General features: G+C 41.0%; 1 protein-coding gene across 2 annotated transcripts; it reads right to left on the bottom strand.

The window, feature by feature from the left end:
* Positions 1 to 32,065: 32,065 nt before the first annotated feature.
* On the bottom strand, positions 32,066 to 68,314 carry LOC134482333 (mucin-16-like). 2 transcript variants are annotated; one of them, XM_063275822.1, is made up of 6 exons: positions 57,932 to 68,314; positions 55,118 to 55,151; positions 54,622 to 54,664; positions 52,757 to 52,900; positions 33,209 to 41,863; positions 32,066 to 33,106 (listed from the first exon to the last, which is right to left on the bottom strand). In XM_063275822.1, exon 5 carries the CDS (start codon positions 41,573 to 41,575, stop codon positions 33,845 to 33,847), a length of 7,731 nt encoding a protein of 2,576 aa, XP_063131892.1. In that variant the 5' UTR covers positions 41,576 to 41,863; positions 52,757 to 52,900; positions 54,622 to 54,664; positions 55,118 to 55,151; positions 57,932 to 68,314; the 3' UTR covers positions 32,066 to 33,106; positions 33,209 to 33,844. The 2 variants fall into 2 exon arrangements, with proteins under 2 accessions (XP_063131892.1, XP_063131893.1); XM_063275823.1 differs by lacking the exons at positions 54,622 to 54,664; positions 55,118 to 55,151; positions 57,932 to 68,314 and having other exon boundaries at positions 52,757 to 54,034.
* Between the last annotated feature and the right edge of the window lie 3,775 nt (positions 68,315 to 72,089).

Here is a 72,089-nt window from a genome sequence, read left to right as displayed (position 1 = left end):
CAATTCTTCACAGAGATAGAACAATTTGCAAATTCATCTGGAATAACAAAAAACCCAGGATAGCTAAAACTATCCTCAACAATAAAAGGACTTCAGGGGGAATCACTATCTCTGAACTCAAGCAGTATTGCAGAGTAATAGTGATAAAAACTGCATGGTATTGGTACAGAGACAGACAGATAGACCAATGGACTAGAATTGAAGACCCAGAAATGAACCCACACACCTATGGGCACTTGATTTTTGACAAAGGAGCCAAAACCATCCAATGGAAAAAATATAGCATTTTCAGCAAATGGTGCTGGTTCAGCTGGAGGTCAACATGTAGAAGAATGCAGATCAATCCATGCTTATCACCCTGTACAAAGCTTAAGTCCAAGTGGATCAAGGACCTCCACATCAAACCAGATACACTCAAACAATTGAAGAAAAAGTGGGGAAGCATCTGGAACACATGGGCACTGGAGAAAATTTCCTGAACAAAACACCAAAGGCTTATGCTCTAAGATCAAGAATGGACAAACAGGATCTCATAAAACTGGAAAGCTTCTGTAAGGCAAAGGACACTGTGGTTAGGACAAAACGGCAACCAACAAATTGGGAAAAGATCTTTACCAATCCTACAACAGATAGAGGGCTTATATCCAAAATAGACAAAGAACTCAAGAAGTTAGACCTCAGGGAGACAAATAACCCTACTAAAAAATGGGGTTCAGAGCGAAACAAAGAATTCACAGCTGGGGAATGCTGAATGGCTGGGAAAAACCTAAAGAAATGTTCAACATCTTTAGTCATAAGGGAAATGCAAATCAAAACAACCCTGTGATTTCATCTCACACCAGTGAGAATGGCTAAGATCAGAAACTCAGGTGACAGCAAATGCTGGCGAGGATGTGGTGGGATTGCAGACTGGTACAACCATTCTGGAAATCAGTCTGGAGGCTCCTCAGAAAAATGGACATTGAACTACCCGAGGACCCAGCTATACCTCTCTTGGGCATATACCCAAAAGATGCCCCAACTTATAAAAAAGACACGTGCTCCACTATGTTCATAGCAGCCTGATTTATAATAGCCAGAAAATGGAAAGAACCCAGATGCCCTTCAACAGAGGAATGGATACAGAAAATGTGGTACATCTACACAATGGAATATTACTCAGCTATCAAAAACAATGACTTTATGAAATTCATAGGCAAATGGTTGGAACTGGAAAATATCATCCTGAGTGAGGTAACCCAATCACAGAAAAACACACATGGCATGCACTCATTGATAAGTGGCTATTAGCCCAAATGCTTGAATTACCCTAGATTTCTAGAACAAACGAAACTCAAGATGGATGATCAAAATGTGAATGCTTCACTCCTTCTTTAAAAGGGGAACAAGAATACCCTTGGCAGGGAATAGGGAGGCAAAGTTTAAAACAGAGGCAGAAGGAACACCCATTTAGAGCCTGCCCCACATGTGGCCCATACATATACAGCCATCCAGTTAGACAAGATGGATGAAGCAAAGAAGTGCAGACCGACAGGAGCCGAATGTAGATCTCTCCTGAGAGACACAGCCAGAATACAGCAAATACATAGGCGAATGCCAGCATGAAACCACTGAACTGAGAACGGGACCCCTGTTGAAGGAATCAGAGAAAGGACTGGAAGAGATTGAAGGGGCTTGAGACCCCATATGAACAACAATGCCAAGCAACCAGAGCTTCCAGGGACTAAGCCACTACCCAAAGACTATACATGGACTGACCCTGGGCTCTGACCTCATAGGTAGCAATGAATATCCTAGTAAGAGCACCAGTGGAAGGGGAAGCCCCTAGTCCTACTAAGACTGAACTCCCAGTGAACAAGATTGTTAGGGGGAGGGAGGTAATGGGAGGAGGATCGGGAGGGGAGCAGGGGGGAGGGGCTAGGGGGACATTGGCCTGGAAATCGGGAAAGGGAAATACAATCGAAATGTAAATAAGAAATACTCAAGTTAATAAAGAAAAAAATAAAAATAAAAATAAAAAGTACCTGAGTTCCATGTCTTTGCTAAGTTCTTCCTAGAATAAAAATTACTCAGGTTCATCACCTCTAGTAGTTAATTGGAAACCAAATTGATCTAGGCATAAAGGAAGAGCATTTGAGTTTGGTTTCTATAAATTTACAGTTTCTAATGATTCCATTATGTGTAATAATTATATCTGAACTTCCTCTTTCCTAATGATGAAATTAGAGGTCTAGAGGAAGGTAATTAGCTACGTGTTGACAGTATGCAGTGGAGTAAGGAGTAAGTAGTGTGTGTAAGATCAGCAGACACACCCTTCTGCTTGCTTTGTAACTTCTGAAAGGGGATTTAAACAGGAAAGATGACTGTTACTTTTGAATTTGTTTCTGGACTTTCTGTGACAAAATATCTGATGGGGAAAACCAGTCACTTATTTCAAGGAAGGAACAGGGAGGCCTGACTTTTGGCAGTACATTATTGGTTCTCACAGGCTGGTAGACCGGGAAGCAGATAACACAGTACTGGTACCACAAGTAGTCACAGCCATTAAAATCTACCACTGAAAACCTTCTGCTAGCGAGGCCAGACCCCAAAAGTTAAACAATCTCCCAAACAGTGGCCAAGTGTTCAAACACATGAACTCCCATCTCTTTGTCTGATCCGTCCATGCACTGCTTAGCATTTGTGTTAATGTTAAATAACCCTCCCACACACACACACATGCAGAGTTTATCTACTGTTTGTCTGTTAATGCTAACCAAAGTGTAAATCATGCTACAAATGTGATAAACCTACTTGGCAGCCTGACTGATAACTTGAATTTGATACCTGAGACTGGAAACAGAGGAAGGGAATGATTGATTCATACAAGTTATCTTTTGATACCCACAATTCAACTTACATTCTCCTACTCCCCAAATAAATTAAGAACAGGACGTCCTTGAACTGACAGAGACCACCCTGCCTGCTTTATGAGTTCGTGAATTAACTGTGTACACCAACATACCCAGCCACCTGTTGTGGGCACCCTGCCTATAAGTACTTTGGACTTCAATGGGTAAAACCAGAATGCTGAGGTCCTGTCCAGGAAGTTAAGAAATATCAGAAGACTGACTTCTTATTTCCCCTGATGATAATTTTAATCTTTTTGCCTATCAAACATATTAAATCTGTGTGCTGGAAAAGGGGCTGAGGAGTTTAAAACATTCATTGCTCCTCCAGGACACCTGGCTTTGCTTTGTAAAACACATAATATTGGCTGACAAAGTTCTGGAACAACAAGAACAAAGGATGAAATGACCTCTTCTGATTTTTGTGGGAAGCACACGCACATGGTATACAGACAGAATACACGCAAAACATTCACACACATAAAGTCAGTCAATCCAAAGTAAATGAAGCACAACTATGGTGGTTGCTTTCATGTTGACTGTACCTATTTCCAGGAGCATGTACTATTTGGTTTCTGTATTTTTATGAGTTCTCCTCAGTGAGTTAAAAACATGCTCATTTTCTGTTTTTTCTTCTGTTTCCATAGTCTAATTTACTATTATTACATTTTATGACAGTGATTCTCAACCTGTCTGTCATACCCTATTGGAGGAGGGCATAGAACAGTCTCACACAGGTTGGCAAAGACCTTCTGAAAATACCAATACGACATTACAGTTGATGATATTATCAATCTGACACTGATGCAGTAGCAACAAAACAGTTGTATGGTTGGGAATCACCAAAGCATGAGGAACTGTATTAAAGGTCACAGCGTTAGGAAGGTTGAGAAGCACTGCCTAATGCAGTGACTGGCAAGGAGTGAGGATATGGAGAGTGTGAAGGGAATGCTCAAGGCTGATCTTTCTCTACTTGTTCACTACTTGCTCTAGGAAGGCATAGGCACAAACACCCATCACTCCCCTTCACAAAAGGAAATAGGTTCCTTCTCACATCAGTGGGGATTACCGTTGCAGATGTATTTTCTTCCCACACTTCAAGAATTGGGGCTACCCGAGAAGACACATAAACTCCAGATTTTCTAAAACTGTTCTGGCTCTTCTTAGGTTTTATGTGGATCTTTCTCCCTGATTCTCCCTGCAATGCAGAGGGGACAGTTAACTTTTTATTTGGTCCCGAAATTAACTCTTTTCTTTTAGGATGCATGCTTTTAAATCAACTTTATTACTTAGGAATTACAGGATATTGACACATGAAAATTAAAATTCATTATTAAATATAAAATATCTTCTAATATGCCTACTTACAACTTAGCAGAGGAGGACGGTAATGGGGGGAGGATGGGGAGGGGAACACACATAGAGAAGGCGACAGGAAGGGGCTAGGGGGATGGGGAGGGTTTAGGGAGATGTTGGCCAGAAACCTGAAAACAGAATAAGAATTGAAATCTAAATAAGAAATACCCAAGTTAATAAAGATGAAAAAAATTGCATGCATTTTCCTGAGGGTCAAGTCACTTAGGAGATTCCTGGATTATAGAAATGTCTGGACTTACTAAGAAGTACTTATTATATATAAGTACACTGTAGCTGTCTTCAGACACACCAGGAGAGATCATCAGATCTCATTATAGATGGTTGTGAGCCACCATGTGGTTGCTGGGAATTGGATTCATCAAGACCTCTGGAAGAGCAGTCAGTGCTCTTAACCACTGAGCCATCTCTCCAGCCCAGGAAAACCCGTATGGGAGAGGTGAGGGGGAAGGGATGGGGGCTCATGGACAGGAAACCGGGAAGGGGAAAAACATTGGAAAAGTAAAGAAATATATCTAATAAAGAATTTTTAAAAAAGAAATATTATGGTCTAGTAATAGTCACATTTTAAAATCAGTCAAATGTGTACTCATCTCTGCAAACAACACTTGTCAAACATCAGACATCTTCTATTGTACAAGGACTGTGCTCAATCTTCCACTCACTATGTCTTTTGAGTCCATTCTCTTATTGACCACCACTACCCACAAGGACTTACTGCTCACTTGCAGTTTGTAGAAATCTCCACATCTACAATGTAGACTCCGTTGAGCAATCTTTCCATATAAAACTGATCCCAGTTACACTATTGCTGAATTATAACAAAATTCATAAGAAAATTAATTTCACAAAGAAGCATTTTACCTTCACAGAGGAAGTAGAGCTGACATTATCTACATTCACACACCTAGGAACAACAAAGGAGGGCTTGTCAGGGAGCCTTTAGAATAACAGCATGCAACATTCTTCCAACCTCAGTTTTGTGGCTCAATCCCTTCTTCGTGAATAAGAAACCCAGGCAAACTATCCAGTAAACTTCAGGGGATTCTCTGTCACCACCTCCTGCCTCATCATAAGTGCCCCAGGATTCAGATGCACTTGGGATCATCAGACTTCATGTGGATTCTGAGAATCCAACCTTCATTCTCACAGACTCATGGCAAGCACTTTATCCACTGAATCATCTCCCTACCTAAGGATGTTTGTCCATATCTCATGCTGTGTGGGAGATAGGTCTAGTAGTTTGAACATGGTTTGCTCTACAAATAATTGTTTAGCTTGTGATTATAGAAGAAATAAAGAAGCTGAAATCGTTGTACACAGAGGCAAAGACAGTGTCAAGTTCTGAACATTATACTTTTTACAGATTAATGTATTGTACAATGCACACATTCTTACCACGGTGATCTTCCTGTAAGTTGCATACCAGCTTCTAAATAGGGAAGCAAAATTTGTCACTAAACAACTATAGGAAACATGACAATAAGTGCAAAGGCTAATATTTGTGACCCTATATCTTTTGGCACCATTTATGAAAAGCCTTTAAAGTGAGTAATTATTTGTAAATAATAAATATATGCAAAAACCTTCCTTTCCATTTCCTAGTATATTTTAAAGACAAAGAGAAAATTTCATCAAAAGTTACTACTTATAAAAATTGTTGTGCAAATTACCTATGATCCTGATCACTATCAGACACAGAAATTACCATCTTAGCCTGAACTGTTGTCCCATAGTGAAGGGTTAAAAGGACAGCGTCATGTTGCCACTGCTGCTTTTTGCCTCTGGACTAGGGATGTTTGCAGCACTCTAAGTGTGCATGCTCATCTGGTACAGCAGTGAAAGGGGCTGCTACAAAGGTCGACTTGAACTTCCTTCACTGTGGAGGAACATTCATTGCTACCACCGGGAAGCACAGTCTCTGGTGACTGTCATTGCAGGACAGTCAAATATAGGAGACCCAAAGACCTTTACAAAACATTTCCAGCTGCAAGTGTGACAAAGCTCTTGAGAGATCAGTGTGTTACTGTAGTCGAGATCTTCTGAAGAAGATGTTAAGGGCCCTCAGATCTAGCATTGATCCCTAGCTCATTTCCAGCAAAAAGAAGTTCAACATCAACTTCCATTGCCGGCCATGGCAAGAGCAACTGGAAAGACTTCCTTAGTAGTTATGCAACATGAATTATTACTCCAGAGAGAGAAGCATGAAAGAAACTTGCAGATAGAGCAGCAATCTCACATAAAACATTTTTAAAATATATTTCCACATATAAACCATAGTGTGTCTCAAGTTTCACTCTCTGGATAAAGCCTGCCCTCGAAACATGCTTCAGAGAATGAACAACCCTAGTTCATTTCCTTTACAGTATGTAAAACTCCACTGCACACCCCTTGGCATTGCCCATGACCAGAGCAAGTTTTTGTCCTATCAACAAATGGGCTGAGAAAATGTCTCTATGGTGGACCGTATGCTCAGCATGTGTGGGGCCTCTTACAGTCCTCAACAACACAAACAAAACTCCAGTGCTGAAATACATTTTAAAAAAAGACACCCACATTATGATAATTCTGTATCTCTCAGGGTTATGTGAAGAGGGTCATTTAGGTTCCTCTACACTATTCTCTGGCTGGCTCTCTCCAAAGGCACAGTAGGTATGAGAGATGCTGTGGTGTAGGTTGCTGAAAGGATAAATTCTGTGGTGCTTCTCCCCCTGTTGGAATCTAATCTTATTCAGACTCAATCAAGGGATCATTCAGTGCTGTGTACTGGAGAATGATGTGGTTTTTCAACCTTCCATCTACTGTGTCAATGTTGTTTTTACTGGAAATTTTGTCTTGCAGCATATAAATCAAGTATCACTATATCTTTTGCTAATTAATAGGACTACAGGGAAAAGGTGCTGTCAGAGTAGCCCATATGGAGGCTGCTTTCATTGAATGCTAAGAATATCAGTTTTCATTCCCCAGCACTACCTACAAATCTCACACACCATTCACTTCTCCAAAGGTTCCTGAGTGAGCCAGATATTTATAAAATCAAGATATTCACATTAAATGGAAGACAACTAAAAATAACTATAAGATAATCTATGAATTATCAAATAAGTATGATTGAAATATTATGAAGGGAAAAATTCCAGATTATGCTAAAAACATTTAGTCTCCAAAACATAATGAAAGTAATTGAATACTGTTTTTGGTTTGTTTTTTTGTTTTTTTTTTTTATTAACTTGAGTATTTCTTATATACATTTCAAGTGTTATTCCCTTTCCCGGTTTCCCGGCAAACATCGCCCTCCCCCCTCCCCTTCCTTATGGGTGTTCCCCTCCCAACCCTCCCCCCATTGCCGCCCTTCCCCCATAGTCTAGTTCACTGGGGGTTCAGTCTTAGCAGGACCCAGGGCTTCCCCTTCCACTGGTGCTCTTACTAGCATATTCATTGCTACCTATGGGGTCAGAGTCCAGGGTCAGTCCATGTATAGTATTTAGGTAGTGGCTTAGTCCCTGGAAGCTCTGGTTGCTTGGCATTGTTGTACTTTTGGGGTCTCGAGCCCCTTCAAGCTCTTCCAGTTCTTTCTATGATTCCTTCAACACGGGACCTATTCTCAGTTCAGTGGTTTGCTGCTGGCATTCGCCTCTGTGTTTGCTGTATTCTGGCTGTGTCTCTCAGGAGCGATCTACATCCGGCTCCTGTCAGTCTGCACTTCTTTGCTTCATCCATCTTGTCTAATTGGGTGGCTGTATATGTATGGGCCACATGTGGGGCAGGCTCTGAATGGGTGTTCCTTCAGTCTCTGTTTTAATCTTTGCCTCTCCCTTCCCTGCCAAGGGTATTCTTTTTCCTCATTTAAAGAAGGAGTGAAGCATTCACATTTTGATCATACGTCTTGAGTTTCGTTTGTTCTAGAAATCTAGGGTAATTCAAGCATTTGGGCTAATAGCCACTTATCAATGAGTGCATACCATGTATGTCTTTCTGTGATTGGGTTAGCTCAATCAGGATGATATTTTCCAGTTCCAACCATTTGCCTATGAATTTCATAAACTCGTTGTTTTTGATAGCAGAGTAATATTTCATTGTGTAGATGTACCACATTTTCTGTATCCATTCCTCTGTTGAAGGGCATCTGGGTTCTTTCCATTTTCTGGCTATTATAAATAAGGCTGCGATGAACATAGTGGAGCACGTGTCTCTTTTATATGTTGAGGCATCTTTTGGGTATATGCCCAAGAGAGGTATAGCTGGATCCTCAGGCAGTTCAATGTCCAATTTTCTGAGGAACCTCCAGACTGATTTCCAGAATGGTTGTACCAGTCTGCAATCCCACCAACAATGGAGGAGTGTTCCTCTTTCTCCACATCCTCGCCAGCATCTGCTGTCACCTGAGTTTTTGATCTTAGCCATTCTCACTGGTGTGAGGTGAAATCTCAGGGTTGTTTTGATTTGCATTTCCCTTATGACTAAAGATGTTGAACATTTCTTTAGGTGCTTCTCAGCCATTCGGCATTCCTCAGCTGTGAATTCTTTGTTTAGCTCTGAACCCCATTTTTTAATAGGGTTATTTGTCTCCCTGAGGTCTAACTTCTTGAGTTCTTTGTATATTTTGGATATAAGGCCTCTATCTGTTGTAGGATTGGTAAAGATCTTTTCCCAATCTGTTGGTTGCCGTTTTGTCCTAACCACAGTGTCCTTTGCCTTACAGAAGCTTTGCAGTTTTATGAGATCCCATTTGTCGATTCTTGATCTTAGAGCATAAGCCATTGGTGTTTTGTTCAGGAAATTTTTTCCAGTGCCCATGTGTTCCAGATGCTTCCCTAGTTTTTCTTCTATTAGTTTGAGTGTGTCTGGTTTGATGTGGAGGTCCTTGATCCACTTGGACTTAAGCTTTGTACAGGGTGATAAGCATGGATCGATCTGCATTCTTCTACATGTTGACCTCCAGTTGAACCAGCACCATTTGCTGAAAATGCTATCTTTTTTCCATTGGATGTTTTTGGCTCCTTTGTCAAAAATCAAGTGACCATAGGTGTGCGGGTTCATTTCTGGGTCTTCAATTCTAGTCCATTGCTCTATCTGTCTGTCTCTGTACCAATACCATGCAGTTTTTATCACTATTGCTCTGTAATACTGCTTGAGTTCAGGGATAGTGATTCCCCCTGAAGTCCTTTTATTGTTGAGGATAGCTTTAGCTATCCTGGGTTTTTTGTTATTCCAGATGAATTTGCAAATTGTTCTGTCTAACTCTTTGAAGAAATGGATTGGTATTTTGATGGGGATTGCATTGAATCTGTAGATTGCTTTTGGTAAAATGGCCTTTTTTTCTATATTAATCCTGCCAATCCATGAGCATGGGAGATCTTTCCATCTTCTGAGGTCTTCTTCAATTTCTTTCCTCAGTGTCTTGAAGTTCTTATTGTACAGATCTTTTACTTGCTTGGTTAAAGTCACACCGAGGTACTTTATATTATTTGGGTCTATTATGAAGGGTGTCGTTTCCCTAGTTTCTCTCTCGGCTTGTTTCTCTTTTGTATAGAGGAAGGCAACTGATTTATTTGAGTTAATTTTATACCCAGCCACTTTGCTGAAGTTGTTTATCAGCTTTAGTAGTTCTCTGGTGGAACTTTTGGGATCACTTAAATATACTATCATGTCATCTGCAAATAGTGATATTTTGACCTCTTCTTTTCCGATCTGTATCCCCTTTATCTCCTTTTTTGTCTGATTGCTCTGGCTAGAACTTCAAGAACTATATTGAATAAGTAGGGAGAGAGTGGGCAGCCTTGTCTAGTCCCTGATTTTAGTGGGATTGCTTCAAGTTTCTCTCCATTTAGTTTAATGTTAGCAACTGGTTGGCTGTATATGGCTTTTACTATGTTTAGGTATGAGCCTTGAATTCCTATTCTCTCCAAGACTTTTATCATGAAGGGGTGTTGAATTTTGTCAAATGCTTTCTCAGCATCTAATGAAATAATCATGTGGTTCTGTTCTTTCAGTTTGTTTATATAATGGATCACGTGATGGTTTTCCATATATTAAACCATCCCTGCATGCCTGGGATGAAGCCTACTTGATCATGGTGGATGATTGTTTTGATGTGCTCTTGAATTCGGTTTGCCAGAATTTTATTGAGTATTTTTGCGTCGATATTCATAAGGGAAATTGGTCTCAAGTTCTCTTTCTTTGTTGTGTCTTTGTGTGGTTTAGGTATAAAAGTAATTGTGGCTTCGTAGAAGGAATTCGGTAGTGCTCCATCTGTTTCAATTTGGTGGAATAATTTGGATAATATTGGTACGAGGTCTTCTATGAAGGTCTGATAGAATTCTGCACTAAACCCGTCTGGACCTGGTCTCTTTTTGGTTGGAAGACCTTTAATGACTGCTTCTAGTTCCTTAGGAGTTATGGGGTTGTTTAACTGCTTTATCTGTTCCTGATTTAACTTTGGTACCTGGTATCTGTCTAGGAAATTGTCCGTTTCCTGAAGATTTTCAAGTTTTGTTGAATATATGTTTTTATAGTAAGATCTGATGATTTTTTGAATTTCCTCTGAATCTGTAGTTATGTCTCCCTTTTCATTTCTGATTTTGTTAATTTGGATACACTCTCTGTGTCCTCTCGTTAGTCTGGCTAAGGGTTTATCTATCTTGTTGATTTTCTCAAAGAACCAACTTTTGGTTCTGTTGATTCTTTCTATGGTCCTTTTTGTTTCTACTTGGTTGATTTCAGCTCTGAGTTTGATTATTTCCTGCCTTCTACTCCTCCTGGGTGTATTTGCTTCTTTCTGTTCTAGAGCTTTTAGGTGTGCTGTCAAGCTGCTGACATATGCTCTTTCCTGTTTCTTTCTGCAGGCACTCAGCGCTATGAGTTTTCCTCTTAGCACAGCTTTCATTGTGTCCCATAAGTTTGGGTATGTTGTATCTTCATTTTCATTAAATTCTAAAAAGTTTTTAATTTCTTTCTTTATTTCTTCCTTGACCAGGTTATCATTGAGTAGAGCATTGTTCAATTTCCACGTATATGTGGGCATTCTTCCCTTATTGTTATTGAAGACCAGTTTTAGGCCGTGGTGGTCCGATAGCACGCATGGGATTATTTCTATCTTTCTGTACTTGTTGAGGCCCGTTTTTTGACCAATTATATGGTCAATTTTGGAGAAAGTACCATGAGGAGCTGAGAAGAAGGTATATCCTTTTGCTTTAGGATAGAATGTTCTATAAATATCTGTTAAGTCCATTTGGCTCATGACTTCTCTTAGTCTGTCGACATCACTGTTTAATTTCTGTTTCCATGATCTGTCCATTGATGAGAGTGGGGTGTTGAAATCTCCCACTATTATTGTGTGAGGTGCAATGTGTGTTTTGAGCTTTAGTAAGGTTTCTTTTACGTATGTAGGTGCCCTTGTATTTGGGGCATAGATATTTAGGATTGAGAGTTCATCTTGGTGGATTTTTCCATTGATGAATATGGAGTGTCCTTCCTTATCTTTTCTGATGACTTTTAGTTGAAAATTGATTTTATTTGATATTAGAATGGCTACTCCAGCTTGCTTCTTCTGACCATTTGCTTGGAAAGTTCTTTTCCAGCCTTTCACTCTGAGGTAGTGTCTGTCTTTGTCTCTGAGGTGTGTTTCCTGTAGGCAGCAGAATGCAGGGTCCTCGTTGCGTATCCAGTTTTTTAATCTATGTCTTTTTATTGGGGAGTTGAGGCCATTGATATTGAGAGATATTAAGGAATAGTGATTATTGCTTCCTGTTATATTCATATTTGGATGTGAGGTTATGTTTGTGTGCTTTCATTCTCTTTGTTTTGTTGCCAAGACGATTAGTTTCTTGCTTCTTCTAGGGTATAGCTTGCCTCCTTATGTTGGGCTTTACCATTTATTATCCTTTGTAGTGCTGGATTTGTAGAAAGATATTGTGCAAATTTGGTTTTGTCATGGAATATCTTGGTTTCTCCATCAATGTTAATTGAGAGTTTTGCTGGATACAGTAACCTGGGCTGGCATTTGTGTTCTCTTAGGGTCTGTATGACATCAGTCCAGGATCTTCTGGCCTTCATAGTTTCTGGCGAGAAGTCTGGTGTGATTCTGATAGGTCTCCCTTTATATGTTACTTGACCTTTTTCCCTTACTGCTTTTAATATTCTTTCTTTGTTTTGTGCGTTTGGTGTTTTGACAATTATGTGACGGGAGCTGTTTCTTTTCTGGTCCAATCTATTTGGAGTTCTGTAGGCTTCTTGTATGTCTATGGGTATCTCTTTTTTTAGGTTAGGGAAGTTTTCTTCTATGATTTTGTTGAAGATATTTACTGGTCCTTTGAGCTGGTAGTCTTCACTCTCTTCTATACCTATTATCCTTAGGTTTGATCTTCTGATTGAGTCCTGGATTTCCTGTATGTTTTGGACCAGTAGCTTTTTTCGCTTTACATTATCTTTGACAGTTGAGTCAATGATTTCTATGGAATCTTCTGCTCCTGAGATTCTCTCTTCCATCTCTTGTATTCTGTTGGTGAAGCTTGTATCTACAGCTCCTTGTCTCTTCTTTTGGTTTTCTATATCCAGGGTTGTTTCCATGTGTTCTTTCTTGATTGCTTCTATTTCCATTTTTAATTCCTTCAACTGTTTGATTGTGTTTTCTTGGAATTCTTTCAGGGATTTTTGTGTCTCCTCTCTATGCGCTTCTACTTGTTTATTTATGTTCTCCTGGAATTCTTTCAGGGATTTTTGTGTCTCCTGTCTATGGGCTTCTACTTGTTTATTTATGTTTTCCTGGAATTCTTTCAGGGATTTTTGCGATTCTTTCAGGCATTTTTGCGATTCCTCTCTGTAGGCTTCTACTTGTTCTCTAAGGGAGTCCTTCACGTCTTTCTTGAAGTCCTCCAGCATCATGATCAAAAATGATTTTGAAACTAGATCTTGCTTTTCTGGTGTGTTTGGATATTCCATGTTTGTTTTGATGGGAGAATTGGGCTCCGATGGTGCCATGTAGCCTTGGTTTCTGTTGCTTGGGTTCCTGCGCTTGCCTCTCGCCATCAGATTATCTCTAGTGTTACTTTGTTCTGCTATTTCTGACAGTGGCTAGACTGTCCTATAAGCCTGTGTGTCAGGAGTGCTGTAGACCTGTTTTCCTCTCTTTCAGCCAGTTATGGGGACAGAGTGTTCTGCTTTCCGGCGTGTAGTTTTTCCTCTCTACAGGTCTTCAGCTGTTCCTGTGGGCCTGTGTCTTGAGTTCACCAGGCAGCTTTCTTGCAGCAGAAAAGTTGGTCTTACCTGTGGTCCCGAGGCTCAAGTTCGCTCGTGGGGTGCTGCCCACGGGCTCTCTGCAGTGGCAGCAACCAGGAAGACCTGTGCCGCCGTTTCCGGGAGCTTCAGTGCACCAGGGTTCCAGATGGTCTTTGGCTTTTTCCTCTGGCGTCCAAGATGTGTGTGCAGAGAGCAGCCTCTTCTGGTTTCCCAGGCTTGTCTGCCTCTCTGAAGGTTCAGCTCTCCCTCCCACGGGATTTGGGTGCAGAGAACTGTTTATCCGGTCTGTTTCCTTCAGGGTCCGGTGGTGTCTCAGGCAGGGGTCCTGCCGCTCCTGGGCCCTCCCCCACGGGAGCCCAGAGGCCTTATACAGTTTCCTCTTGGGCCAGGGATGTGGGCAGGGGTGAGCAGTGTTGGTGTTCTTTTCCGCTCTGCAGCCTCAGGAGTGCCCACCTGACCAGGCGGTTGGGTCTCTCTCTCACAGGGTCTCTTTGGTTTGTTTTTTAACCTTATCATATTTTACAGACACTAACACCTATAATACGTAGCATTAATCATATATATATTATATATAAAAAACTGAAATAAAAATGTATTTTATTACAAAGTCAACGTACTGCTATGTGTCTAGAGAAAACACAAATCATGGAATAGTGTATTTTTTGTATCAAAAGACACTACACGCATCAGTAGTTCAATTTGAAGAAGCTAACACATCAGACGGTATAATTTGAATTTGACATTTCTTAGAAACAATACCTTAATAAATCTATAGTCTAAAAATGGTTGCCAGCAAGTGAACAAAGAATATAAATATATTCGTATTTGATTTCCTTATTCTTTTTATAGTAAGGGTAGAATCAGTAGAGGACTTACACTTAATCTTACCTGAATTATGCTGGATAGATGTTTTCAGAATGGATTTTAGCTGTCTTGGTGATCTTACTCGACTGTGGGGTATTTTAAGAATGTTATGTTAATATTCATATTAAACATTAATCCAATGCATTGAATTACTTCTTGTTTGATTTCCTAACTTATATTACATTACAAGTCTGGGAATACTTTCCTTTCAACTTTTCCCCATGTGGAAAAAAGGGAAGGAATTTAGCAACACAAAATTAGCCTAATGAAACCATTACACAGTTACACACACACACACACACACACACACACACACACACACCTTTCCAGCTTTTGCTCTCATAGCTATACCAAGTGATATTTTTAATCTGTAGATGCAATGGAATTAGTCCCCTGACTACATTAATCATAACAGTCTCTGCCCCTGATGCAACAAAGCACCTTTTCCCATGATACTTTGTGAATATTTCACTATCTATGATGGTATCACCCAAGTGGTTTGCTTGTCGAACATCAAGTAGATTTCTGTTGCTGCTAGAACTCTTCAAAACCCACCACTGCTTTTGTAATGTTCAAGCTGCTCCTTCTTAACTCATGCATGAATGAATCCTGAAGTCACAATATGCCTGTTTCTGTGCCATTTATGCATTTTTATGAACATAATAAGGTAATAACAGAAAAAAAGAACAATAAGACTAAGCGCATTGAGACTGTGAAACTGTTTGCACTTCCAAGTATAAGTTAAAATGCATATTTTGCAAGGAGTCTTTGAACAGTTTTAGTATGGAAAAGTTTGAATCTTGATTTTTGACATTAGCTTGTATGATTTAGGAAATTTTAAACATGGAGGAAATAAGTCATTTGATAGTATTTATAAAATGTTTTCCTGATGTAGAGCCCAAATAAAGAGAACAACATAATTGTCTTCTCTTGTGGAGGTAATTACTCTTAATGAGCACAGAATTAGCTTGAAATACACCTTTTAATTTTCTACCGAACCAGTGTCTAACCTAGCATCCTGGACAGGAATGGATGGGCCTTCACCTGTATGTTCATGTCCAACTGATGTGGAAGGCAAAAAACCCTTTTATACAGAGATAAATAATTGTCACATGGTCATTCAGTTCTATACATTCAGCTAACCTATTGAGATTCAAAGGATCTGTTACTGTGGAAAGCAGATCATATGAATGGATAATTGACGGGTGGAACTTTCAGGAAGACATGGGACTTGTGGAATAATTAAAAGGTGAATGATTCCCTCGAGTTCCCATGCCAGGTGGAATCACATGCTCTAGATGTTTCTCTGTCCTCCATTTTCACACACTGTCTCCATAAAGGGTTGTTCCCAACCTGAAACCCACATCATGTTCCGTGGGCCATGCTAGTGTGGCCAAATGTCAAGCTAGCCCCAAGCATTCTATAGCCTAGCACGGATTCCTGTCACAGACTCTTCTCACACTCCCAACAACCCAGTGAAGTCATGACTCAACAAACTGTAACCCAGCAACCAGAGTCATATGTTAATTACTTAATGAACAATACATTCGCACAATTAACTTATAACTAACTTATAAGGACATAAACCGCCCACCAAGATAAGATATAGTTTGTTCATCTAGACACACAAAATCCTGTACATATCCATCCCTTCAGAATAACCATAACACCCAATAAATGTACAGAGAGAATTCTTAACATCCATCTTCAAATTCTCTCAGCCTGTCATTGGATGGACTGCAACTCATGGGTGTCTTCCAACATCTATGATATATGCTGCACCTTTGCATTCATAGCTGGTGCCAAAGGAGGAAAGAAATTGTTGCCATCCTCTAGTAATGACTGACTGAGAATCATTCCAAATTATGTAACATGTCAGACAAGATGAATGACTGAAATGATAACTATGAGTGTGGGTCTTATTGCACAAGTATTTAGTAAGGCTTTGAAAAGCCAAAGAATCTTAAGTAGACACTAACTTGCACAGTTAATCCTAGCAGGCTCTTTTTAAAAACTGTATAGTTTGTTCTTGGAAATGGTGGGTGAGTATAATTTTCATTTTCTTATGAAATACACCGAACAAGTTTTCAACCTAAAATTATATTCAGAATATTGTGGGACCTGTAAGACACAAGTCTCAAAGTATACCCAAAATAATTTACTTATTATCTTTGCATTTCTCTAGTATTAATGTATTGTTAAACCTTACCGGGACAAAGGCCTTTCATCGTTAAAAACAAATACTTCTGAAAATAAAAAAAAGAATGTATTATTACAAGTATAGAAGAATATTACGAATAATCAGACTCATTATTAGTATCAATGTCTATAAGAGCAATCTAGAGAGTATTCTAGAGTAAATATTCATTTGTAGCCAATTACTTCACTTAGAACCAATCCATTCCCTATATATTTCAAATCAAGGATGACAGCAATTTATCAAACATTAATGTCTAGAAATAAATAGCCGTAAACAATTGCGATGATCCTAACTGAACTCTCTCAGAATGACAGGAAGCCCAATCCTTACCAGTATGAATATAATCAACTGTGATTCTTTTTACTCTGGGCTAATGATTCTGGAAAGAATAACAGATTGGGTCTGGTGGTGCATAACATGAATACCAACACTGAGGAAGCAAAAACACATTGATCACTGTGATTCCTTAGACAAACAGAACTACAATTTAGTGAGACAATGTCTCAACTTCACCCGTAAAAAGAGAAAAACCCAGAGCCCACCTCAGGACACTGCACCTGAAAAACACCCAGGGATAAACAGTTGGCTGAGGGCCAGCATGAGAATACATTCAACAGGAGCCAAATCAACATGACACATCCTGAGCCCAGATATCCTACTACAGCAAGACCTGGATATCCTAACACAATCAAAGCACAATGAAATTACTTTGAAACCAATCTTATTGATATGATAGAGGAATTTAAAGGAGAAATTAATAAATCCCTTAAAATGTACAGGAAAATATAATCAAACAGGTGAAAAATGAATAAAACATGTCAATACCTGCAAATGATAAAAAAAGAAATAAAGGAAACAAACTGATGGAACCTTGGAGATGGAAAATCTACAAAAGAGAACAAGAACAGAAGCACAGCCAACACAATAAAAGAATTGGAAGAGATGATCTCAGGCATAGAATATATACTTTAAGAAATTAATACATCATCCAAAGAAAAGGTTACCTAAAAAAATGACTGACCCAAAATGTTCAGGTAGTCTGAGACACTGTGAAATTTCCTACTAAGAATAATAGCCATGAACAAAAGTGGAGAGTACGAGCTCCAAGGATGAGAACATATGTTCAGCAAAATCATAGAAGATAATTTATACAACGTAAAGAAAGAATGCTTATGAACATAAAAGAACCTCACAGAACACCAAATTGATTAGTGTTCCCAACACATAATAATCTCTTCACAAAACGAGAATGGTAGGAATTAACACTCATTGGCTATTAATATCTCTCAATATAAGTGAACTCATCTTCCCCACTAAAAAGACACAGCCTGACAAGCAGGATGTGAAATTAGGACCAAATCTATGAAAAATAGGAATGGAAGAAGTTTCCCAGATTAAAGGCACAGAAAATATCCTCAACAACATCATAGAAGAAAACATCCCAAACTTCAAGAAAAAGATGCCTATCTACACACAAGAAGCTTAAAGTACAAATAATACTTTATTGTGCCAGAAAAGAAAATCCTCCAGCTACATAATAACCAAAACAGTAAATCCACCAAAAAAGAGAGAAAATTAAAAAGCGGCAAGGAGAAAGAGGCAAGTAACATATTACATATAAAGGCAAACCAATCAGAAATATACCGAACTTCTCAACAGAGAATTAAAAGCCAGAAGAGCCAATGAGATGTCTTCTAGACCCTAAGAGACTACAACTGTCAGCCCAGACTACAACACTTAGCAAAATTTTCAAACAACATACATGGAGTAAAAAGATGTTTTGTGACAAAACCAAATACAAACTATATCTTTCTACTGATCCATACCTACCAGGGATGCTACAAGCAAAACTCCAAGACAAGTAGAGTAACTGAACTCAACAAAACAGAAGAAATTAATAATCACACAGCAAAACCAATAGAAGAGAAAGACATGCAAACCAACATCAAAATAATAAGTAAAAGCAATCGTTAGTCATTAATACCTCTGAACAGGAACAGATTCACTTGCCAAACAAAAAGACAGGGTCTAAGAGAGCAGATGTATAAACAGAATCTATCGTTCTGTTGCATATCGAAACGGAACTCAGCCACAAAGATAAAAACTACCACAAAATAAAGGGCTGAACAAAAGGACTTAAAAGCAAATGGACCCAAGACACAAGCTGAAGCAGTCAATCTAATAACTGGTAAAATAGACCTTCGATCAGAAATAATCAAAAGAGATGGGAAAGGACACTGCATACAAATCAAAGGAAAATACACCAACATGATGTCTCAATTCTGAACAATGCCTGAGATGCAAGGGCATCCTGCTTCATAAAAGAAACATTTACTTATTTGGCTAAAGCTTAAACCACACCTCAAACCTCACAAATTAAGAGTAGGGGGCATCAACTACATATTATCACTATTATGACCAAAGGACATGTCACCAAAAGAGAAACTAAACTGAAAAATTATGCAACTCATAGATGGCATGTACCAAATGGACCTAACAGATATCTACAGAACCTTTCACACAAATAAAAAATATGTACCGTCTCAGCATCTCATGGAATGTTCTCCAAAATTGAACATATATAGATACAGATCTACATCAACAGATGAAAGAAAAGGGAAAAAAAGAACCAATAACAATCCCCCCAAAAAACTCTTGCATCTAATAAGGTCACCATGGACTAAAGCTGGACTACATCAACAAGAAAACAACAGAAAGCATACAATCTGATAGAAACTGAACAATGCTATGCTCGGTGACCACTGGTGCAAGAAGAAATCGAAGACTTTCTAGAATTCAATGAAAATGAAGGCATAAACATCCCAACTTAGGGAACACAATAAAAGCAGTGCAAAAGGAAAGTTCATAGCACTATATCCCTTCATAAAATGGAGCGATTTCATAAAAGCAGCTAAACATCAAATCTGAAATATTGAAAAAAAGAAGCAAACAGGCTCAAGAGAAGATGGTATGAAAATTAAACATAGAAACATGGCAAACAATACAGAGAACAAAACCAAGGGCTGCTTACTCAAACCCACTGACATGTGATTTGACACCCATCACAAAACAAGGTGACAAACTCAAGTGAGAGTAAATGCTGGCAGGATGTGGAGCAAAGGGAAGTCTACTCCATCACTGGTGGGTGTCAACAACAACTGGATATCAACTGGGTGGTTTCTCAGAAAACTGAGAATAGTTCTACCTCCAGGGCCAGCTATAACTCTCCTGGGTGTAGTCAGAAAGATGTCACACGATACCAAAGAACCATATCTTAAACTATGTTCTAGTAGCTTTGCTCATACCAACCAGAAACTGGAAACAACCTTGATGTCCCTCTACTGAACAATGGATAAAGGAAAAGATGTGTACCTACACGATGGCATACTATGCAGCCATTAAGAACAAGGGCAGCATGAATTATACAGTCAAAGCAATGGAACGTGAGAACATCATCCTGAGTCCCAACAGGATATGTGTGGTATGTACTCACTTATAGATGGTTATTGGCCAAAAAGTGCAGGTACCATAGAACTATCCACAGACTCAGAAAAGCTACACAAGAAGGAATGCACAAGTGAGGATGCCTGAATCTCACTTAAATGAGTGTACAAAGCAGTCCTAAGAGGAAGTCGGAGGGAGTGAACTGGATAGAGAAGAGATACAGAGGGGTAGGGAGGGGTTCAGAATCAGGTGTGGGGAAGGAAGAGGAGTGATGGGTGGAAGGTTCTGAAAATGAATGGAAATCTGCAACTGACAAGGGTGAAGAGCAGGGGGCATCTCTGATGAGACAGAGACCTAGAATCATTGAGGCACCCAAGAAAAAACTGGGATGACCTTAGCTGTGACTGAACACGTTGGGGATATGGCACCCATAATTTATTTTGTCTACCAAAAATATTGCAAGTCCAAGGTTAGAGCAGAGACTGAGAGTATGGCCAACCAAGAGCAGCCCAAATTGAGACCAATCTCATGAGCAGGTACCAATCCCTGACATTATTAATGATATTCTTTAATGTTTGCAGGCATGAGCAAGCTGTCATCTGAGAGGCTCCATCCAGCATCTCACTTGGACACATAGATACAGATACCCACAGCCAAACAGTGGAGGGAACATGGGAATCTATGTGGAAGAATACAGGAAAGTACTGAGTACCCAAAATGGGATAGCAATTCCACAGGAAAACCAACAGAGTAAACTAACCAGGACCCTTGAGGCTCTTAGGCTAGGGACCACCAACCAAAGTACATACGTGGGCTGGGCCTAGGCCTCCCCGACCTACATAGCAGACATGCAGCTTGGTCATCATGTGGGTCCAAAGAACTGGAGCGAGGGCTATCCCAAAAGCTATTGCATATCCTTGGGATATGTTGTTCTAACTCGGCTGATTCGTCGGGACTCAATGGGAAAGGAAGCACCTAGCCTTGCAGACACGTCAAGTGCAAGTCTCCTACCCACTCAGGGGAGAAGGAGTGGGAGATGGAGGAAGGATTGTGTAAAAGGAGTGACCAGGAGACAATCGATGAGCTGAATTTAAAGTGAATAAGTAAAGAAAAATTATATTAAGTTAAGAATAATAATTTATAGACCTGAGATATGGGTCAGCATTTAAGCACACATGGTGCTCTTCCAGAGGACTACAGTTCAGTTCTCAGTCCCGTCTCTAACTCTTACTCCAACTCTATGAGAGTGACTACTTCTGGCTTCATAGGTCACATGTACACATACTTTTTTTTTATTAACTTGAGTATTTCTTACTTACATTTCGAATGTTATTCCCTTTCCCGGTATCCGGACCGACATCCCCCTAACACTTCCTCCTCCCCTTCTTTATGGGTGTTCCCCTCACCATCCTCCACCCATTGCTGCCCTCCCCCCAACAATCACGTTTACTGGGGGTTCAGTCTTAGCAGAACCCAGGGCTTCCCCTTACACTGGTGATCTTACTAGGATATTCAATGCTACCCATGAGGTCAGAGTCCAGGGTCAGTCCATGTATAGTCTTTAGGTTGGCTTAGTCCCTGGAAGCTCTGGTTGCTTGGCATTGTTGTTCATATGGGGTCTCAAGCACCTTCAAGCTCTTCCAGTTCTTTCTCTGATTCCTTCAATGGGGGTCCTATTCTCAGTTCAGTGCTTTGCTGCTGGCATTCGCCTCTGTATTTGCTGTATTCTGGCTGTGTCTCTCAGGAGAGATCTACATCCAGCGCCTGTCGGCCTGCACTTCTTTGCTTCATCCCTCTTGTTTAATTGGGTGGCTGTATATGTATGGGCCACATGTGGGGCAGGCTCTGAATGGGTGTCCCTTCTGTCTCTCTTTTAATCTTTGCCTCTCTATTCCCTGCCAAGGGTATTCTTGTTCCCCTTTTAAAGAAGGAGTGAAGCATTCACATTTTGATCATCCGTCTTGAGTTTCATGTGTTCTAGGCATCTAGGGTAATTCAAGCATTTGGGTTAATAGCCACTTATCAATGAGTGCATACCATGTGTGTTTTTCTGTGATTGGGTTACCTCACTCAGGATGATATTTTCCAGTTCCAACCATTTGCCTATGAATTTCATAAAGGCATTGTTTTTGATAGGTAAGTAATATTCCATTGTGTAGATGTACCACATTTTCTGTATCCATTCCTCTGTTGAAGGGCATCTGGGTTCTTTCCAGCTTCTGGCTCTTATAAATAAGGCTGCTATGGGCTGGAGAGTTGGCTCAGCAGTTAAGAGCACTGTCTGCTCTTCCAGAGGTCCTGAGTTCGATTCCCAGCAACCACATTGTGGCTCATAACCATCTGAAATGGGATCCGATGCCCTCTTCTGTGTGTCTGAAGACAGCTACAGTGTACTCATATAAATAAAATAAATCTTAAAAAAATAAATTTTTAAAATGAAAAAAGACAATGTGGGATACCATTCACCTACTAAGGACAAAGATAATGAATTTTGCTGGTGAATGAATAGAACTTGAGAGTATCTTCCTGAGTGACATAACCCAGACCCAAAAGACATGGATGGTGTATACTCACTTATAAGTGGATATTAGCAATAAAGTACAGGATATCAATACTATACTCAGGACCAAAAGAAGATGAGCAAGAAAGAACCAAGAGAGGATTTTGAATCTAACTTAGAACATACTGTAAAATAGTCAGAGGAGGCAGAGGAAGGAAGAACCTAGGTGGGAGTGGGTAAATTTGGGACAATTGAGTGTTTCAGGATCGGGTCTGGGGAGATACAGAGGAGATGGCTTGACAGCCATGAAAATGAATGGATAGCTGCAGCTGGTAGGGGTGGGGTTATGGAAAAATTTTACTTGATCATCACATTAGATGCTGATAAAGCCATATAAAAACAAACACCCCTTCATGTTAAAAGTCTTAGAGACCTCAGTGATCAAATTTGCATACCTGAACCAGCCAATAGACAATAACAACTTAAATGCAGAGAAACTTAAAACCAGAGAGTAAGCAAAGCTGCCCACATACAAAGGAGACCTCGCAAAATCTACCAAAGTACACCTACGCCAAAGGTGATAAACCCTTACAGAAAAGTGTCTGGATACAAGATTAACTCCGAAAACCAGCAGCCCTCCCTCATACAATAGTTAAAAGGGATAAGAAAAAATTTAGCCAAGCAAAACCCTTCACAGTAACCACAGGGAATATTAAATAGCCCAATACAACTCTAATCAAGCTACTTAAAGTCCTGTCTGTCAAAAACATTATGTCTCTGAAAAAGGAATTAACAGGACATCTGAAGATGGAAAGGTCTCCTATGCTACAGATGGATAGGATTAACAAGGTGAAAATGGCCATCTTATAAAAAGCATCATCACATTCACTGCACTTCCCATCAAAATTGCAAGACAGTTATTTACAGACCTTGAAAGAGCAATTCTTTCAAAAAAAAAAAAAACCCAAGATCGCTAAGACATAGATAGATAGATAGATAGATAGATAGATAGATAGATAGATAGATAGAGTTAGATATCGATATAGATATAGATCTTGAATAATAAAATAATTCTTGGAGGTATCACCATCCCTGATCTCAAGACATATCACAAAGCAATCATAACAAAAGTTGTATAGTATTAGTACAGAAACAAAAAGTTGATCGGCGGAATCAAATCAAAGAAAAGACACACATATCTACCAACACATGATTATGACAAAGAAGGCAAAACCATACAATGGGGGAAAAAAATGAAAGTATCTTCAACAAATGATGCAGGTGTAACTGGATGTCTGCATGAAGAAGAATGCAAATAGATGAGTATTTATCACCCTGCACAAAACTCAAGTTCACATGGATGAAAGACCTCAGCATTGAAGCAGAAACATTAATATCCTTGGAACATTAGTACAGTAGACAATTTCCTAAACAGAACACCAATGTCCCAGCCTCTAAGACCAACAACTGATGAATGGGGACTCATGAAACTGAAAACCTTCTGTAAAGCAAAGGAAACCATTAAAGGACAAAACAGAAGCCTACGCATTGGGAAAAGATCTTCACCAGTCCTGCACTTGAAAGAGAAATAATGGTCAAATTATATATAAAAACCCAAGGAGTTAGACACCAATAAACCAATTGGAAAATGAGGTAAAGTGGTAGATGGAGAATTCTCAACAGAGGAATCTCAGGAGACAGAGAAATAGTAAATGTTCAGTCTTCAGTCATCACTGAATGCAAATAAAAAGAACTCTTAGATTCCATCCTACCCCAGTCAGAATGGCTAAAATAGAAAACACAAGTGACAGCACATGCTGGCAAGGATATTGAGCAAAGGAAACACTCCTCCATTGTTGGTGGGAGGACACATTTACAACCCCCTTTGAAAAGGAACTTGACAGTTTTTTTTCTAAAAATTAAGAATGGATGGGATTGGCAAACATCATAATGGATGAGGTAACTGAAACCGAGAAGGACAGGCATGGTATGTACTCACTTAAAGGTGAGGACCTTAGCAGCCATAAATTACAGAATAACCAGGCCACAGTGCACAGACCTAAAGAAGCTAAGTAATGAGGGCCCAAGTGAAGATGCGTGAATCTCATTCAGGAGAGAAAATGAAATAGATATCAGGATTCAATTGAGGGAGGGAAATTTGTGGGAGATGGGGAGGGGAACTAAGGTGCAGAGCAGGTGTGGTGTGGGAGCTGGGACAGAAGATACCAGTGGAGAGGCATCTCTGTCATGAAACAAAGCCCAGGAACCATGGGGGCTCTTAGCAGTCTATCTATGGAGCTGAGACTCGCTGAGCCTACTAGCAGCAGGTGATATGCAGCTTTCAGTGGTCATCTTCTGTACACAGGGGAGACTTCCAGGAGAAGGAGGAGAACACCAAAGCACTCAGAAAAACATCAACCCAAAATTTATCCTACCAGCAAGATAGGCAGGTTAAAATGGAACGGACATTAAGGAGATACCAAACCAATAACTGGACCAACTTGAGACCCACCCTGTGGAAGAGAGCCAATCTTTGACTCCATTAATGATATTTTGCTATGCTTGCAGACAGAAACCTTGGCTAATTGTTCTGAGAGTCTTCATCAAGCCCTGGATAGAAACAGATGTGCACACCCACAGCCAAATAAATATCAGGTGGAGATTGGGGCGTCTTGTGAAAGAGTTGGGGGAAGGATATTGAATTCAAAGGAGGACAGTGCCATTGAAGGTTCAGAAACACAACAAGAAAACCTACAGATTAACCAACGGGGGCCCATCAGGGCTTACAGGGACTGAACCACCGATCAAAGAGCACGTCAGGGCTGCACATAGACCCCATATTCACAGGTAGCAGACGTGCAGCTTCACGTGCTCTTCATGTGGACTCCTGGTTTACTGAAGTGAGGGCAGGTTCACATTCTGTTGCCTGCATTTGGTTTCCTTTCTGCTAGCTGGGCTGCCTTGTGTGGTAACAGTAGGAGAGGAGCTAAAATGTCCGCACTATTTTATCTAGGGTGAATAAGACCAGCTACAATATAGTAAATTTATATATGATATAAAAAATCTTACCTTCCAAAAATCTTACATGCTTCACTTCTTTTTTATGTGCTGGTCTTCTTGCACTGTGGCATAGATTTTAAAGTTATGGTTATCGTACTATTCATAAGAAAAACATTTAGCGAGCATTTGAAGCCCTTTATATTTGAGTCCCCTGTGTCTTAGTTTAGATGTTTACAAACATTCTTTTTTGAAACCGGATCTCACTATGTAGCCATGCTGGTCTGAAACCCACCCCATAGACCATGTTGGACTTAACTCACAAAGGTCTGTGTGTCTCCTACCTCCCACAGTCTGGGATGTAATTCATGGAACTACAGGTCTAGGCAAATAATCTTTAATTCATTTTTCAGCAAATGATTATGATTATTGAGTGGTATCCTCCCGAATTTCACAAGAGAAAACATGAGGCATGGTTAAGTTTTAAATAGAGCACAAACTAAAAGGCTCGAGAAAGCATACACACAATCTTTCCCTCTTTCCCTCCCTTCCTCCCTCCCTTCCTCCCACTTAAAAACTCTAATGACAAGATTTGCCTTGCTCAGGGATGTATGGCAGTAGACTCTTAGGGAACACTAGGAGGAAAGATTCCAGGTCTGCAAGGAGATAAGAACTCCAGAGGACAAACAACAGAGTGAAATAACCTGGACACCTGGGGCTCTCAGAGACTGAACCACCAACCACAGAAAATACACGGGCTGGACTCACACCTTCCCACTCATATGTAGCAGAAGAGCAGCTGGATTTTCATATAGGTCCCAGTCAACTGGGATGGGGCCTATCAAAAAGCTGTTCCTTATACATGGGATACCTCCTTCTAGCTGAGCTGCCTTGTCTGACCTTGGAGAGAGAGGAAGTGTCTACCCTTGCAGAGACTTGAAGTGCCTGGCTGTGGGGATATATAGGGGATCCATGACTGCTCAGAGGTGAAGGGGAAAGGGAACCGGAAAGGACTGTAGAATAGGGAGACTGAGACAGGGTCAGTGAGTTTGATGTAAAGTGAATAAGAAAAAATAAAATTAAATATTTCAAAGAGCATTAAAGTTTTGAAATGAGAGTGAGCTCTCTCTAGAAAGGCTCACCTTAAAGCACAGATCTGTTGTCTGGAAATAATGGCTCAACATAAACAATAGGTAAACATGTGTACTAAACAGGGAATTTCAGCATAAACAATTTTATTTCATATGGAAAGGAATATAGCTTTGTAAGATCATTTTGTAGAGCTAAACATTAACAAAGTCTAGGACAAGATTTATAATTCTACAATACCAGAATATGTGGAAGGAAATGAACTATTTATATATCCACATTGAAAGCTCCATCTGAAATATGACACAAAAATGTCTTGGACTGCAGTATCAAGAACATTGCTAGTTCATTACAGGATGAAAGTTGACAGAAAACCTCCTAGCAAAAGGTAGTTTTCTGCTGCATTGGACATTTCAAAACTCAAACAGATCATTAGGAAACACTATTTATTACCTGTGATTATGTATGTATAATTCTAAACATGTGGCTTATGCTGTCATTTTTAGAGTTAGAAATTATAAAATTTCAGACTCAGGGACTGGGGGTGTTTATTCATGGTAGAACATTTGCCAATGACACACATGACCTTTAATTCAGTGGCAAACTGTGTCAAAATAAAAAATACTGAAGTGGACCAACAGCTGATCTAGCTTATTCTTTGTCTTGGTTCATGACTCACGAACTGAACTACTGAACTATGTAGTAATCCTGGTACTGCTGTTCTTTTGTTGTGTTGGAACAGTCTCCGTATTTCCTGTGTCATAAGCTTTCTAAATATTTGTCCCTGAGTTTTTCAAATCATTTAATATCATTTTAATATTCATACTTAAGTAATTGTCACCATCAAGAACAACACTAAGATTGTAGGGAAGGGAGAGGTAGCAATGAATATCCTAGTAAGAGCACCAGTGGAAGGGGAAGCCCTGGGTCCTGCTAAGACTGAACCCCCAGTGAACTAGACTGGTGGGGGGAGGGCGGCAATGGGGGGAAGGTTGGGAGGGGAACACCCATAAGGAAGGGGAGGGGGGAGGGGGATGTTTGCCCGGAACCAGGAAAGGGAATAACACTCGAAATGTATATAAGAAATACTCAAGTTAATAAAAAAAAAAAAAAGAACCTATTCTGCATACAGGCAACATCCTTTAGGATAACCCATGCTGTAATTGTTTGGGACTCACACAAAGATCAAGCTGCACATCTCCTACCTATGTGTGTGGAGGCTTAGGACCAGCCTCTGTATGTTCTTTGGTTGGTGGTTCAGTCTCTAAGAGCCCTAAGAGTCCAGGTCAGGTGATTTGGTTAGTCTTCCTGTGGCGTTCTTATCGTCTGAGGGACTGCAATCCTTCCACTTATTTTTCCATGACAGTCTTCAAGATCCATCCAATTTTAGCTGGGAGTGTTCATCTAAGTCAGCTTCTGGGTGAACCCTCTCATGGGACAGCCTATGCTAGACTCTGTCTGCAAGCATAACAGGATATCATTAATAGTGTCAGGGACTGTTGCTTGACAATGTGATGGGTTTCAAGTTGGGTAGGCTAGTGTTTGGCTTTTCCCTCAGTCTCTCCTCCAGTGTCCCGCGTGACCTCGCCAGCAAGAATACATGGGAACACACGAATCCTTACTGCAGCTAAACATTTTTTGAATCTTAAGGAGAGGCCCGGGACGCCGGCAGGGCGCGGCTTATATACACCCTAGCGCGGCACATCCACACCTGATTGGTCGCTTACCCAAGGTCTCATTAGGCACGCCCCGGAGTGGGCAAAGACCTGGCACGAAGGCACTCTTGCACATGCACACACAGTTAACTTCCTGAAAGGAAGTCGGCTGGCGCGGCGGAGGCCCGCGCCATCTTGTGGTGGCGAATGTTATTGCGGCCCTCTACACTCCAGCCCTGTTCCTTCATTGACTGTAGACAGGAAAAAAATTGGATGTAAAGTTTTGTGGTTGGGTCGATGTTCGAATTGCTCCAGTGGGCTTGCTGCGTAGCTAGAAGAGCCAGTCACCCCAGGTTCTGTATCCCCAAGGCTATGATTCACAACCTCCACTGATTCTTGTGTGCCTCCCCTATCCCATTCTCTGTCTCTCTCTCTGAGGTTGTACCCTCACTCAACACCCTTACAAGTTACAGATCTCCATGTAAGGTTTGTATGTAAGCTTGTGGACATGACCTGTGTATGATTAACAGACTATGGCCATTTTTTATGCGTGATTGACAGGCTGTGAAAATTTCTTCTGGATGACAGAGAGTTGAGAGTTGCTTGTAGATGACTGACAGGACAAGGAGGTTTCCAATGGATGATTGACAGGACTTAGGCAATTCTTATTGATGATTGCCAGGCTGTGGGATTTCCCTATGGATAATTGACAGACTATGGAGGGTTTGCGGACAGATTTTTTGATAAGCTGTGGGTCTTGTGGATGAGTGACAGGCTGTGGGTCTTAGGCTGGATGATTGACACAATGTAGACATGACCCACTGATGCAGTTTTCAGACCACGTGTATCTATGTAAATTCTTACCAACAAATGAACAAGGAAACCCCCAGTCACTAGTACTTTGATTTTTTTTTCATTTCCAAATTTCATTTTTTATGCCCAGGAGTAATGTTTCTGTATTTGCTTCCATCAGGATCACAACATGCTTCTTAGGTAATAGATACAGTATCAATGGTAACACAGGGACTAAAAGGTAGCAAAGCAGGACTTCACGCTTTATGGTAAAATGGTCAGTGTGTGCCTGGACTTACACCAAAATTGGTAAATATCACTATGAGGTGAGAAACAATGGCACCCCAGCTCCTGGATTTTAGATTCAAAATGGTTTAAGCAAAATGAAATGAGGGTCCTAAAGACCAGGGTTCATTTCATAATATTTAAATTTATGAAGTGTAAGGATCTTGACTGGCTAAAGAAACAAAAAGGTGTAAGAATGGGACAATCTTGAGAAATAGTAGAATGGGGATTCTACACAGTACATGTGGGAAGTTACATGTGGGGAGTAAATGGACTGACAGAATGAAAAACTACAGTTCATCAAGTCGGAGTATTTAAAGAATATGTTCAATAAACAGAGGAATATTTTGGAATTAGAATGGATAATTTATTATTTATATGAAACTGCAGCTTAAAGACTAATTAATTAAGCCTTTAGAACTACAAGATGATCAAGAAGCATGTGGACAATGGAATGTCTACTACTGTGCTACTGGTTCTCCTTCCTAAGCTAGTACAGCCTAAAAATAGGAAATAAGGGATAGAGACTGGGGTGCTTGGTAAAACTCAATTGGCAAAACACTTGTCCTGAAAACCTCATTGCAGATGTGGGTATAATGGGATCCCCAAAGCTTACTTTCCTGCAAGTATGAAGATAATTTTGCTCCAAGACAGAAAATCAAACACACTAGGGATTTGAGTGAGTGAACAGTCTCCAAAATGGAGGGACCAGGGGTGGAACGAAAATGAGGGTTGATGGTCTGTATTCAGTCCCTAGAACCTACAGTATAGCAGAACAGAACTGTAAAGTGGCATTGTCCTTTGGCCCAAACACAGTAATCCACGTGTGGGGGGTAAAGTGAGAGAAAGACAATATCAGTCTCTATCTTTCATATGTGGATCAATGCACAAACAAGATGTACACATGTGCACAATGTGAGTACTGGGGTTCAGGGTCATAGATCCAATTCAAAATGTCTTTGACCCATCTGCAAACACAGGTCATATTAGAGTAAAATGTTCTTAGTGAATTTTTTTTTACATAAACTAGACAATGTATTGAAATTTCATAAGATTTTATGATAAAATTTACCATGTTGAGATATATATATATATATATATACCTTTAGAGATGGATGGGCTGTTAAGAGTTCTAGTTTTGACTGTAGAGCTCTCAGTTTTAATTGCTAGCACATTGCTGGTCACTCACAACTATCTGTAACTCCAATTCCAGGGGAACCAGTACTGAATTCTATCACACATACTGCATAGAAAATGCACAGCAGCAAAATCTCCTACATATAAATCTAATCAATTTAATGATATAAAAAAATGTAATTTCTTTAACTTAAACATGTTAAAGTGCTGAATAGATGGGTTCTAAAAGAAACATTGGAAAAGTATTTATGACTTAATTCAATGATTATGGTTTCTTATAGAAGGCCTAGGATTGGCTCTCTTTAGTTATACAGGCCTCTTATGCCTAGGAGCCCTAAATAGGAATGCAATCCAGTGGGGCTCAGTGAAAAGGAAGGTAAGCATGACCCCTCCCTCTCAGGAGGCAGCCCATAAAATACAGGATGCCCATGATAGACTCTACAGACCCAAGAAGGTAGAAAAAGAAGGGCACAAGAAAGGATATTTGAGAATATAGAATGGTCATGGAAGGCATATGGATGGATGAAAGGAGCTGATTAAGAAAGGAGATAGAAAGGGATAGGGTCAGGCAGGGTTCAGTGTGGGAAGGAGGAGGGACCCATGATAATGAATGGAGATCTGTAACTTGTAAGGGTGTTGAGTGAGGGTACAACCTCAGAGAGAGAGACAGAGAATGGGATAGGGGAGGCACACAAGAATCAGTGGAGGTTGTGAATCATAGCCTTGGGGATACAGAGCCTGGGGTGACTGGCTCTTCTAGCTACGCAGCAAGCCCACTGGAGCAATTCGAACATCAACCCAACCACAAAACTTTAAATCCAATTTTTTTCCTGTCTACAGTCAATGAAGGAACAGGGCTGGAGGAGAGACTGAGGGAAAAGCCAACCACCAGCCTACCCAACTTGAAACCCATCGCATTGTCAAGCAACAGTCCCTGACACTATTAATGATATCCTGTTATGCTTGCAGACAGAGTCTAGCATAGGCTGTCCCATGAGAGGGTTCACCCAGAAGCTGACTTAGATGAACACTCCCAGCTAAAATTGGATGGATCTTGAAGACTGTCATGGAAAAATAAGTGGAAGGATTGCAGTCCCTCAGACGATAAGAACGCCACAGGAAGACTAACCAAATCACCTGACCTGGACTCTTAGGGCTCTTAGAGACTGAACCACCAACCAAAGAACATACAGAGGCTGGTCCTAAGCCTCCACACACATAGGTAGGAGATGTGCAGCTTGATCTTTGTGTGAGTCCCAAACAATTACAGCATGGGTTATCCTAAAGGATGTTGCCTGTATGCAGAATAGGTTCTTCTAGCTAGATTGTGTCCTCTGACTCAGTGGGAGAGGAAGGGATTAGTCTCACAGAGACTTCATGTTCCAGGGTGGGAAGATAACCAAATGGCCCCTACCCACTGAGAGGAGAAGGAGAGTGGGGCACAAGGGAACAATTATGGGAGAGGCTGACAGGGAGGGGGCAGTGAGCAGGATGTAAAGTAAATAAGTAAATATTAAAATTGAAAATATTAAAATTGAAAATAATTGAAAAAAGTTTCCAGGAAGCATCACATGGCACAACTGAGACTCCAATGAAACAATCAATTTTTACTTCAGTCTACAATCAGACTGAACATTTTATTTTAAAATTTATATATATGATCAATTCTCCCACACAGACTGTGTTTTGATATTCCAATCGATCCTGGAGGAGCATCAAGGGTCTAGGGATCAGGAGCCGCAGCCACTAGAAGAAAAAGAAGAATTATTAACAGTATCATCAGGCACATCTCTGGTGATATTGTCATGCCCAGCATCAACAACATCAGTGTCATATTCATGTAGATATCAATGTAGACATATCAATGTAGAGAGAAACAGTGAGAAGGTGGATGCTTCTCTTGTTATTTTTAATCTCAGAAGTTGCTTCTTTTGGAATGTTGCGGTCAAAGGCTATGCTAACTTCAGAAGTCAGAGTTCAGAATGACAGCGATAAATAGACAATAACATTTAACAGGAAGTTTTCCCGGCTTAGTCATTCAGGAAACACATGTTTTCACTGGAAGTGACAATAATCTCCTCATTCTAGAATAGGAAACATCCAAGTAGGAAAAAATATCACCTGGTCAGTTGTATTTCTCTAAACTGGATTTGTTACATTATGAAAATTATTTTCTATAAATTGAGAAAAAATAAAGTTTTCAGGTTCTAGGTTATGCGTAAATAGCCCTATAGAAGTATGAAATTTATTAACAAAAGAGACCTAGGTTTCTAGTAAAACAATCTTAATCTATTTTAAGCTACTATTTTAGTTTAACTTACCTGGTCCGACTCTCTTCTTAGTGGGAGCTCCTTGGCCATTTTCTTCATGCCATGCTTGTTGAATTTGGATTTTCATCCATGTTATGATGGATAAGAGTGAGGATATAAGCCATATGAAGAGCAAAAAAGGTATGCGTGGTATCTCTGTTGCCCGAAGATATCCACTCTCCCTGAGAAGGATCAAGCTGTGGTTTATTGGTTCAGCTCGTGCGGAAGCATGAAAAATATCCTCAGCACCCTGAGTAGCAGGCAGACCTTCTTCTACGTCAGGAGTAAAAGAAGATTCCTCATCTGAAGTAGCAGAATCAAATATTTCTTCTTCACTAAGGGATATCAAAAGAGTCAGGTTAGTCATTTGAATGGAGTCAAGGGAATAACAAGTGCAGGAACCAGGAGTGGGCTCTGGGTCAGCATGGGGTTTGTACCTTGTACTCTCCTTGTAAAGAGGTAAATCAACTACATAATCCAATCCAATGTGACTAGCTGGTCCTGAGTCATGACTCTCAACTAACACACTACTGTCAGCAGCACATGTAACAGACAGCCGAGGTTCAAGAGCAGCCAGACAGTCAGCAACAATGGCAGGATCTGTAGGCTCAGCATCAATAGCAGCCATACTGTCAGCAGGGTGGGTGGACATACTGGACTCAGGCTGAACAGCAGGCAGACAGTCAGCAGTACTGGAGCAATTAGTATGTTCAGGCTCAACAGCAGTCAGAATGTCAGCATGGTGGGTGGCCATAGTTGGCTCTGGCTCAGCAGAGTCCAGACAGTCAGCAGCTTTGGTGGAATTAGTCAGTTCAGGCTCAATAGCTACCAAACTGTCAGCAGGGTGTGGGGACATAGATGACTCAGGCTGAACAGAATCCAGACAGTCAGCAGGGTGGTTTGACCTAGTTAGCTCAGGCTGAACAGTAGCCAGACAATCAGCAGCTTTGGTGGAAAAAGTAGGCTCAGGCTCAACAGATGCCAAAGTGTCAGCAGGCTGGGTGGACATGGTTGGCTCAGCCTTGAGAGAAGCCACACAGTCAGCAGCTTTATTGGCATGAGACAGCTCATGCTCAAGAGCAGCCAGACAGTCGGAAAGGGGGGGTGGGCATAGCTGGCTCTTGTTCAATAGAGTCCAGACCGTCAGCAGCATTGGTAGAATTATTATGTTCAGGCTCAACAGCTGCCAAACTGTCAGCAGGCTGGGTGGACATGGTTGTCTCAGTCCCAACAGAAGCCAGACAATCAGTAGCATTGGTGGAATTAATCAGCTCAGCCTTGAGAGAAGCCAGACAGCCAGCATCTTTGTTGGCATGAGACAGCTCATGCTCAAGAGCAGCCAGACTGTCGGCACGGTGGGTGGACATAGCTGGCTCTGGCTCAACATAGGCCAGGCAGTCAGCAGCACTGGAGGATTTAGTCGACTCAGGCTCAAGAGCAGCCAGACAGTAAGCAGCATTGGTGGAATGTGTAGGCTCAAGCTCATCAGTAGCCATATTGTCAGCAGGGTGGGTGGACATAGTTGTCTCAGTCCCAACAGAAGCCAAACAATCAGAAGCATTGGTAGAATCAATTGACTCAGCCTTCTGAGAAGCCAGACAGTCAGCAGTGTTGTTGGAATTAGTCAGCTCATGCTCAAGAGCAGCCAGACTGTCGGCACGGTGGGTGGGCTTAGCTGGCTCTTGTTCAACAGAGTCCAGACCGTCAGCAGCATTGGTGGAATTATGTTCAGGCTCAACAGCTGCCAAACTGTCAGTAGGCTGGGTGGACATGGTTGTCTCAGTCCCAACAGAAGCCAGACAATCAGTAGCATTGATGGAATTAATCAGCTCAGCCTTGAGAGAAGCCAGACAGTCAGCATCTTTGTTGACATGAGACAGCTCATGCTCAAGAGCAGCCAGACTGTCGGCACGGTGGGTGGACATACCTGGCTCTGGCTCAACATAGGCCAGACAGTCAGCAGAATTGGAGGATTTAGTCGACTTAGGCTCAAGAGCAGCCAGACAGTAAGCAGCGTTGGTCGAATTTGTAGGCTCAAGCTCATCAGTAGCCATATTATCAGCAGGGTGTGTGGACATAGATGACTCAGGCTGAACAGAGTCCAGACAGTAAGCAGGGTGGTTTGACCTAGTTAGCTCTGGCAGAACAGTAGCCAGAAAATCAGCAGCTCTGGTGGAAATTGTAGGCTCAGGCTCAACAGCTGCCGAACTGTCAGCAGGCTGGGTGGACATGGTTGGCTCAGCCTTGAGAGAAGCCAGACAGTCAGCAGCTTTGTTGGCATGAGACAGCTCATGCTCAAGAGCAGCCAGACTGTCGGCATGGTGGGTGGACATAGCTGGCTCTGGCTCAACGGAGTCCAGACTGTCAGCAGCATTGGTAGAATCATTATAGTCAGGCTCATGAGCAATAGGAATATCAGCAAGGTGGGTAGACATGGTTGTCTCAGACCCAACAGAAGCCAGAATATCAGCAGTATTGGAGGAATTAGTCGACTGGGGCTCAAGAGCGGCCAGAAAGTAAGCAGCATTGGTGGAATGTGTAGGCTCAAGCTCATCCGTAGCCATATTGTCAGCAGGGTGGGTGGACATAGTTGTCTCAGTCCCAACAGAAGCCAAACAATCAGTAGCATTGGTAGAATCAATTGACTCAGCCTTCTGAGAAGCCAGACAGTCAGCAGTGTTGTTGGAATTAGTCAGCTCATGCTCAAGAGCAGCCAGACTGTTGGAACGGTGGGTGGGATTAGCTGGCTCTTGTTCAACAGAGCCCAGACCATCAGCAGCATTGGTGGAACTATTATGTTCAGGCTCAACAGCTGCCACACTGTCAGTAGGCTGGGTGGACATGGTTGTCTCAGTCCCAAAAGAAGCCAGAAAATCAGTAGCATTGATGGAATTAATCAGCTCAGTCTTGAGAGAAGGCAGACAGTCAGCATCTTTGTTGGCATGAGACAGCTCATGCTCAAGAGCAGCCAGACTGTCGGCACGGTGGGTGGACATACCTGGCTCTGGCTCAACATAGGCCAGACAGTCAGCAGCATTGGAGGATTTAGTCGACTCAGGCTCAAGAGCAGCCAGACAGTAAGCAGCGTTGGTCGAATTTGTAGGCTCAAGCTCATCAGTAGCCATATTATCAGCAGGGTGTGTGGACATAGATGACTCAGGCTGAACAGAGTCCAGACAGTCAGCAGGGTGGTTTGACCTAGTTAGCTCTGGCAGAACAGTAGCCAGAAAATCAGCAGCTCTGGTGGAAATTGTAGGCTCAGGCTCAACAGCTGCCGAACTGTCAGCAGGCTGGGTGGACATGGTTGGCTCAGCCTTGAGAGAAGCCAGACAGTCAGCAGCTTTGTTGGCATGAGACAGCTCATGCTCAAGAGCAGCCAGACTGTCGGCATGGTGGGTGGACATAGCTGGCTCTGGCTCAACGGAGTCCAGACTGTCAGCAGCATTGGTAGAATCATTATAGTCAGGCTCATGAGCAATAGGAATATCAGCAAGGTGGGTAGACATGGTTGTCTCAGACCCAACAGAAGCCAGAATATCAGCAGTATTGGAGGAATTAGTCGACTGGGGCTCAAGAGCGGCCAGAAAGTAAGCAGCATTGGTGGAATGTGTAGGCTCAAGCTCATCCGTAGCCATATTGTCAGCAGGGTGGGTGGACATAGTTGTCTCAGTCCCAACAGAAGCCAAACAATCAGTAGCATTGGTAGAATCAATTGACTCAGCCTTCTGAGAAGCCAGACAGTCAGCAGTGTTGTTGGAATTAGTCAGCTCATGCTCAAGAGCAGCCAGACTGTTGGAACGGTGGGTGGGATTAGCTGGCTCTTGTTCAACAGAGCCCAGACCATCAGCAGCATTGGTGGAACTATTATGTTCAGGCTCAACAGCTGCCACACTGTCAGTAGGCTGGGTGGACATGGTTGTCTCAGTCCCAAAAGAAGCCAGAAAATCAGTAGCATTGATGGAATTAATCAGCTCAGTCTTGAGAGAAGGCAGACAGTCAGCATCTTTGTTGGCATGAGACAGCTCATGCTCAAGAGCAGCCAGACTGTCGGCACGGTGGGTGGACATACCTGGCTCTGGCTCAACATAGGCCAGACAGTCAGCAGCATTGGAGGATTTAGTCGACTCAGGCTCAAGAGCAGCCAGACAGTAAGCAGCGTTGGTCGAATTTGTAGGCTCAAGCTCATCAGTAGCCATATTATCAGCAGGGTGTGTGGACATAGATGACTCAGGCTGAACAGAGTCCAGACAGTCAGCAGGGTGGTTTGACCTAGTTAGCTCTGGCAGAACAGTAGCCAGAAAATCAGCAGCTCTGGTGGAAATTGTAGGCTCAGGCTCAACAGCTGCCGAACTGTCAGCAGGCTGGGTGGACATGGTTGGCTCAGCCTTGAGAGAAGCCAGACAGTCAGCAGCTTTGTTGGCATGAGACAGCTCATGCTCAAGAGCAGCCAGACTGTCGGCATGGTGGGTGGACATAGCTGGCTCTGGCTCAACGGAGTCCAGACTGTCAGCAGCATTGGTAGAATCATTATAGTCAGGCTCATGAGCAATAGGAATATCAGCAAGGTGGGTAGACATGGTTGTCTCAGACCCAACAGAAGCCAGAATATCAGCAGTATTGGAGGAATTAGTCGACTGGGGCTCAAGAGCGGCCAGAAAGTAAGCAGCATTGGTGGAATGTGTAGGCTCAAGCTCATCCGTAGCCATATTGTCAGCAGGGTGGGTGGACATAGTTGTCTCAGTCCCAACAGAAGCCAAACAATCAGTAGCATTGGTAGAATCAATTGACTCAGCCTTCTGAGAAGCCAGACAGTCAGCAGTGTTGTTGGAATTAGTCAGCTCATGCTCAAGAGCAGCCAGACTGTTGGAACGGTGGGTGGGATTAGCTGGCTCTTGTTCAACAGAGCCCAGACCATCAGCAGCATTGGTGGAACTATTATGTTCAGGCTCAACAGCTGCCACACTGTCAGTAGGCTGGGTGGACATGGTTGTCTCAGTCCCAAAAGAAGCCAGAAAATCAGTAGCATTGATGGAATTAATCAGCTCAGTCTTGAGAGAAGGCAGACAGTCAGCATCTTTGTTGGCATGAGACAGCTCATGCTCAAGAGCAGCCAGACTGTCGGCACGGTGGGTGGACATACCTGGCTCTGGCTCAACATAGGCCAGACAGTCAGCAGCATTGGAGGATTTAGTCGACTCAGGCTCAAGAGCAGCCAGACAGTAAGCAGCGTTGGTCGAATTTGTAGGCTCAAGCTCATCAGTAGCCATATTATCAGCAGGGTGTGTGGACATAGATGACTCAGGCTGAACAGAGTCCAGACAGTCAGCAGGGTGGTTTGACCTAGTTAGCTCTGGCAGAACAGTAGCCAGAAAATCAGCAGCTCTGGTGGAAATTGTAGGCTCAGGCTCAACAGCTGCCAAACTGTCAGCAGGCTGGGTGGACATGGTTGTCTCAGTCCCAACAGAAGCCAGACAATCAGTAGCATTGGTGGAATTAATCAGCTCAGCCTTGAGAGAAGCCAGACAGCCAGCATCTTTGTTGGCATGAGACAGCTCATGCTCAAGAGCAGCCAGACTGTCGGCACGGTGGGTGGACATAGCTGGCTCTGGCTCAACATAGGCCAGGCAGTCAGCAGCACTGGAGGATTTAGTCGACTCAGGCTCAAGAGCAGCCAGACAGTAAGCAGCATTGGTGGAATGTGTAGGCTCAAGCTCATCAGTAGCCATATTGTCAGCAGGGTGGGTGGACATAGTTGTCTCAGTCCCAACAGAAGCCAAACAATCAGAAGCATTGGTAGAATCAATTGACTCAGCCTTCTGAGAAGCCAGACAGTCAGCAGTGTTGTTGGAATTAGTCAGCTCATGCTCAAGAGCAGCCAGACTGTCGGCACGGTGGGTGGGCTTAGCTGGCTCTTGTTCAACAGAGTCCAGACCGTCAGCAGCATTGGTGGAATTATGTTCAGGCTCAACAGCTGCCAAACTGTCAGTAGGCTGGGTGGACATGGTTGTCTCAGTCCCAACAGAAGCCAGACAATCAGTAGCATTGATGGAATTAATCAGCTCAGCCTTGAGAGAAGCCAGACAGTCAGCATCTTTGTTGACATGAGACAGCTCATGCTCAAGAGCAGCCAGACTGTTGGCACGGTGGGTGGACATAGCTGGCTCTGGCTCAACGGAGTCCAGACTGTCAGCAGCATTGGTAGAATCATTATAGTCAGGCTCATGAGCAATAGGAATATCAGCAAGGTGGGTAGACATGGTTGTCTCAGACCCAACAGAAGCCAGAATATCAGCAGCATTGGAGGAATTAGTCGACTGGGGCTCAAGAGCGGCCAGAAAGTAAGCAGCATTGGTGGAATGTGTAGCCTCAAGCTCATCAGTAGCCATATTGTCAGCCGGGTGGGTGGACATAGTTGTCTCAGTTCCAACAGAAGCCAAACAATCAGTAGCATTGGTAGAATCAATTGACTCAGCCTTCTGAGAAGCCAGACAGTCAGCAGTGTTGTTGGAATTAGTCAGCTCATGCTCAAGAGCAGCCAGACTGTCGGCACGGTAGGTGGGCTTAGATGGCTCTTGTTCAACAGAGTCCTTACCGTCAGCAGTATTGGTGGAATTATGTTCAGGCTCAACAGCTGCCAAATTGTCAGTAGGCTGGGTGGACATGGTTGTCTCAGTCCCAACAGAAGCCAGACAATCAGTAGCATTGGTGGAATTAATCAGCTCAGCCTTGAGAGAAGCCAGACAGTCAGCATCTTTGTTGGCATGAGACAGCTCATGCTCAAGAGCAGCCAGACTGTCGGCACGGTGGGTGGACATAGCTGGCTCTGGCTCAACATAGGCCAGACAGTCAGCAGCATTGGAGGATTTAGTCGACTCAGGCTCAAGAGCAGCCAGTGTGTCAGTAGGGTGCTTGGACATAGTTGGCTCTGGTTCCACATCAGGCAGACTGTCAGCAGGGTGGGTGGACATGTTTGGCTCAGGCTCAAGGTCAGCCAGACAGTCAGCAGCTTTGGTACAAGTATTATGTGCAGGCTCGTCAGCAGTCAGAATGTCAGCAGGGTGGGTGGACATAGTCGGCTCAGGCTCAACAGCTGCCATACTGTCAGCAGGGTTGGTGGACATAGCGGGCTCTGGTGCAACAGCAGCCCGACAGTCAGCGGCATTGGTAGAAATAGTCGGATCAGGCTCAAGGTCAGCCAGACAGTCAGCAGTGTTGTTGGAATTAGTCAGCTCAGGCTCAAGAGCAGCCAGAGTGTCAGCAGGGTGGGTGGACATAGTTGGCTCTGGTTCCACATCAGGCAGACAGTCAGCAGGGTGGGTGGACATAGTTGGCTCTGGTGCAACAGCAGCCTGAAAGTCAGCGGCATTGGTAGAAATAGTCGGATCAGGCTCAAGGTCAGCCAGACAGTCAGCAGTGTTGTTGAAATTGGTCAGCTCAGGCTCAAGAGCAGCCAGAGTGTCAGCAGGGTGGGTGGACATAGTTGGCTCTGGTTCCACATCAGGCAGACTGTCAGCAGGGTGGGTGGACATGTTTGGCTCAGGCTCAAGGTCAGCCAGACAGTCAGCAGCTTTGGTAGAATTATTATGTTCAGGCTCATCAGCAGTCAGAATGTCAGCAGGGTGGGTGGACATAGTCGGCTCAGGCTCAACAGCTGCCATACTGTCAGCAGGGTTGGTGGACATAGCAGGCTCTGGTGCAACAGCAGCCTGAAAGTCAGCGGCATTGGTAGAAATCGTCGGATCAGGCTCAAGGTCAGCCAGACAGTCAGCAGTGTTGTTGGAATTAGTCAGCTCAGGCTCAAGAGCAGCCAGAGTGTCAGCAGGGTGGGTGGACATAGTTGGCTCTGGTTCCACATCTGGCAGACAGTCAGCAGGGTAGGTGGACATAGCAGGCTCTGGTGCAACAGCAGCCTGAAAGTCAGCGGCATTGGTAGAAATCGTCGGATCAGGCTCAAGGTCAGCCAGACAGTGAGCAGTGTTGTTGGAATTAGTCAGCTCAGGCTCAAGAGCAGCCAGAGTGTCAGCAGGGTGGGTGGACATAGTTGGCTCTGGTTCCACATCTGGCAGACAGTCAGCAGGGTAGTTGGACATAGTTGGCTCTGGTGCAACAGCAGCCTGAAAGTCAGCGGCATTGGTAGAAATAGTCGGATCAGGCTCAAGGTCAGCCAGACAGTCAGCAGTGTTGTTGAAATTGGTCAGCTCAGGCTCAAGAGCAGCCAGAGTGTCAGCAGGGTGGGTGGACATAGTTGGCTCTGGTTCCACATCAGGCAGACTGTCAGCAGGGTGGGTGGACATGTTTGGCTCAGGCTCAAGGTCAGCCAGACAGTCAGCAGTGTTGTTGAAAGTAGTCAGCTCAGGCTCAAGAGCAGCCAGAGTGTCAGCAGGGTGGGTGGTCATAGTTGGCTCTGGTTCCACATCAGGCAGACAGTCAGCAGGGTGGGTGGACATAGTTGGCTCTGGTGCAACAGCAGCCTGAAAGTCAGCGGCATTGGTAGAAATCGTCGGATCAGGCTCAAGGTCAGCCAGACAGTCAGCAGTGTTGTTGGAATTAGTCAGTTCAGGCTCAAGAGCAGCCAGAGTGTCAGCAGGGTGGGTGGACATAGTTGGCTCTGGTTCCACATCAGGCAGACTATCAGCAGGGTGGGTGGACATGTTTGGCTCAGGCTCAAGGTCAGCCAGACAGTCAGCAGTGTTGTTGAAAGTAGTCAGCTCAGGCTCAAGAGCAGCCAGAATGTCAGCAGGGTGGGTGGACATAGTTGGCTCTGGTTCCACATCAGGCAGACAGTCAGCAGGGTGGGTGGACATAGTTGGCTCTGGTGCAACAGCAGCCTGAAAGTCAGCGGCATTGGTAGAAATCGTCGGATCAGGCTCAAGGTCAGCCAGACAGTCAGCAGTGTTGTTGGAATTAGTCAGCTCACGCTCAAGAGCAGCCAGACAGTCAGTAGCATTTGTAGAATTTGTTGGGTCAGGCTCGGCAGCATCCAGGCTGTCAGCAGTAGAGGTGGAAGCTTCACGATCAGCAGTAGCCTTAGGAATAGAATTTCTATGCTCAGAAGACACCGCATAGAAATTATCTGTTTCATATTTTTCATCCTAAAACGAAAATTAGCAGTGATACTTTTGATTGAAAATTTACTGATTTTATTCATTCTATCACCCTTCTGATAATGTCAGAACCTGGATTCATAGTCCCCAAACTATTTGTGTATTCTGTCGAAAGTTAGCACGACATTCAGTGACATTCAGTGAAGTCTGCTTCCTGTCTGCTTGAGTAATTGGCCCAGAGTTTTTCAAAGTCTTTACTGTGGATCTCTTTAGGTTTATACTTAGATTTCTTCTGCTCTTTGCTACCTGAAGTCATTTTTCCTTGTAAGATGGAAATATATAAATAGAAAGGACAAAATGTGACTCTTGGCCTCTGATGTTTTGCTCTACTCTTCCTCTAAATAGTGATTTTGTAATATTCTCTTTCCTTCATATTCTATGGTTCATTCTGCACTGTTTCTCTCTAAAACTCTCCAAGTAAAAAGGCCACCTCCCTCCCTCCGCCCCTCCCTTCCTCCTCCCTCCTTCCTCTCTCTCTCTCTCTCTCTCTCTCTCCCCCCGTCTTTTTGTACTTTGTGCTGCACTACCCCTCAAGTAGCCACTTTTCTTATTCCTTCGTGAGAGAGATGGGAATATTCTTTATACCAAATCTTTCTCTGGATAATCACCTTCTCTTTCATGCAATTAAGCATCACGTTTAAACGAGGTGCTTCATTCTATAAACTAAGGTTACATTGATTACTTAGCATTAAGGGTGGGTACTAAGGAAATGTCTACATTCCAGTTTGAGAGATTAAAGGTCTGTGCAAAGGCTGAACCACAGCAATTAGTAGAAATTTGTTTATAAGTAAACAACGCAATCTGGGAGGAGGGCACAGTATCGTCAACTATTCTGTAACATCATGACTATTGCTACACTTACAGGATGTATATTAAGACCTCATCCAGCACCTCTGTGGTGGCTTGAATGTCAACAGCCCCATAGGCTCACATTATGCTTGCTGTGCAGAGCGCTGAATTATTTTCAATAGGAGTAGGTGGTGGGGCTGTTTTGTAGTAAAACTGTTGCCAGGATGAGGTTTAAGATTTCAATAGAGAGACAGAGCTGGAAACAGAGTAGAACAACAGTGCTTTCTTTTGGCATCTGAGACACCGCCAGAACCTGAAGGGACTGACCATATAAACAGTTCTCTACATCCAAATCCTGTGGGAGGGAGAGCTAAATCTTCAGAGAGGCAGACATGCCTGGGAAACCAGAAGAGACTGCACTCTGCACACATTACTGACTCCAGAGGAAAACACCAAACGCCATCTGGAACCCTGATGCACAGAAGCTCCCGGAAAGGGCGGCTCAGAACTTCCTGGTGGCTGCCGCCGCGGAGAGCTCATAAGCAACACCCCATGAGCAACCTTGAGCCTCCGGATCACAGGTAAGACCAACTTTTCTGCTCCAAGTGACCTGCCTGGTGAATTCAGGGCACAGGCCCACAGGAACAGCTGAAGACCTGTAGATAGGAAAAACTACACGCCCCAAAGCAGAACACTCTGTTCCCATAACTGGCTGAAAGAAAACAGGAAAACAGGTCTACAGCACTCCTGAAAAACAGGCATATAGGACAGTCTAGCCACTGTCAGAAATAGCAGAACAAAGTAACACTAGAGATAATCTGATGGCGAGAGGCAAGCACAGGAACCCAAGCAACAGAAACCAAGACTACATGGCATCATCGGAGCCCAATTCTCCCACCAAAGCAAACACAAAATATCCAAACACACAAGAAAAGCAAGATCTAGTTTCAAAATCATATTTGATCATGATGCTGGAGAACTTCCAGAAAGACATGAATAACTCCCTTAGAGAACAAGTAGAAGCCGACAGAGAGGAATCGCAAAAATCCCTGAAAGAATTCCAGGAAAACATAAATAAACAAGTAGAAGCCCATAGAGAGGAGTCACAAAAATCCCTGAAAGAATTCCAGGAAAACACAATCAAACAGTTGAAGGAATTGAAAATGGAAATAGAAGCAATCAAGAAAGAACACATGGAAACAACCCTGGAAATACAAAACCTAAAGAAGAGACAAGGAGCTGTAGATACGAGCTTCACCAACAGAATACAAGATATGGAAGAGAGAATCTCAGGAGCAGAAGATTCCATAGAAATCATCAACTCAACAGTCAAAGATAATGTAAAGCGGAAAAAGCTACTGGTCCAAAACATACAGGAAATCCAGGACTCAATGAGAAGATCAAACCTAAGGATAATAGGTATAGAAGAGAGTGAAGACTCCCAGCTCAAAGGACCAGTAAATATCTTCAACAAAATCATAGAAGAAATCTTCCCTAACCTAAAGAAAGAGATACCCATAAGCATACAAGAAGCCTACAGAACTCCAAATAGATTGGACCAGAAAAGAAACAGCTCCCGTCACATAATAGTCAAAGCACCAAACGCACAAAATAAAGAAAGAATATTAAAAGCAGTAAGGGAAAAAGATCAAGTAACATAAAGGCAGACCTATCAGAATCATACAGAGTTTTCGCCAGAAACTATAAAATCCAGAAGATCCTGGACAGATGTCATACAGAACCTAAGAGAACACAAATGCCAGCCCAGGTTACTGCATCCTGCAAAACTCTCAATTAACATAGATGAAGAAACCAAGATATTCCAGGACAAAACCAAATTTACACAATATCTTTCTACAAATCCAGCACTACAAAGGATAATAAATGGTAAAGCCCAACATAAGGAGGCAAGAGATACCCTAGACGAAGCAAGAAACTAATCGTCTTGGCAACAAAACAAAGAGAAGAAAAGCGCACAAACATAACCTCATATCCAAATATGAATATAACAGGAAGCAATAATCACTATTCCTTAATATCTCTCAACATCAATGGCCTCAACTCCCCAATGAAAAGACATAGATTAACAAACTGGATACGCAACGAGGACCCTGCATTCTGCTGCCTACAGGAAACACACCTCAGAGACAAAGACAGACACTACCTCAGAGTGAAATGCTGGAAAACAACTTTCCAAGCAAATGGTCAGAAGAAGCAAGCTGGAGTAGCCATTCTAATGTCAAATAAAATCAATTTTCAACCAAAAGTCATCAAAAAAGATAAGGAAGGACACTTTATATTCATCAAAGGAAAAATCCACCAAGATGAACTCTCAATCCTAAATATCTATGCCCCAAATACAAGGGCACCTACATACATAAAAGAAACCTTACTAAAGCTCAAAACGCACATTGCACCTCACACAATGATGGTAGGAGATTTCAACACCCCACTCTCATCAATGGACAGATCATGGAAATAGAAATTAAACAGAGACCTAGACAGATTAAGAGAATTCATGAGCCAAATGGACTTAACGGATATTTATAGAACATTCTATCCTAAAGCAAAAGGATATACCTTCTTCTCAGCTCCTCATGGTACTTTCTCCAAAATTGACCATAAATTGGTCAAAAAACGGGCCTCAACAGGTACAGAAAGATAGAAATAATCCCATGCACCTTATCAGACCACCATGGCCTAAAGTTGGTCTTCAATAACAATAATGGAAGAATGTCCACATATACGTGGAAATAAAACAATGCTCTATTCAATGATAACCAGGTCAAGGAAGAAATAAAGAAAGAAATTAAAGATTGCTTAGAATTTAATGAAAACGAAGGTACAACATACCCAAACTTATGGGACACAATGAAAGCTGTGCTATGAGGAAACTCATAACGCTGAGTGCCTGCAGAAAGAAACAGGAAAGAGCATATGTCAGCAGCTTGACAACACCCCTAAACGCTCTAGAACAAAAAGAAGCAAACACACCCAGGAGGAGTAGAATGCAGGAAATAATCAAACTCAGAGCTGAAATCAGCCAAGTAGAAACAAATGGACCATAGAAAGAATCAACAGAACCAAGAGATGGTTCTTTGAGACAATCATTAAGATAGATAAACCCTTAGCCAGACTAACTAGAGGACACAGAGAGTGTGTCCAAATTAACAAAATCAGAAATGAAAAGGGAGACATAACTACAGATTCAGACGAAATTCAAAAAATCATCAGATCTTAGTATAAAAGCCTGTATTCAACAAAACTTGAAAATCTGCAGGAAATGGACAATTTCCTAGACAGATACCAGGTACCAAAGTTAAATCAGGAACATATAAACCAGATAAACAACCCCATAACTCCTAAGGAAATGGAAGCAGTCATTAAAGGTCTCCCAACCAAAAAGGGCCCAGGTCCAGACGGATTCAGTGCAGAATTCTATCAGACCTTCATAGAAGACCTCATACCAATATTTTCCAAACTATTCCACAAAAATGAAACAAACGGAGCACTACCGAATTCCTTCTATGAAGCCACAATTACTCTTATACCTAAACCACACAAAGACCCAACAAAGAAAGAGAACCTCAGAACAATTTCCCTTATGAATATCGACACAAGAATACTCAATAAATATCTGGCAAACCAAATCCAAGAGCACATCAAAACAATCATCCACCATGATCAAGTAGGCTTCATCCCAGGCATGCAGGGATAGTTTAATATACGGAAAACCATCAACGTGATCCATTATATAAACAAACTGAAAGAACAGAACCACATGATCATTTCATTAGATGCTGAGAAAGCATTTGACAAAATTCAACACCACTTCATGATAAAAGTCCTGGAAAGAATAGGAATTCAAGGCCCATACCTAAACATAGTAAAAGCCATATAGAGCAAACCAGTTGCTAACATTAAACAATATGGAGAGAAACTTGAAGCAATCCCACTAAAATCAGGGACTAGACAAGGCTGCCCACTCTCTCCCTACTTATTCAATATAGTTCTTGAAGTTCTAGCCAGAGCAATCAGACAACAAATGGAGGTCAAGGGGATACAGATGGGAAAAGAAGAAGTCAAAATATCACTATTTGCAGATGATATGATAGTACATTTAAGTGATCCCAAAAGTTCCACCAGAGAACTACAAAAGCTGATAAACAACTTCAGCAAAGTGGTTGGGTATAAAATTAACTCAAATAAATCAGTAGCCTTCCTCTACACAAAAGAGAAAAAGCTGAGAAAGAAATTAGGGAAATAACACCCTTCATAATAGATCCAAATAATATAAAGTACCTCGGTGTGACTTTATCCAAGCAAGTAAAAGATCTGTACAATAAGAACTTCAAGACTCTGAAGAAAGAAATTGAAGAAGACCTCAGAAGATGGAAAGATCTTCCATGCTCATGGATTGGCAGGATTAATATAGTAAAAATGGCCATCTTACCGAAAGCAATCTACAGATTCAATGCAATCCCCATCAAAATACCAATCCAGTTCTTCAAAGAGTTAGAAAGAACAATTTGCAAATTCATCAACAAAAAGCCCAAGATAGCTAAAACTATCCTCAACAATAAAAGGACTTCAGGAGGAATCACTATCCCTGAACTCAAGCACTATTACAGAGCAATAATGATAAAAACTGCATGGTATTGGAACAGAGACAGACAGATAGACCAATGAAACAGAATTGAAGACCCAGAAATGAACCCACACACCTATGGGCACTTGATTTTTGACAAAGGAGCCAAAACCATCCAATGGAAAAAAGATAGCATTTTCAGCAAATGGTGCTGGTTCAACTGGAGGTCAACATGTAGAAGAATGCAGATCGATCCATGCTTATCACCCTGTACAAAGCTTAAGTCCAAGTGGATCAAGGACCTCCACATCAAACCAGATACACTCAAACTAATAGAAGAAAAACTAGAGAAGCATCTGGAACACATGGGCACTGGAAAAAATTTCCTGAACAAAACACCAATGGCTTATGCTCTAAGATCAAGAATCGACAAATGGGATCTCATAAAACTGCAAAGCTTCTGTAAGGCAAAGGACACTGTGGGTAGGACAAAACGGCCACCAACAGATTGGGAAAAGATCTTTACCAATCCTACAACAGATAGAGGCCTTATATCCAAAATATACAAAGAACTCAAGAAGTTAGACCGCAGCGAGACAAATAACCCTATTAAAAAATGGGGTTCAGAGCTAAACAAAGAATTCACAGCTGAGGAAGGCGAAATGGCTGAGAAACATCTAAAGTAATGTTCAACATCTTTAGTCATAATGGAAATGCAAATCAAAACAACCCTGAGATTTCACCTCACACCAGTGAGAATGGCTAAGATCAAAAACTCAGGTGACAGCAAATGCTGGCGAGGATGTGGAGAAAGAGGAACACTCCTCCATTGTTGGTGGGAAAGCAGACTGGTGCAACCATTCTGGAAATCAGTCTGGAGGTTCCTCAGAAAATTGGACATTGAACTGCCTGAGGATCCAGCTATACCTCTCTTGGGCACATACCCAAAAGTTGCCCCGACATATAAAAAAGACACGTGCTCCACTATGTTCATAGCAGCCTTATTTATAATAGCCAGAAGCTGGAAAGAACCCAGATGCCCTTCAACAGAGGAATGGATACAGAAAATATGGTACATCTACACAATGGAATATTACTCAGCTATCAAAAACAATGACTTTATGAAATTCGTAGGCAAATGGCTGCAACTGGAAAATATCATCCTGAGTGAGGCAACCCAATCACAGAAAAACACACATGGTATGCACTCATTGATAAGTGGCTATTAGCCCAAATGCTTGAATTACCCTAGATGCATAGAACAAATGAAACTCAAGACGGATGATCAAAATGTGAATGCTGCACTCCTTCTTTAAAAGGGGAACAAGAATACCCTTGGCAGGGAATAGAGAGGCAAAGATTAAAACAGACACAGAAGGAACACCCATTCAGAGCCTGCCCCACATGTGGCCCAATCATATACAGCCACCCAATTAGACAATATGGATAAAGCGATGAAGTGCATGCCGTCAGGATATGGATGTAGATCTCTCCTGAGAGACACAGCCAGAATACAGCAAATACAGAGGCGAATGCCAGCAGCAAACCACTGAACTGAGAACGGGACCCCCGTTGAAGGAATCAGAGAAAGAACTCGAAGAGCTCGAAGGAGCTCGAGACCCCTTATGAACAACAATGCCAAGCAACCAGAGCTTCCAGGGACTAAGCCACTACCTAAAGACTATTCATGGACTGACCCTGGACTCTGACCTCATAGGTAGCAATAAATATTCTAGTAAGATCACCAGTGGAAGGGGAAGCCCTGGGTCCTGCTAAGACTGAACCCCCAGTGAACGTGATTGTTGGGGGGAGGGCAGCAATGGGGGGAGGATGGGGAGGGGAACACCCATAAAGAAGGGGAGGGGGAGGGATTAGCGGGATGTTGGCCTAGAAACCAGGAAAGGGAATAACATTCGAAATGTAAATAAGAAATACTCAAGTTAATAAAAAAAAAAAGATTTCAATAGACTGGTGTCATTTCCACTAAGTTCTCTCTTTCCTGTGTAGGTCAAGATGTGATCTCTCAGCTGCTGCTTCATCGTCATGCTTGTCTGCCTGAATCATGATGGTGATTTCTGTATCCAATCTAACCAAGAGACCCACTTCACACCATCTCTTTCTTCTAAACATTTTCTTTCCCATGATATTTTTTACAACTATAGAAAGTGACTAACATAAGCATCAGCTAGTTACAATAAGAGTGTATTTAACAGAGTCTGAAGGATTCATTCAAAGCTGTGAAGTGGTGTTACCCAGGGGATTTGGTCACAAAATGTGTTATCAAATTCCATAAAGCTAGCTTAGATAGGATGCCCGGAACACTCGTTGATTTAAATAGATAAATTCAGGAAGTTGGGCTTGTGAATGGGTTTGATGCTGCATTGTAAATGGGAAGCCTCATTGACTCATACTGCATAAGAAATAAGATCTTCACATGTTTGTTCTTCCTTACACCTCAGGGAAACCCATAACATGGCAGTCTACTTTTGACTTTCAGTGCCAGGTTTGAGGATGATTTACGTTTCTTACTTGCAAAACTGACACGTCAAACATTCTCTGCATCAACAAGCAATATATCACAGAGAAGATTCAACAGAACAGGTGAAGGAGCACTGTTGATCAAAGAATAATGTTGAAGAAGCATGCATTTCTTCTTAGTGTTCACACTATTAAAATGGATCATGAGAGAATTTAAGTTCCTTGGATTTCCTGAGAAAGACAGACTTGAATATAGCAAACCATGGGGTATGTTACACACATAGTCATGTTTTCATATGCAATGTGTTACCAGACTACTTATCACTACCCCATTGAACCATCTGGCTGGCAAATATGCATATACACATGTGTGTGCACTTATACGCATGTATGTATTTGTAACTACATATGTGTACGTGAGAAGATGTGTATACATGCATATATATGCAAGTATATGTATATATGTATATATATGTATATATATTTACTGCTTTTAAAATAAAAGGAGAAAGATTGGTGTATAGCCGTTTAGAATAAAAATGAAATGTAGTAAGTGTGAATTTCTCATTCATGTGATCTTTTTCTTTCAGCCAAACTAGGCATCACCTTTGAAATGTGCCTGTGTCATTGTAAATCCTGCTGGCTGTACTTGTTTATAATGACTTATACCTGGTATTCCGCTAGCATGGGGTAGAGAACTGGTATTAACTAGCTAAGGTCTTTCATTTTTTTATTTTATACTCATTACACTGCATTTCCCATGTAGTCTTGTGGGAAGTCTTGTGTTCGTTTGGTTTTATTCAAATTTGACATCATAAATGATGTTTAGTTTTACTTCAGTGACATTTATTCCTTGGAAGAATGGAAACTACCTTTGTCTTAGTTGTCTCTGTAAGATCCCACTGCTGTAATGATATTGTGGATTGTATTCTAATCATGGGCATATAAAATTTAGTTACTATATTCATCACCATTATTTGTACATTCCATAGCATCATAAAATTCTAGTTAGGATAAAATGTGTTTGCATTAGAAATTTTAGTTTAGAAAATTCTAATGACTTTTCACTGCAATAGAAGGTGATTGCCGAGTGAATTTCTGTTTATTAAAGTACCTGAGTTCTATGTCTTTGCTAAGTTCTTCCTAGAATAAAAATTACTCAGGTTCATCACCTGTAGTAGTTAATTGGAAACCAAATTGATCTAGGCATAAACGAAGAGCATTTGAGTTTGGTTTCTGTAAATTACAGTTTCTAATGATTCCATTATGTGTAATAATTATATCTGAACTTCCTCTTTCCTAATGATGAAATTAGAGGTCTAGAGGAAGGTAGTTAGCTACGTGTTGACAGTATGCAGTGGAGTAAGGAGTAAGTAGTGTGTGTAAGATCAGCAGACACACCCTTCTGCTTGCTTTGTAACTTCTGAAAGGGGATTTAAACAGGAAAGATGGCTGTTACTTTTGAATTTGTTTCTGTACTTTCTGTGACAAAATATCTGATGGGGAAAACCAGTCACTTATTTCAAGGAAGGAACAGGGAGGCCTGACTTTTGGCAGTACATTGTTGGTTCTCACATGCTGGTAGACCGGGAAGCAGATAACACAGTACTGGTACCACAAGTAGTCATAGCCATTAAAATCTACCACTGAAAACCTTCTGCTAGCAAGGCCAGACCCCGAAAGTTAAACAATCTCCCATCAGTGGCCAAGTGTTCAATCACATGAACTCCCATCTCTTTGTCTGATCCTCCCATGCACTGCTTAGCATTTGTGTTAATGTTAAATAACCCCCCCACACACACATGCAGAGTTTATCTACTGTTTGTCTGTTAATGCTAACCAAAGTGTAAATCATACTACCAATGTGATAAACCTACTTGGCAGCCTGACTGACAACTTGAATTTGATACCTGAGACTGGAAACAGAGGAAGGGAAAGATTGATTCATACAAGTTATCTTTTGATACCTACAATTCAACTTACATTCTCCTACTCCCCAAATAAATTAAGTACAGAATGTCCTTGAACTGACAGAGACCATCCTGCCTGATTTATGAGTTCATGAATTAACTGTGTACACCAACATACCCAGCCTCCTGTTGTGGGCACCCCGCCTATAAGTACTTTGGACTTCAATGGGTAAAACCAGAATGCTGAGGTCCTGTCCAGGAAGTTAAGAAATATCAGAAGACTGACTTCTTATTTCCCCTGATGATAATTTTAATCTTTTTGCCTATCAAACATATTAAATCTGTGTGCTGGAAAAGGGGCTGAGGAGTTTAAAACATTCATTGCTCCTCCAGGACACCTGGCTTTGCTTTGTAAAACACATAATATTGGTTGACAAAATTCTGGAACAACAAGAACAAAGGATGAAATGACCTCTTCTGATTTTTGTGGGAAGCACACGCACATGGTATACAGACAGAATACACGCAAAACATTCACACACATAAAGTCAGTCAATCCAAAGTAAATGAAGCACAACTATGGTGGTCGCTTTCATGTTGACTGTACCTATTTCCAGGAGCATGTACTATTTGGTTTCTGTATTTTTATGACTTCTCCTCAGTGAGTTAAAAACATGCTCATTTTCTGTTTTTTCTTCTGTTTCCATAGTCTAATTTACTATTATTACATTTTATGACAGTGATTCTCAACCTGTCTGTCATACCCTATTGGAGGAGGGCATAGAACAGTCTCACACAGGTTGGCAAAGACCTTCTGAAAATACCAATACGACATTACAGTTGATGATATTATCAATCTGACACTGATGCAGTAGCAACATAACAGTTGTATGGTTGGGAATCACCACAGCATGAGGAACTGTATTAAAGGTCACAGCGTTAGGAAGGTTGAGAAGCAATGCCTAATGCAGTGACTGGCAAGGAGTGAGGATATGGAGAGTGTGAAGGGAATGCTCAAGGCTGATCTTTCTCTACTCGTTCACTACTTGCACTAGGAAGGCATAGGCACAAACACCCATCACTCCCCTTCACAAAAGGAAATAGGTTACTTCTCACATCAGTGGGGATTACTGTTGCAGATGTATTTTCTTCCCATACTTCAAGAATTGGGTCTACCCGAGAAGACACATAAACTCCAGATTTTCTAAAAATATTTTGGATCTTCTTAGGTATTATATGGAATTTTCTTCCCGATTCTCCCTGCAATGCAGAGAAGAGAGTTTACTTTTTATTTGGTCTTGAAATTAACTCTATTCTTTTAGGATGCATGCTTTCAAATCAACAATGTTCTTTAGGAATTACAGGATATTGACACATGAAAATCAAAATTATTAAATATAAAATATCTTCTTATATGCCTATTTACAACTTAATAGGATACCATCAAGAAGTTAAAATATTTATGCTAGCCTAGATTAAGAGAAAATCATTAACTGACAAACTTGACCTTGTTCTTGTTGAGACTAAGCTTAATTCATTATCAGTCAATTATTCTGCTTCTAGTTTAAGATGATTATTAATATTAATGAGGCCCCTTCTAACAGTCTTACTCTTCCATTGTGGGGAATCACAAAATGCACAGTTTTCATTTACAAATAAATGGCAATTTAATTGCTAGCACTGTCCATACCATAGAACCGGTGAAACTGCTTTATAGAAACACAATTGTCCACTGAGTCACATTCAAAAATCATTAAATTGCCACTCTTCATTCACACAGCCCCTCACTATAGGGCTATAGGTTATATAGAAACAGGTTTCTTAACCTGGAGCAGCTCACAGTGATAAAGCAGCCTCAGACTGGATATGGAAATATCTAAGTAAAGCACTACAATATTTTAACTGTTTGAATGTGGCACAAAGAATATAAGTTTATATTATTTTAAAATCCATAAAGAAGAACTTAAATGGAAATATACAGTAATTGACTCCCTGCATCTAAAAATGCTGGATAATTGGGAAAAACACTTGTTGTTTTTCTAGATGAAGAGCTTTCAACATACCCTCATAGAATCAAATAGAAAATGCTCTATTCTCATAAGACAAACTTGATGAACATATTACAAACTGCTACATAGCCACAATTTCTCCTTAGTGTAAATACACATGAAATAGAGAAACCAAGGAGATGCTCTCATACAGGATCCTAAAATAGCAGTGTCCAAAGGTAGATAAAAATTGCATGCATTTTCCTGAGGGTAAAGTCACTTAGGAGATTCATGGATTATAGAAATGTCTGGACTTACTAAGAAGTACTTATTATATATAAGTATACAGTAGCTATCATCAGACACACCAGGAGAGATCATCATATCTCATTATAGATGGTCGTCAGTCAACATGTGGTTGCTGGGAATTGGATTCATCAAGACCTCTGGAAGAGCAATCAGTGCTCCTTTTTTTTTTGGTTTTTTTTTTTTTTTTGGTTCTTTCAGTCAGTGCTCTTAACCACTGAGCCATCTCTCCAGCCCAGGAAAACCGATATGGGAGAGGGTGAGGGGAAAGGGATGGGGGCTCATGGACCGGAAACCAGGAAGGGGAAAAACATTGGAAAAGTAAGTAAAGAAATATATCTAATAAAAATTTTTTAAAAAAGAAATATTATGGTCTAGTAACAGTCACATTTTAAAATCAGTCGAACATGTACTCATTTCTGCAAACAATACTTGTCAAACATCAGACATCTTCTATTGTACGAGGACTGCGCTCAGTCTTCCACTCACTATGTCTTTTGAGTCCATTCTCTTATTGACCACCACTACCCACAAGGACTTACTGCTCACTTGCAGTTTGTAGAAATCTCCACATCTACAATGTGGACTCCCTTGAGTAATCTTTCCATATAAAACTGGGATAGTTACACTATTGCTGAATTGTAACAAAATTCATAAGAAAATTAAATTCACAAAGAAGAATTTTACCTTCACAGAGGAGGTAGAGCTGACATTATCCACATTCACACACCTAGGAACAAGAAAGGAGGGCTTGTCAGGGAGCCTTTAGAATAACAGCATGCAACATTCTTCCAACCTTGGTTTTGTGGCTCAATCCCTTCTTCATGAATAAGAAACCCAGGCAAACTAGCCAGTAAACTTCAGGGGATTCTCTCTCACCACCTCCTGCCTCACCATAAGTGCCCCAGGATTCAGATGCACATGAGATCCTCAAGACCTCATGTGGATTCTGAGAATCCAAACTTCCATTCTCACAGACTCATGGCAAGCACTTTATCCACTGAATCATCTCCCTTCCTAAGGATGTTTGTCCATAACTCATGCTGTGTGGGAGATAATTGTTCAGCTTGTGATTATAGAAGAAATAAAGAAGCTGAAATCGGAGTACACAGAGGCAAAGAGAATGTCAGGTTCTGAACATTATACTTTTTACAGATTAATTGTAAAATACACACATTCTTACCATGGTGATGTTCCTGTAAGTCTCTTACCAGCTTCTAAAGAGGGAAGCAAAATTTGTCACAAAACAACTATAGGAAACATGACAATAAGTACAAAGGCTAATATTTGTGACCCTATATCCTTTGGCACCATTTATGAAAAGCCTTTAAAGTGAATAATTATTGGTAAATAATAAATATATGCAAAAACCTTTCTTCCCATTTCCTAGTATATTTTAAAGACAAAGAGAAAATTTCATCAAAAGTTACTACTTATAAAAATTGTTGTGCAAATTACCTATGATCCTGATCACTATCAGACACAGAAATTATCATCTTAGCCTGAACTGTTGTCCCATAGTGAAGGGTTAAAAGGACAGCGTCATGTTGCCACTGCTGCTTTTTGCCTCTGGACTAGGGATGTTTGCAGCGCTCTAGGTGAGCATGCTCATCTCGTACAGCAGTGAAAGGGGCTGCTACAAAGGTCGACTTGAACTTCCTTCACTGTAGGGGAACATTCATTGCTACCACCGGGAAGCACAGTCTCTGGTGACTGTCGTTGCAGCATAGTCAAATATAGGAGACCCAGAGACCTTTACAAAGTATTTCCAGCTGCAAGTGTGACAAAGCTCTTGAGAGATCAGTGTGTTACTGTAGTCGAGATCTTCTGAAGAAGATGTTAAGGGCCCTCAGATCTAGCATTGACCCCTAGCTCATTTCCAGCAAAAAGAAGTTCAACATCAACTTCCATTGCTGGCCATGGCAAGAGCAACTGGAAAGACTTCCTTAGTAGTTATGCAACATGAATTATTACTCCAGAGAGAAGCATGAAAGAAACTTGCAGATAGAGCAGCAATCTTACATAAAACATTTTAAAAATATATTTCCACATATAAACCATAGTGTGTCTCATGTTTCACTCTCTGGATAAAGCCTGCCCTCGAAACATGCTTCAGAGAATGAACAACCCTAGTTCATTTCCTTTACAGTATGTAAAACTCCACTGCACACCCCTTGGCATTGCCCATGACCAGAGCAAGTTTTTGTCCTATCAACAAATGGGCTGAGAAAATGTCTCTATGGTGGACCATATGCTCAGCATGTGTGGGGCCTCTTTCAGTCCTCGACAACAGAAACAAAACTCCAGTGCTGAAATACATTTTAAAAAAAGACACCCACATTATGATAATTCTGCTTCCCTCAGGGTTATGTGAAGAGGGTCATTTAGGTTCCTCTACACTATTCTCTGGCTGGCTCTCTCCAAAGTAGGTATGAGAGATGCTGTGGTGTAGGTTGCTGAAAGGATAAATTCTGTGGTGCTTCTCCCCCTGTTGGAATCTAATCTTATTCAGACTCAATCAAGGGATCATTCAGTGCTGTGTACTGGAGAATGATGTGGTTTTTCAACCTTCCATCTACTGTGTCAATGTTGTTTTTACTGGAAATTATGTCTTGCAGCATATAAATCAAGTATCACTATATCTTTTGCTAATTAATAGAACTACAGGGAAAAGGTGCTGTCAGAGTAGCCCATATGGAGGCTGCTTTCATTGAATGCTAAGAATATCAGTTTTCATTCCCCAGCACTACCTACAAATCTCACACACCATTCACTTCTCCAAAGGTTCCTGAGTGAGCCAGATATTGATAATATCAAGATATTCACATTAAATGGAAGACAACTAAAAATAACTATAAGATAATCTGTGAATTATAAAATAAGTATGATTGAAATATTATGGAGGGAAAAATTCCAGATTATGCTAATGATATTTAGTCTCCAAAACATAATGAAATTAATTGAATACTGTTTTTGGTTTGCTTTTTAATATGATCATATTTTCACACACTGACACCTATGACATGTAGCAATAATCATATATATAGTATATATGCTAAAACCTGAAATAAAAATGTATTTTATATCAAAGTCAACTTGCTGCTATGTGTCTAGAGAGGACACAAATCATGGAATAGTTTTTTTTTTTATCAAAGGTCACTACATGCATCAGTAGTTCGATTTGAATATAGTAGCATTGCAGATGATATAATTTGAATTTGAAATTTCTTAGAAGCTCTGGTTGGTTGGCATTGTTGTTCATATGGGGTCTCAAGCCCCTTCAAGCTCCTTCAGTCCTTTCTCTGATTCCTTCAACGGGGGTCCCGTCCTCAGTTCAGTGGTTTAATGATGGCATTTGCCTATGTATTTGCTGTAGTCTGGCTTTGCCTCTCAGGAGAGATCTACATCCGGTTCCTGTCGCCCTGCACTTCTTTGCTTCATCCATCTTATCTAGTTTGGTGGTTGTATAAATTTTTAAAAATCCCATAAAAGAAAAAAGGAAAAAAAAGAAAAAAAAAGAAATACAGGGTAAAAAATGGAGCAGAGAGGAAAGGAAAGGCTGTCCAGTGACCGGCCTAACTTGGGATCTATCCCATGCATAGGCACCAAACCCTGATACTATTACTGATGCCATGTTGTGCTGGCAAACAGGAGCCTAGCATGGCTGTCCGCTAAGAGGCTCTACCAGAAGCTGACTAAGACAGACGCAGAGACAGCCAACCACTGGATTGATGTCTAGAATGCCTATGGAAAAATTGTGTAAAGAAATAAAATGTAATTCAATAAAAAGAATGCAAATACATAAAACAACTTTAAAAGAAAAAAAGAAATTTCTTAGAAACAATATCTTAAGTAAATCTGAATTCTAAAAATGGTTGCCAGGAAGTGAAGAATGGATATAAATATATTCATATTTGATTTCCTTACTTTCCTAGCACAAACAAAGTTCTTTCTATAGTTAGGGTAGAATCAGTAGAGGACTTACACTTAATCTTACCTGAATTATGCCGGTTAGAGTTTTTCAAAATGGATTTTAGCTGTCCTGGTGGTCTTACTCCACTGTGGTGTATTTTAAGAATGTTATGTTAATATTCATACTAAACATTAATCCAATGCATTGGATTACTTCTTGCTTGATTTTCTAACTTATATTACATTATAAATTGTTTTAAAAAGCTATTCATTTGTTCTTTAACCAGTTGAGTATGTCTGGGAATACTTTACTTCCAACTTTTCCCCATGTAGAAGAAAGGGAAGGAAATTAGGCCCAAAAATTAGCCCAATGAAACCATTATACAGATACATATATACACACAACCACCTCTCTAGCTTTTGCTCTCATAGCTATACCGAGTGATATTTTTAATCTATAGATGCAATGGAATTAGTCCCCTGACTACATTAATCATAACAGTCTTTGCCCCTGATGCAGTAAGGCACCTATTCCCATGATACTTTGTGAATATTTCACTATCTATGATGGTACCACCCAAGTGGTTTGCTTGTCGAACATCAAATAGATTTCTGTTGCTGCTAGAGCTCTTCAAAACCCACCACTGCATTTGTAATGTTCAAGCTGCTCCTTCTTAACACACGCATGAATGAATCCCGAAGTCACAATCTGCCTGTTTCTGTGCCATTTATCCATTTTTATGAACATAATAAGGTAATAACAGAAACAAAGAACAATAAGACTAATTGCATTGAGACTGTGAAACTGTTTGCACTTCCAAGTATAAGTTAACATGCATATTTTGCAAGGAGTCTTTGAACAGTTTTAGTATGGAAAAGTTTGAATCTTGATTTTGACATTAGCTTGTATGATTTAGGGAATCTTAAACATGGAGGGAATAAGTCATGTGATAGTATTTATAAAATGATTTCCTGATGCAGAGCCCAAATAAAGAGAACAACATAATTGTCCTCTCTTGTGGAGGTAAGTAATCCTAATGAGCACAGAATGAGCTTGAAATACACCTTTTAATTTTCTACCAAACCAGTGTCTAACCTAGCATCCTGGACAGGAATGGATGGGCCTTCACCTGTATGTTCATGTCCAACTGATATGGAAGGCAAAAACCTCCTTTATAGAGAGATAAATAATAGTCACATGGTCACTTAGTTCTATACATTCAGCTAATCTATTGAGATTCAAAGGATCCATTCTTGTGGAAAACTGATCATATGAATGGATATTTGATGGGTGGAGCTTTCAGGAAGACATGGGTCTTGTGGAATAATTAAAAGGTGAATGACTGGTTCCCATGAGTTCCCATGCCAGGTGCAATCACATGCTCTAGATGTTTCTCTGTCATCCATTTTCACACACTGTCTCCATAGCGGGTTGTTCTGTGGGCCATGCTAGTGTGGCCACATGCCAAGCTAGCCCCAAGCATTCCATAGCCTAGCACCGCTTCCTGTCACAGACTCTTCTCACACTCCCAACAATCCAGTGAAGTCATGACTCAACAAACTGTAACCCAGCAACTGTAACCCAGAGTCATATGTTAATTACTTAATGAACAGTACATTTGCACAATCAACTTACAACCAATTGATAAGGACATAAACCACCCACTTAGGTAAGATATAGTTAGTTCATCTAGACACACACAAACCAGTATATATCCATCCCTTAAGAATAGCCATAACAACCTATAAATGTAAAGTGAGAAATGTTAATATCCACCTTCATGGAATCTCAGCCTTTCATTGGATGGACTGCAACTCATGGGTTTCTTCTAAGATATATGATATATGCTACACCTGACAAAAAGTTCCTTTGCCTTCATAGCTGGTGTCAAAGGAGGAAAGAAATGCTTGCCATCTTGTAGTAATGACTGACAACTGAGAATCATCCCACATTATGTACCGTGTCAGAGAGATGAATGCCTGAAATGATAACTATGAGTGTGGGTCTTAGTCCACAAATACAATTTAGTAAGGCTTTGAAAAGCTGAAGAATCTTAAGTGGACATTAACTTGCAGAGATAATCCTAGCAGGCTCTTTTTAAAAACTGCATAGTTTTTTCTTGGAAATGGCATACTTGTGAGCATACTTTTCACATTCATATAAAGTACACTGAACAAATTTTAGGCTAAAATTATATTCAGAATACTGTGGGACCTGTAAGACACAAGTCTCAAAGTATACCCAAAAAGAATTTGCTTTTTATCTTTGCACTCCTCTAGTACTAATGTACTGTTAAGCCTTACCAGGACAAAGGCCTTTCATCTTTAAAAAACAAGACTTCTGAAAATAAAAACAAAATGTGTATTATTACAAGTATAGAAGAATATTACAAATAAAATTATGAAACTCATTTTTAGTATCAATGTCTATGAGAACAATCTATTGAGTACTCTAGAGTAAATATTCATTTGTAGCCAATTACGTCACTTAGAACCAATCCATTCCCTGTATATTTCAAATCAAAGATGGCAGTAATTTATCAAACATCAATGTCTAGAAATAAATACCCGTGAACAATTGTGATGATCCTAACTGAACTCTCTCAGAATGACAGAAAACCCAATCCTTACTAGTATAAAAACAATCAACTGTGATTCCTTTTACTCTGGGCTAATGATTCTTGAAAGAATAACAGATTGGGTCTGGTGGCGCACAACATGAATCCCAACACTGAGGAAGCAAAAGCATATGGATCACTGTGATTCCTTAGACAAAGAAAGCTACAATTTAGTGAGACCATATCTTAACCTAACCCCTAAAAAGAGAAAAACCCAGAGCCCACTTCATGACTCTTGCACCAGTAAACACCCATGGATAAAGAGTTGGCTAAAGGCCAGCATGAGAATACACTCAACAAGAACAAAACAATATAACACACCTGGAGCCCAGCTATCCTACTACATCAAGACCTGGATATGCGAATAAAATCAAAACACAATAAAATGACATTGAATCCAATCTTATGAATATGATAGAGGAATTTAAAGGAGAAATTATCAAATCCCTTAAAATATACAGGAAAATACAATCAAACAGGTGAGCAAAATGAATAAAATATGTCAACACCTGCAAATGATTAAAGAAGCAATAAAGGCAACCCAAAATGATGGAACCTTGGAGACAGAAATACTCCAAAAGAGAACAAGAACAGAAGCACAGCCAACACAATAAAAGAATTGGAAGAGATGATCTCAGGCATACATGATATACTCAAAGAAATTAATACGTCAACCAAAGAAAATATCACCTAAAAAGTTACTGACTCAAAATATTCAGGTAGTCTGAGACACTGTGAAATTTTGTACTAAGGATAATAGGAATTGTTCAAAAGTGAAGAGAGTACCAGCTCCAAAGATGAGAACACATGTTCAACAAAATCATAGAAGGAAATTTATACAACATAAAGGAAGAATGCCTATGAACTTAGAGGAACCTTACAGAACACCAAATTGATTGGTGTTAACAAAAATAAATAATAATCACTCATTCACAAAATGAGAATGGCAGGAATTAACACTCATTTGTTGTTAATATCTCTCAATATCAGTGAACTCATCTTCCCCATTAAAAAGGCACAGCCTGATAGGCTGGATGTGGAATCAGGGCCAAACTTAAGAAAAATAGGAACAGGAGAAGAAGATTCCCAGATGAAAGGCCCAGAAAATATCTTCAACAACATCATAGAAGAAAACATCCCAAACCTCAAGAAAAAGATGCCTACATACACACAAGAAGCTTACAGTACAAATAAGAGTTTACTGTGTCAGAAAATAAATCCTCCAGCTACATAATAACCAAAACATTAAATCCCCAAAACAAAGAGAGAAAATTAAAAAGCCACAAGGAGAAAGAGGCAAGTAACATATTACATATAAAGACAGAACAATCAGAATTATACCAAACTTCTCAACAGAGAATTAAAAGCCAGAAGAGCCAGAGAGATGTCTTACAGACCCTAAGAGACTATAGCTGTCAGCCCAGACTACAATACTTAGCAAAATTTTCAATCAATTTTACTCAAGATGGAGTAAAAAGCTATTCTGTGACAAAACCAAACGCAAACTATATCTTTCTACTAACCCATCACTAATCAGGATGCTACAAGCAAAACTCCAAGACAAGGAGAGTAACTGAACTCAATGAAACACGAGAAACTAATAATCGCATAGTAAAACCAACCAAGAGAAACACATGCAAACCAAAATCAAAATACCAAGTAAAAGCAATCATTAATTATTAATATCTCTGAACAGGAACAGATTCACTTACCAAATAAAAAGACATAGTCTAAGAGAGTAGATGCATAAACAGAATCTATAATTCTGTTGCATATAGAAATGCAACTCAGCCACAAAGATAATCACTGCCACAGAATAAAGGACTGGACAAAAGGTCTGTAAAGCAAATGGACCCAAGAGTCAAGCTGCAGCAGCCAATCTAATATCTGGTAAAATAGACTTTCAATGAGAAATAATTAAAAGAGATGGGAAAGGACACTGCATATAAATCAAAGGAAAATCCAACAAGATGGTGCTTCAATTCTAAACATCAATGCTTGCGATACAAGTGCATCCTCCTTTACAAAAGAAACATTTACTAATTTTGTTAAAGCTTAAACCACACCTCCAATTCCACACATTAATAGTAGGGGACATCACCTACATATTATCACGTTAATGACCAACAGGCATGTCACCAAAAGAGAAACTAAACTGAAATGTAATGCAACTAGTAGATGACATGAATCAAATGGACCTAACAGATATCTGTGGTGGTTTGCCCTGAAGTTTCTGTATTTTGATGCTAATTCCACTGCCCCAAGGACAGCTGCCTAGTCACATACTCAGAACTCAGATGACTTCACCAGAACCACCTCCCCATTGAATTTGTAAAATACAGGTGAGGGGCAGGTACAGGATAGTAGGAGACCTGACACTGGAGGAGAAGCAAGGATGGGCAGGAGAGAAGCTTGAAGGAAGAGAAGGGGATTAACACAGAGAAGAGGAGAGAGAGGGGGGAGGAGCCATGGCAGGTGATGTTAAGATTCTGCTCTGTGTATTTACAGGTTGTTATCAATCTTCCTAAGGGATGGATGGTACCAGGCCTTGTATGTTTAAGTGGCAACTATACCTTACCAATTGGATCAAAGATTATTGTGTTGTGTGTTCTTTTATGTGAGGGTTTGAGTGTAGGAAAATGTGCGGCTGGGCTGTGTTTCCGCCAAGATATCTAGCAGATATCTTGGGGCACCGAGGTGCGGACCTAGCGGGGTAAAAGACAACTTTTACTTTTTTATTTTAATATTTTTACAACAACATATATCTATAGAAGCTGTCACTCAAATAAAAAAATATGTATCTTCTCAGCACCTCATGGAACCTTCTCCAAAATTGAACATGTACAGATACAGATCTACAACAGATACAAGAAAATACAAAAACAACAACAACAAAAGAACACCAAAATGCTTTTGTGTCTGATAAGGTCACCATGGACTAAAGTTGGACTATGTCAACAACAAAAACAATGGAAAGCCTACAATCTCATGGAAACTGAACAACTCTATGCTAAGTGACCACTGTTGAAAGAAGAAAAGTCTTTCTAGAATTCAATGAAAGTGAAGGCACAAATCATACAAACTTAGGGAACACAATAAAAGCAGTGCAAAAGGAAAGTTCATAACACTATGTCCCTTCAAAAGAAATGGAGAGATTTCATAATAGCAGCTAATCAGCACATATGCAATATTAAAAATAAAAACAAGCATACACGCTCAAGAGAAGATGGTATGAAAATTAAACATAGAAACATGGGAAACAATACAAAGAATGAACAAAACCAAGAGCTGCTTACTCAAAACCACTCTGACATGTCATTTGACACCCATCACAAAAGCAAAGATGAAAAACTCAAGTGAGAGTGAATGCTGGCAGGTTGTGGAGCAAAGGGAACACTAATCCATCACTGATGGACGTGAAACTTTGAACAACAACTTTGGAAATCAATTGGGTGGTTTCTCACAAAACTGAGAGAAAAAAACTGTTCTACCTCAAGGGCCAGCTATAACGCTCCTGGGTGTGTAGTCATAAAGATGTCACACTGTACCAAAGAACCACTTGTCAAACTATGTTCATAGTAGCTTTGTTCATACTAACCAGAATCTGGAAACAACCTGGATGTGCCTCTACTGAACAATGAATAAAGAAAGTGATGTATGGCTCCCAAACCCCGTGGGAGGACCGGACACTTCCAGTTTTTAGCGGGAGTCCGAATCTCGTGCTCCCTGCCTCCAGCTCACTGCTCCCAAACCCCGTGGGAGACAGAGCTCACCGCCCGGACAGGTGGGCACTCCTGAGACTGCAGAGCAGAAGAGACCACCAACACTGCCCACCCCTGCCCATATCCCTGGCCCAAGAGGAAACGGTCTCTGGGTTCCCGTAGATAAGGGCACAGGAGCAGCAGGTCCACTGCGTCTGAGACACCGCAGGAACCTGAAGGGACCAGCCAGATAAACGGTTCTCTGCACCCAAATCCTGGGAGAGGGAGAGCTAAACCGTCAGAGAGGCAGACACGACTGGTAAACCAGAAGAGACTGCACTCTGCCCACATCTCTGACTCCAGAGGAAAACACCAAACGCCATCTGGGACTCTGGTGCACGGGGGGCTCCCGGAAAGGGCAGCGCAGGTCCGCCTGGTTGCTGCCCCTGAGGAGAGATCATTAGCAACACCCCACGAGCAATCTTGAGCCTTGGGACCACAGGTAAGACCAACTTTTCTGCTCCAAGTGACCTGCCTGGTGAATTCAGGGCACAGGCCCACAGGAACAGCTGAAGACCTGTAGATAGGAAAAACTACACGCCCCAAAGCAGAACACTCTGTTCCCATAACTGGCTGAAAGAAAACAGGAAAACAGGTCTACAGCACTCCTGACACACAGGCTTATAGGACAGTCTAGCCACTGTCAGAAATAGCAGAACAAAGAAACACTAGAGATAATCTGATGGCGAGAGGCAAGCACAGGAACCCTAGCAACAGAAACCAAGACTACATGACATCATCGGATCCCAATTCTCCAACCAAAGCAAACACGGAATATCCAAACACACCAGAAAAGCAAGATCTAGTTTCAAAATCATATTTGATCGATGCTGGAGGACTTCAAGAAAGACATGAAGAACTCCCTTAGAGAAACGCAGGAAAACATAAATAAACAAGTAGAAGCCTACAGAGAGGAATCACAAAAATCCCTGAAAGGATTCCAGGAAAACACAAACACTTGAAGGAATTAAAAATGGAAATAGAATCAATCAAGAAAGAACACATGGAAACAACCCTGAATATAGAAAACCAAAAGAAGAGACAAGGAGCTGTAGATACGAGCTTCACCAACAGAATACAAGAGATAGAAGAGAGAATCTCAGGAGCAGAAGATTCTATAGAAAACTATCGACTCAACTGTGAAAGATAATGTAAAGCAGAAAAAGCTACTGGTCCAAAACATACAGGAAATCCAGGACTCAATGAGAAGATCAAACCTAAGGATATAGGTATAGAAGAGAGTGAAGACTCCCAGCTCAAAGGACCAGTAAATATCTTCAACAAAATCATAGAAGAAAACTTCCCTAACCTAAAGGAAGAGATACCCATAAGCATACACGAAGCCTAGAGAACTCCAAATAGATTGGACCAGAAAAGAAACAGCTCCCGTCACATAATAGTCAAAAGACCAAACACACAAAATAAAGAATATTAAAAGCAGTAAGGGAAAAAGGTCAAGTAACATAAAGGCAGACCTATCAGAATCACACCAGAAACTGTGAAAGCCAAAAGATCCTGGACAGATGGCCTACAGACCTTAAGAGAACACAAATGCCAGCCCAGGTTACTTTATCCTGCAAAACTCTCAATTAACATAGATGGAGAAACCAAGATATTCCAGGACAAAACCAAATTTACACAATATCTTTCTACAAATCCAGCACTACAAAGGATAATAAATGGTAAAGCCCAACATAAGAAGGCAAGCTACACCCTAGAAAAAGCAAGAAACAAATCGTCTTGGAAACAAAACAAAAAGAAGAAAAGCACACAAACATAACCTCACATCCAAATATGAACATAACAGGAAGCAATAATCACTATTCCTGAATATCTCTCAACATCAATGGCCTCAACTCCCCAATAAAAATACACAGATTAACACACTGGATATGCAATGAGGACCCTGCATTCCCTACAGGAAACACACCTCAGAGACAAAGACAGACTCTACCTCAGAGTGAAAGGCTGGAAATCAACTTTCCAAGCAAATGGTCAGAAGAAGCAAGCTGGAGTAGCCATTCTAATATCAAATAAAATCAATTTCCAACTAAACGTCATCAAAAAAGATAAGGAAGGACACTTCATATTCATCAAAGGAAAAATCCACCAAGATGAACTCTCAATCCTAAATATCTATGCCCCAAATACAAGGGCACCTACATACGTAAAAGAAACCTTACTAAAGCTCAAAACACACATTGCACCTCACACAATAATAGTAGGAGATTTCCACACCCCACTCTCATCAATGGACAGATCATGGAAACACTAATTAAACAGAGACGTAGACAGACTAAGAGAAATCATGAACCAAATAGACTTAACAGATATTTATAGAACATTCTATCCTAAAGCAAAAGGATATACATTCTTCTCAGGTCCTCATGGTACTTTCTCCAAAATTGACCATATATTTGGTCAAAAAACAGGCCTCAACAGGTACAGAAAGATAGAAATAATCCCATGGGTGCTATCAGACCACCACGGCCTAAATCTGGTCTTCAATAACAATAATGGAAGAATGCCCACATATACGTGGAAGTTGAACAATGCTCTACTCAATGATAACCTAGTTAAGGAAGAAATAAAGAAAGAAAATAGAGACTTCTTAGATTTAATGAAATCGAAGGTACAACATACCCAAACTTATGGGACACAATGAAAGCTGTGCTAAGAGGAAAACCCATAGCTCTGAGTGCCTGCAGAAAGAAACAGGAAACAGCATATGTCACCAGCTTGACAGCACACCTAAAAGATCTAGAACAAAAAGAAGCAAATACACCCAGGAGGAGTAGAAGGCAGGAAATAATCAAACTCAGAGCTGAAATCAGCCAAGTAGAAACAAATGGACCATAGAAAGAATCAACAGAACCAAAAGATGGTTCTTTGAGACAATCATTAAGATAGATAAACCCTTAGCCAGACCAACTAGAGGACACAGAGAGTGTTTCCAAATTAACAAAATCAGAAATGAAAAGGGAGACATAACTACAGATTCAGACGAAATTAAAAAAATCATCAGATCTTACTATAAAAGCCTACGTTCAACAAAACTTGAAAATCTGCAGGAAATGGACAATTTGCTAGACAGATACCAGGTACCGAAGTTAAATCAGGAACAGATAAACCAGTTAAACAACCCCATAACTCCTAAGGAAATAGTAGCAGTCATTAAAGGTCTCCCAACAAAAAAGAGCCCAGGTCCAGACGGGTTCAGTGCAGAATTCTATCAGACCTTCATAGAAGGCCTCATACCAATACTATCCAAACTATTCCACAAAATTAAAACAGATGGAGCACTACCAAATTCCTTCTATGAAGCCACAATTACTCTTATACCCAAACCACACACAGACCCAACACAGAAAGAGAACTTAGACCAATTTCCCTTATGAATATAGACGCAAAAATACTCAATAAAATTCTGGCAAACCAAATCCAAGAGCACATCAAAACAATCATCCACCATGATCAAGTAGGCTTCATCCCAGGCATGCAGGGATGGTTTAATATACGGAAAACCATCAACGTGATCCATCATATAAACAAACTGAAAGAACAGAACCACATGATCATTTCATTAGATGCTGAGAAAGCATTTGACAAAATTCAACACCCCTTCATGATAAAAGTCCTGGAAAGAATAGGTATTCAAGGCCCATACCTAAACATAGTAAAAGCCATATACAGCAAACCAATTGCTAACATTAAAATAAGTGGAGAGAAACTTGAAGCAATCCCACTAAAATCAGGGACTAGACAAGGCTGCCCACTCTCTCCCTACTTATTCAATACAGTTCTTGAAGTTCTAGCCAGAGCAATCAGACAACAAAAGGAGGTCAAGGGGATACAGATTGGAATAGAAGAAGTCAAAATATCACTATTTGCAGATGATATGATAGTACATTTAAGTGATCCCAAAAGTTCCACCAGAGAACTACTAAAGCTAATAAACAACTTCAGTAAAGTGGCTGGACATAAAATTAACTCAAATAAATCAGTAGCCTTCCTCTACACAAAAGAGAAACAACTGAGAAAGAAGTTAGGGAAACAACACCCTTCATAATAGACCCAAATAATATAAAGTACCTCGGCGTGACTTTAACCAAGCAAGTAAAAGATCTGTACAATAAGAACTTCAAGACTCTGAAGAAAGAAATTGAAGAAGACCTCAGAAGATGGAAAGATCTCCCATGCTCATGGATTGGCAGGATTAATATAGTAAAAATGGTCATCTTACCAAAAGCGATCTACAGATTCAATGCAATCCCCATCAAAATAACAATCCAATTCTTCAAAGAGTTAGACAGAACAATTTGCAAATTCATCTGGAATAACCAAAAACCCAGGATAGCTAAAGCTATCCTCAACAATAAAAGGACTTCAGGGGGAATCACTATCCCTGAACTCAAGCAGTATTACAGAGCAATAGTGATAAAAACTGCATGGTATTGGTACACAGACAGACAGATAGACCAAAGGAATAGAATTGAAGACCCAGAAATGAACCCACACACCTATGGTCACTTGATTTTTGACAAAGGAGCCAAAACCATCCAATGGAAAAAAGATAGCATTTTCAGCAAATGGTGCTGGTTGAACTGGAGGTCAACATGTAGAAGAATGCAGATTGATCCATGCTTATCACCCTGTACAAAGTTTAAGTCCAAGTGGATCAAGGACCTCCACATCAAACCAGACACACTCAAACTAATAGAAGAAAAACTAGGGAAGCATCTGGAACACATGGGCACTGGAAAAAATTTCCTGAACAAAACACCAATGGCTTATGCTCTAAGATCAAGAATCGACAAATGGGATCTCATAAAACTGCAAAGCTTCTGTAAGGCAAAGGACACTGTGGTTCGACAAATCGGCAACCAACAGATTGGGAAAAGATCTTTACCAATCCTACAACAGATAGAGGCCTTATATCCAAAATAAACAAAGAACTCAAGAAGTTAGACCGAAGGGAGACAAATAACCCTATTAAAAAATGGGGTTCAGAGCTAAACAAAGAATTTACAGCTGAGGAATGCCGAATGGCTGAGAAACACCTAAAGAAATGCTCAACATCTTTAGTCATAAGGGAAATGCAAATCAAAACAACCCTGAGATTTCACCTCACACCAGTGAGAATGGCTAAGATCAAAAAGTCAGGTGACAGCAGATGCTGGCAAGGATGCAGAGAAAGAGGAACACTCCTCCATTGTTGGTGGGATTGCCGACTGGTACAACCAATCTGGAAATCAGTCTGGAGGATCCTCAGAAAATTGGACATTGAACTGCCTGAGGATCCAGCTATACCTCTCTTGGGCATATACCCAAAAGATGCCCCAACATATAAAAAAGACACGTGCTCCACTACGTTCATAGCAGCCTTATTTATAATAGCCAGAAGCTGGAAAGAACCCAGATGCCCTTCAACAGAGGAATGGATACAGAAAATGTGGTACATCTACACAATGATATATTACTCAGCTATCAAAAACAATGCCTTTGTGAAATTCATAGGGAAATGGTTGGAACTGGAAAATATCATCCTGAGTGAGCTAACCCATCACAGAAAAACACATATGGTATGCACTCATTGATAAGTGGATATTAGCCCAAATGCTTGAATTACCCTAGATGCATAGAACACATGAAACTCAAGATGGATGATCAAAATGTGAATACTTCACTCCTTCTTTGAAAGGGGAACAAGAATGCCCATGGCAGGGAATAGAGAGGCAAAGATTAAAACAGAGACTGAAGTAACACCCATTCAGAGCCTGCCCCACATGTGGCCCATACATATACAGCCACCCAATTAGACAATATGGATGAAGCAAAGAAGTGTAGGCAGACTGGAGCCGGATGTAGATCTCTCCTGAGAGACACAGTCAGAATACAACAAATACAGAGGTGAATGCCAGCAGCAAACCACTGAACTGAGAACAGGACCCCCGTTGAAGGAATCAGAGAAAGGACTGAAAGAGATTGAAGGGGATGAGATGCCATATGAACAACAATGCCAAGCAACCAGAGCTTCCAGGGACTAAGCCACTACCTAAAGACTATACATGGACTGACCCTGGACTCCGACCTCATAGGTAGCAATGAATGGCCTAGTAAGAGCACCATGGAAGGGGAAGCCCTGGGTCCTGCGAAGACTGAACCCCCAGTGAACGTGATTGTTAGGGGGAGGGCAGCAATAGGGGAGGAATGGGAGGGGAACACCCATAAAGAAGGGGAGTGGGAGGGGCTACGGAGATTTTGGCCTGGAAACTGGGAAAAGAATAACACTTGAAATGTAAATAAGAAATACATAAGTTAATAAAAAAAGAAAGTGATGTATACTTTCAAAATGGCATATTATCCCACTATTACAAACAAAGGCAGAATGAATTTTGCAGGTAAATCAATGGAACTTGAGAATATCCTCCGGAGTTCAAACAGGACATGTGTGTTATGTACTCACTTATAGATGGTTATTGGCCAAAAATACAGACACCATGCTATTATCCACAGACTCAGAAAAGCTACACAAGAAGGAATGCACAAGTGAGGATGCCTGAATCTCACTTAAAGGAGTGCATAAAGCAGTCCTAAGAGGAAGACGGAGGGAGTGAACTGAATAGAGAAGAGATACGGAGGGCTATGGGATGGGTTTGGAATCAGGTGTGGGTAAGGAAGAGGAGAGATGGATGGATGGTCCTGAAAGTGAATGGAAATCTGCAACTGACAAGGGTGAAGTTTTTTTTTTTAATGAAAAAAGACAATGTGGGATACTATTCACCTACTAAAGACAAAGACATAATGACCTTTGCAGGTGAATGAATAGAACTTGAGAATATCTTCCTGAGTGACATAACCCAGACCCAAAAGACATGGATGGCGTATACTCACTTCTAAGTGGATATTAGCAATAAAGTACAGGATATCAATACTATACTCAGGACCAAAAGAAGATGAAGAAGAAAGGACCAAGAGAGGATTTTGAATCTAACTTAGAACATACCGGAAAATACTCAGAGGAGGCAGAGGAAGGAAGGAACTAGGTGGGAGTGGGTAAATTTGAGACAACTTAGTGTTTCAGGATCGGGTCTGGGGAGATACAGGGGAGATGGCTTGACAGCCATGAAAATGAATGGATAGCTGCAGCTGGCAAGGGTGGAGATGTCAAAAAAATTCACTTGGTCATCACATTAGATGCTGATAAAGCCGTTGATAAAATCAAGCACCCCTTCATGTTAAAAGTCTTAGAGACCTCAGTGATCAAATTTGCATACCTGAACCAGCCAATAAACACTAACAACTTATATGCAGAGAAACTTAAAACCAGAGAGTAAGCAAAGCTGCCCACATACAAAAGAGACCTCACAAAATCTACCAAAGAACTCCTACACCAAAGGTGATAAACCCTTACAGAAAAGTGTCTGAATGCAAGATTAACTCAAATAACCAGCAGCCCTTCCTCATGCAACAGTTAAAAGGGATAAGAAAAATTTAGTCAAGCAAAACCCTTTACAGTAACCACAGATAACATTAAATAGCCCAGTACAACTCTAATTAAGCTACTTAAAGACCTGCCTGTCAAAAACTTTATGTCTCTGAAAAAGGAATTAACAGGACATCTGAAGATGGAAAGGTCTCCTATACTACAGATGGATAGGATTAACAAGGTGAAAATGGCCATCTTACAAAAAGCATCTTCACAGTCAATGCATTTCTCTTCAAAATTGCAAGACCATTATTTACAGACCTTGAAAGAGCAATTTTTTAAAAAACAAAAAACCCATGATAGCTGATAGATACATAGATGATAGATAGATAGATAGATGATAGATACATAGATGATAGATACATAGATAGATAG

This window comes from Rattus norvegicus, chromosome 16, assembly GCF_036323735.1.
Source record: "Rattus norvegicus strain BN/NHsdMcwi chromosome 16, GRCr8, whole genome shotgun sequence".
NCBI classification, from domain to species: domain Eukaryota; kingdom Metazoa; phylum Chordata; class Mammalia; order Rodentia; family Muridae; genus Rattus; species Rattus norvegicus.
Note: the sequence above shows the minus strand (reverse complement) of the source record. Positions and strands in the feature narration are given on the sequence as shown.

Bases quoted from the DNA above. Each gene is read 5' to 3' on its own strand.
- LOC134482333 (XM_063275822.1), bottom strand. From the start codon at position 41,575: ATGTCCACCCACCCTGCTGACTGTCTGCCTGATGTGGAACCAGAGCCA.